We start from the raw sequence: 72,089 nt of genomic DNA on the forward strand, positions 1-72,089 counted from the left end.
GAACTGTCAACTTCAATTATAGACCATCAGCGCAAAATTAGCCAGTTACCGGATCTAGACTCACTTCGTGCCAAAATAACAGACTTACAATCTGAAATTCTGGCCAAAAAATTGGCGATTAATAATCATGAAACTGATTTGGTGACGCTCAAAAACGCGGTCGAAAACCTGTACAGTTATCTACCAGATAGCAAATTACGACAAATGAAGACGCCCAAAACAATAATCGGCCAATTGGACTATCTGCTAAAGTGGAGTAAAGACATGCAAGCAGTTTTGGAAAAGTTTGGCAAATTGCTTATAAAGAAAGAAACATTGGCTTCCAATGCTTTGTTGAAAGAAGAGCAAGACGTTTCGACCGAAGCATCAAGTAGCCAAATTACCTTAAACGAGTCAAAAAATGAAGAAGGTAATACAACTTTGAATCCTTTTCGTCTAGAAAAAAGGGTTTCTATGTATTTCTAACATTGGATTTAAATATTATTTTTTTTGTAAAACTATTTCAACCAAGAACTAATTGAACTTCAATTCTGTATTTTCTTACGCAAAATAAATGAAAAAAGCTTCCTTTTTAAATTGAAATGTTCCTTTTAAATTGCAAATAAGAGCATAATAGCATAAATATAGATTGAGGAGTTTGACTTTTTCAACTTCATTTGAAATTTTTCTTCAATTGAAAAAAGCAGTAGAAGTTTTTTTATTGCTCTGCACATGACACCGAATTTATCCCATCTTTCTATAATACTTATAATGATTCTGTAAAGAGTCTGGCTGCCAATCATTCTCTATTAAAACAAAGATTTCTTGACTCATGATATGAAAAAAAACGAGAACTCCGAAAAGATCTCATTTTTAACGCCAAAATTTTCTTACCCAAAGATAGAGGCAATTGAGAACACGAAAAAAAAACATGTTAAGGTCATAAAATCATTTCAGTTAACCATTCAGCTCAAATTTTGGAACAAATTTTTAAGCCAAAAATAAGGGTGAATGAATACCCGAAAGAAACATGTTAGAACATAGTATGAAATCAGTTAACCATTCAGCTCAAATTTTGGCACAAAATTCTTTCGGAATTGTTGTTTGTATGGTGTCGCTAGTCTTCGTTGATGTAAGTCCCTGCTGCTATTGAGTGTTCTCTTTGACCCCCGAACATTGGTGACTCATGTGAGAAGAGCACATCTTGAAATGCGACAGATGGAACCAACACTGAAACAACCAGAAGATAGAGTTTGAAAGTTTTGCTTACATTGAAGATGAAATTTCAGACAAATGAAAAACAAAAAGACAAATGAAAAGACAAATGAAAAAAGAAATCTGTAGTTCGCCCTCAAGTATTTGCTATAACTTAAATTAATTAGCATATGCCAACTAAGAAAAAAAACCTTGCCAAGTTTTTTTTGAGTGAGTTTTCTAAAAATCAGTTTTTTCAAAAAAAAAAAACAGTTTTGTTGCTTTTATGATGCGTTCATGCGCTTCGTTTTGACCACTTTGGAAAGTTCTAACACCCTTTAAGATTTAATAGCAAAAAATAAAGGTTTTGTTCAAGTCAGCGGCCGGTTGACCCTAACTAACCTCTAGAAGGAGCCCGTTTGCCTAGTCGGTACACCATGCCCTCTGTTTGACTGAAGAAGACCACTAGTATCACGGCCACAAACATCAATGTGTGCATTCTTGATCTGCTTGAACCTAAGAAAAATATCAAAAAATCTTCAAACTAGTTTTATACACAGAAGAGAAGCAAAGCTCCGCGCCACTTGCGATTGAAAGATGAATACGAAAATTATGAAAGAACTGACAAATTGAAAAAAAAATTCAAAAAAAAATTTAAAAAAATATATCCGATTAAGATATCCGCAGAAGCTAAGCAAAGTTTCGCATTACATGAGATACAAAACCTACAAATTATGGCAAAATAACCGAGAGAAAGTTTTTCTATAGTACTCAAAAAAATTGAAGTCCCCTTCAAAAGCTTTAGATGAAACCTTATTGCTCTCAAAAGACTCCAAAAGAGGCCTCTAAGTTGATATATAAAAAACCGAAACATTTTAACTCAAATAAAAAGAAAAAGGAAAATAAAAACCAAAAAATAAAAATACATTGATTCTTAAGACCTATCCGAACTGTATCTCGTGAAAACATTAAAATATGTTTTGTCATGAAAATCACGCAATATACGTTTTCAAAACTAATATCATAAGCCAAAACCATTTAATTAAAAAAAAAAATTAAAATAAAACAATTAAAGTTTCTCAAAATCAGAATTCTTCAATTTATAAATTCCGAAAATATCAGTTATAATAAAAAATATCTTTCAATCACACTAACGCCTATGGTTCTGAAAGTCAACCAACAAAAAAACGTACCACATTATGAAGCTGATTTTCATCCAAACGGAAGATTGGAGAACTGACTAGAAATCTATGAATCCGAAAAAAAACTTATAACTTTCAAAGAATTCATTTGAAAAAATAACTTTTGCCTGAAACGGTTTTTACCAAATTACAACCTAAATGATTTTAGTTTTATTTATTATTTCAAAAACATGAACATGCAGCTATTTAGGGTGAAAGGTATCATTGCTACTAAATTTGAACATTCTGTGGACAAGGTTATTTACGGGAAAAAATCTAGTGCCGGCTTGGATTAGCATTGTTTAAGCCAAAGGCAAAAGAGATGAATGAACAGCTAGCTACTCTGATCAAGGTAATTTTTTGAGTGACAAAAGTTGGCAAGGTTTTGTTGAGTTGATGCAAGCAGGAACACTCCAAAATTTTTTCTAACTCTTACAACAGCTCTTAAACTTTTTCTAACGACGCTTTTCACGAAAAAGTATAAGCACAGAAGAGGAAAGGCGAGCCAGAAAAAGAGTTATATAAAAAATCTTCGGAAAGGACTAAAACAATGTTAGAAGAACATGGATGCATTGATCACAAACCAATTTTCACGTTTTTTAAAATAAACAACCAAAAAAAATTGAATCATAAAAACGCAGAGTGACTTGAAGTTGAAAAGAAATTAAGTCTGATTGGCTCAAAAGAAGTTTTTTGGATTTTTAACAAAACATCAAACAAGTTTAGAAGTTTAGTTGTCGTTAATGCGCACAGAAAATTAAAAAAGATTTATGATAATGCTACAGAAAAATTTTTGATATGAGCAGAAGGAGTACGAGACTTCTAAAAAAAATTACGCAACAACTGTTTTTAGCAATCGTGCATGGTTAAGCTATCAAGCGGCCGACTTTATGATCAAACAAAATTGCCCGTATATCAGAAAGAAGCAGTTAATATCGAAACGACATGACTGTTCGTATCAAAGCAAAAGCCATAATCTTCAGACAGGCCTCAAAATTATTCGGTATAATCTAGAAAAAAAGGCAAAGTTTCTTCGATTTTCTTTTTAAAAATTATAATTGATTAAATTGCTAACAATCCCTTCTTTTAAACTTAAACTTTTGTACCAACGGATTACAAAATGGTAGAATTTTCTCCTAGTACCAAATTCTTTCGAAAAATTAAATTGCCCCATTTCAAATAGGATTGATTGAATTCGCCGCTCATGCTACACGGTGATAGAAAGACAAAAACGCGCATCGATATTTCAACGTGACCGAGCTAGCAGTTTTTAAACGCTTTAAGGTTACAAAGACTTATTGCGGATCGTCTATCACTTACTTTTTTCAGACGTTATGAAAAATGTTGAAAAAAGCGGTTAGCAGCAGCGTCGAAATTGTTCTGAGAACTATTCCAATCATAAACTTTCTCCATTTACTTGAAACAATAACAAAATCAACGATTCCTTCCTAAGCACTATGCTATCAAATTTTTGAAAATAATCAAATAACCAAAAAAAAATTTTGGAAGTGTTGCAAAGTTGAATCAGTCTCATAACAGAAATCATCTTGTTAAAGTCCAGTGTTGTTATTTTTTGTTCTTTTGCCCAGCATTTCAGACTACTGGAGCTCCGTCTAAACTTGATTATGAACAAGTGGTCTGCGCTACAATCAATTTTGTGAAATCTTTTTGATTTATTTGTTTTTTGAAAAGTTTAAGAAAGGCGTTCTTCTTCAAATATTGTATGATTTTGCACCCGAGGCGCGTTAAGAAGGCTTACAAAGTTGATCAGGCAGAAATGACTGTCCAAAAATAGTACTAACTCTCGAAAGCTCTGAAAACATTGAAATCATGAAAAAATTCCCGTATCTTCTGTTGGTACAGGGGTGATTTAGTACAAGGTGACTTAGTTACAAATCTTCAATAAACTGCTACGATTATAAGAACTGAATGGATGAAAATAATTGTGATCCAGATCTCATCTATGCTTCAATTTCAATTTTTGACTGACCATTTTTTGATAAGATAACTTTATTATTTTATCAATGTCTTTATTTCGAATTTTCCATTGATTCCATGATAAAAGGTGGAAAAGGAGGCAGTTTTTTATAGCCAACAACTCAAACTGTACGTTAGGTAAATTTCTTATTTTCCCTTCAGTGCTCTTTTTTTCTGCAACTTGAACTTTATAGTTCGTTTGTCACTTAGGTAGGTGATCAAAATTGTAGTCTTCGTTCCGTCCGACTGCAAAAACTTTCGTACAGCTAATTTCTAGCAACAAACTTTGATTGCGTCTTTGAGAATTGTGTTTCCTTGAGATAAAACCAGAACATTAAGGGTAGAAACGGGTTTTTCAAATTTAGCACCAAAATTAATTTCTGAGAAACGGAATTTTTCTAACTTTGTTCATTATATAAGACCTAATAAAAATAATTGATTCAGATGGAACAACTTTTGATTTAGTTACATAAAAAAATAAGTCTATGTTTTTTAAGTTTTAGGAAGCATCAGGGGCGGATTAAGGGGGGGGGACGGGGGCGGACACTTTCTTTTTCAGGGAAAAAGTTGTGTCAGTATTGAGAAAAACGGGTTCGAATTTAATTTTTTCGTCTAGCTTCGAGCAAGAAAAATGACCCAGAAAGCTTACTTTGTTTTTAATTTATGAGAAGTTACAACAAATAATTATCGGAATGTTAACGGTGATATTTAATATTAAAGCCCTTTTAGCCTTGATTTGAACGACATCATTTGTTCCATTGTTGAGAAAAATTGGTTTAAATTTTTTTAGATATAACTCAATTTCGAGCGAGTTTTTTTTTAGAAATATAGTCCAAGTCCAAAAACTTCTATTTTTGTTCTAGTAAAGTTATGCTTAATAGTTTTGTCAGCGCAGTCATGGGATTGAAAACTTCAACAAACTTTTAAAAAATCCGCAAAAAGCTAAAAAGGAAAATTTTGAATTTTTCAATGACTTGTTTGTTTTTCTTGTCAGTTTTTTTTTCAAAAATAACGCCCAATTAGCATGTTTTTCTGTGATTGTCAAATATGTCTTAGTTCAAGGTGCCAGATCCTTTCAGCGCCCCATGCACAAAAACGACCTTAATTTGAAAAAAAAGACATATATTTTTAAGAATATGGTCGGAATCTTCTGTCCTACTAGCACAGCAACCCGCTATTCTTGTTTTTTGATGTTTTTGCAAGATAAAAATAATCCATAAAACTTTTAGAAAATTAGAAGCACTGAACGAAAAAACTTTTCAAGAAAAAACTGTAGGGAAAGTTTTTCTGAAGAAATTTAATAGAAAACTATTCTTCTATATTTCACAGACAAGAAAACTTACAGACAATAAATAGACAAGAAAGCTTTCATCAATTCAAATCGGACCGATTGTTAAGACTGTCAAATTCAAATCGGAGCTTAAGATAACAATAAGCTTTGGATAATATGAAAAATATCCATCAAATGTTAGAAAATGGTGTTAAAAAGTCAAAATTTGTCTAGAAAAAAGACCACACCGAGTGTCGAAAATAGACATAATTGAGAGAAAATTGAAATTTTCAGGATTTCTTACTCGTTGCAGAGTTTTTCTTGGGTTTTTTAAACATAAGGTTGTCACGATTACGTTATTCAGACAACAACAAATGAAAAAGTACAGCGTAATACTATCACATGTCAGAAAACTGAATGATTACTCAGAAACTGACATCAGCTGGAAACATTTATGCAAACTCACCCATCTTTTTTCCACTGTTTGTTTTAAGCAATGGTATTTGGGAAAAATGCTAATTTGATATCACAGGAAAATGCAAAATTTTGTAAAAATTGCCTTTTGAAATTCTGTTGACTATTTTTTACGGACGAGCAAATCAAAGTAAAAAATTCGGATTGCCCTTAATTTTCAGCCACCCAATAAATTATAACGGGACACTTTAATTAGTCAATAAACTAATCAGTGAAACTATGTGTCTGTTGGTTGGAGCACTCTTGACTTATTTATGACTTTTTTGGCGTGAAGGCAATCGCGCCAATTTTCGAAACTTCGTTTGTACACCGATGCAATTTAAAAGTTGTCACAGGCAGTAATTACATCGTAAACAACCTTGTTTTGTTTTTGTTTTATGTGAGACACCCGCGCCACTTCGAAAATTGGCGTTGATGATTGTTTTGGCATTCATTTTTTCCGGTCTAGTAGTTTTGCTTGAAATAGCTTGATCTTTGGTCGATGATTTTAAACATTATGACTTTTTTCCAAAGCGATGAAGCTCGGCAAAGCTCGCTCGAGCTAAATTCCGCATTTGAAAAAAGCATTTTAGAAGAAAATTAAAATCAAAACGGGCGAACTAAATTCCCTCAGAATGTCGAATAAATTTGTTGGAAAATTCTCGAACAAAAATTAGAAAATTGGGTTGTACGAGACAGTTGAATTATAATTCCATACTATTTTTAGCATAATCATAATTAATGTCAACTTCATGGTCTAACTATCCACTCTTTTACAATCGCTTCCAGAAAATTGAATTCAAATAAAACCAGTATCAAAAAAATTAAGCCTTCGATATTCTGCTTGTTTATTAGCGATCAATTACTCAAGTACTTATATTAAAAGCCCAGTGAGACAAGATTTCTTGTTTAAGTATTTTGTTTGTTTTCATTGAGCTTCTTTCTTTTTCTTCTTTTTCTTATTTTATCTCAAAAAATTGATTTTAAAATTTAGTTGAATTAAAAAGGGAGGTAAAATCCTGTCGATCGCATTTTTGTCGAAAGTTCAGCAGCGCAGAGGGCACAGACACTTAGCAACTACCTGCCAAACAAAATACTGAATATCGAAACCACCTCGATAGTTTTTTGCAAAAGTATGACAAAATTTTTTAAATCTTTTCATATTTATTTGTCTGAAATTTTACTTTCTAGAGCGGCAAATTAGTTGTATTTTCTTTTCCTCTGTCTCTGATAAGGTTGATTCGAATCCCGAATAATCATAGAATTTTCGAAAACGCAGTGCTTTTGAAACCGTTTGCTAATTTTTCACAAAACTAGTTCCCAATCAACAAAAGTATGAGCTCCCGGGTTGAGGTCCCAGAATCATTTCCAGACTTTCGGGACAAAATTTTGGCATTTCCAGACTTTCGCGACCATGATGATCCGTCGCGAATTTCGCGACCGAAGCGAAGGTGGCGCGACCAAAACATCGCGACTCATATTTGGTATGTCCAGACTCTCGCGACCAAAAGCTGCCATTTCCAGAATTTCGCAACCTAGGTGGATACGGCGCGACCATGCGGCTCAGGAAACGGTGTGACCGGTGCGACCAAACTTAGCCATTTCCAGACTTTCCAGACCGAGATGGAGACGGCGCGACTTTTCAGACCAACATGGAGAGGGCGCGAATAAGAAAAAAAATTTCAGGGCTTACGCAACCGAGGTGGAGACGGCGCGACTTTCGCGACCAAGGTGGATACGGCGCGACACAAGAAACGGCGTGGCTCAAAAACCAACGGAGCGACCGGCCTGGCCAGAATTTCGCGACCAAATTTTGGTATGTCCAGAATTTCGCGGCCCACGGCGCGACTTATGTCCACTCTCCAGACTCGAACTCTCGGCGCAACTATGCAATTTGGGTCCAAATCCAGATGCGGTGCGACCCTCAAATTCTGGACATAAGTCTGGGACTTCGACCCGCGTAGTTTAAAAGTAGAGTTGAGTTATGATTCTAGAACAAACTATTTCATTCTGATTACCCGGATTGGCAAAAAAAATATTAGCCATATAAATTCACTCTTGTGAAATTATAATTTCCCACGACCACAAAAATTTCTGATGATTCTACGATAGCATTTTTTCGTTGTATGAAATTGTATGACTAGCATTTTCTCTGTTTGTGTTAACTTCACACAAAATTGCATCAGAACTTAGTAAATTTAGAACGGAGACGGTGCGATTTTCCAGACCGAGGTGAAGACGGCGCGACCAAGAAACAATTATTCGCGACTGCGATGGATGCGGCGCGGCTTAAGCAATCAGAGTGAGATGGCCCAAACCAAGGCGGATACGGCAAGATTTTCCAGGCCAAGGCGGAGAGAGCGCGACTTTCCAGACCAAGGCGGAGATGGTGCGACTTTTCAGACCAAGGCGGAGAGGGCGCGACTTTCCAGATCATCGCGGAGACGATGCGATCAAGAATCAATTCCTTGCGACCCAGGCGAAGACGGCGCAACTTTTCAGACCAAGGCGGAGAGGGCGCAACTTTCCAGACTTTCCAGACCATTGCGGAGACGGCGCGACCCATGTCCAGACTTTTGCGATCAAATTTTGGTATGTTTAAAAGTTTAAACGTAGAGTTGAATCATTATTCTAGAACAAACTTTTTTTTTATCTGATTACACGGATTGACAAAAAACTAATAGCCATATAATTTCATACTTGTGAAATTATAATTTCACACGTCCGCAAAAATGTCTGATGATTCTACGACTAGCATTTTATGTTGTATGAAATTGTGTGACTAGCATTTTCTCTATTTGTGGTAACACAAAATTGCATCAGAAGTTATTAAATTTTTAAATTATTAAATTTGTTTTTCGAAATTTTGACTTGTGAAAAAATTGTAAATCTCGGCCTGACAGCTGTTTTTTTCAGATCTTGAAACTATCGCTATATTAAAACAAAAAATAAAAAATCAGGCTTTACGCGAAACACGCATTCTGATTTTTATTTCTTTAGTGCGAAAAAAACAGCTTGGAGGATGTTATAGACAAAAGTATCAGTTTTTCTGATTTTCCTACCAAATTTTATTACCAGGCATGCTGTAGGGTATCAAATTGAAATTATCAGATTTAGTTTATAAAATTTTGTTCATTTAGAAGAAATGCTGTTTTTGACGAAAAAATGCATTCATAATTATTGCAAGAAATTGTAAAACTAGCGTTTTTTCATTAGCTCTTTTTTTGAAATTGTTAGACTAGCGTTTTCCTTGTCTGGAGGTCAACCAGCGTAGGCTCCTAGACAAGAAATTAGCGCATATTTTTCAGTGTAGCCTTTCTTTTTGTGAGAAAGTAGCGAATAGTTTTGGATGAGCTGTTTTTGAAATTTGCATGGTTTTGTGATAAGTAGGGGTTGGAACACTTTTTTTAGACAGAGGGACAAATAAATAGCTAATAATTCACCGCTTCAGAAAGTAACGCCTCAAAAATTCCTGTAGGTCGAAAAACTGAAATCATTTGGTCAATGGGATCTTGTTATTTATCCCCCCCCCCCCCGTTACAAGGTATGGTACCTTGTAACGAATCTCTCCCCCCCCCCCTATAAGGAGAATTGCAGTAGGGGGATAGTTAACAAGATCCGGTCAATGTTATGCGATGAAAACAACTCTCGAGAAAGTTTTAAATTTTGGTATTTTGTTTGGTAGGCAACTGGTCTGACTGCAATATCTGCGCTGCCGTTAATTTCTGTCACAATAACTAGGTCAAATTAGAAGTGTGGGTCAAATTGTGGTAAAATCATGTTTCGACATGAAAATTCTTAACAGCATTTTATCACATCTTTTTTTGTATGGGTGATTTTTCAATCAGCTGAAACAAGACTTGGATCTACTTGAGGGTGAAACAGCAACAATCAGCGCTAAAAAATAACCAAAAAAAAAGAAATTTTGAGCAGATTATCAGCGGTGGTTCTCCTCAAAAGAATTGGTCCTTCCCCTCATGAGCGGATAGGATAATTCATCTTTTTTTAAAAAATTAACACAACCTGGTCTCTCTCCTTCCCGAGAATTTACCCCCTTTCAAAACTCTTTTGTCGTAATCGTGACTGTTGCAATCTTAAAAACCCAACATAAGTTCTAAAAAGTTTCTTTCATAATAAAATTTCTAAGATGTGGGCAAAATTTGACCAGTGTTGTGATTAGGTTGTCTGTTTTGGAATCCATCGAATCTTCGTTTTTCATTCGGTTCTCTTATCAAAGTACGAAAAAATGAATTGTTTTCATCTGATTTCACTAGTCCGAAAACATTTTTGCGTTGCTTTAATTAAATTTATAGGACAACATCTTAAGCGTCTGAAATAATTCTGACCTTGAGACATTGAAATAGAGACGAAAATATAGAGAGGTGGAAAAAGTTGGAACAGACAGAATTAATTTTTTTTAAAAAAAGAGGAAATGACCTATAATTAGTAGCAAAAAGTTCGGACAGACAAAATTAATTAAAAAGAGCAATTGACCTATTTTGGAAATATTTTGCATGCAAAATCTAATTTTTCAGTCCGATTTTGTGTCTCAAGGTTGTATGAAAAACGAAATTGCATGCAAAAATCTGTCAAAATGGTACGATTGCTCTTTTTAATTTTTTCTGTCTGTCCGAACTTTTTGCAACTCTCTGTTTTTAGAAGAACATTTGCATGCAAACGCTGATTTTTTAGAAAAAATTACGACTAAGGTCACCTAAAGAATCAAATTTACATGCAAAACAAAATTGCTCGAAATTGGCAGATTGCTCTTTTTAATTACTTCAAGCCCTTAGCTTCCAAACAAACCAAAAAAAAAACACACATAAAACGCCGGCAAAAAGTCAAACACAAAACTTCAAAGAACTATTTCAAGTAAGTTTCAGCTTTTGAAGGTCAGAATTATTTCAAAAACTTAAGACAATGTCCGATAAATTTTTTAAAAGCTATAAACTCCAGCGGCAAAAATGTAACCATAGAGCGAAAATGTTGATGAAAGTTTTGCGTCTCTTTTTAACCAACTCTTTTCTCCTCTGCGAAGAACGATTTCCACTTGTCCCACATTTTTTACGGTTAGTAGTGTTTTCAAGTTGACTTATTTGGTATAAATAGATATATTAAGCTGCCAATTTAACACCATAATGAATGATCTATCAATTGGCCAAGCCGATGAACTCAAAAGAATACCGAACTCATAACACAATATCAATTATACCATTTATCATATTTTTTGACATTATCCATTATTCTGATATTTAGAACAATACAAAATATTATTTCAACAATAATGCCGTCATTGAAATCGGTCAAAAATCGCATTCTGAAGAACTCAAACGTTCAAAACTCGGGAGAACCATCTAAGACATCATTAAATAGCATTTCGCTCGAAATATCGCCCAAAAGTGGACGCAAAAAGAAATCTTTTAAAAGCAAACTCAAAAATGGGTTGAAGGGCTCGAAAAAGTCAATTCCGCAATCAGCAAGCTGCCACACAACAATGGATTTCGAAAAACTGGAGGATCTTCAGGCTCAAATCGAGGAGCTTCGACGTGACTTGAAGGAGACTAACTTCAAACCGAAACTACAAGATGATTTCGTTTCCGAGTTGCCAAAGCAAGGAGGCGATACGTCGACAAGTAGCGAGGAACAACAACTAATCTCAAATCAATCCATGTCTGAAAGAAGCCCTCAAATCTCCGAAGAAAGCAACATAAACAACGAATTTTCAAGAACCGTGATTCAAAAATATCAAATCAATGATTTGAAGCTGCAGGTCAAATTAAATAGGGAGCTTATTTCTGTGCAGAAATCAGAAATAGAAAAGTTACAGCGAGAAAAAGAAGTTTTAGTTCAATGTCGGGAAAGTTCAGTGTCGGATGAACTGATTTCAAACAATCATGAACTGATTTCAAACAATCATGAACAAACATTTGAAAAGGGTGACCAAAATCCGGAAGTTGTGGAAGAAATTGACGAACTAGTGAATAGTGTTTCAAATTACGAAACAGCGAATGAGAACAACACAATTTCAACAACTAACATTTCGTGGCATTCTAGCGAAGCCCAGTCCAGTTCGCCTTATCACGCAAACTTATCGGTCATTTCTCAGAGTTGTGAAGTACTTGCAGAAGATTCTATCAAAGAATCATTGGAAGAAAAACCCGAACTAGAATCAAAAATAGCTGAATTGCAAATCTCGATTGAAAATGTTCGAGAGGCTAAAGATAAAACGGAACGACTTTTGGTGCTTGCTCAAGAGTCAGTTCTGAAGGCTTTTCACAGTTTTTACCCGAAGTATCAGTTGCCCGAAAAGATCCCAATCAACGATGAAATAGCGCTCAAACTTATTCTCAGTGAATTTAACTCATTAGTATTAAATTCCGTTCAAGATTTAGCAGAGACAAAAATGGAGTTAAAAAGAAAGTCAGAGCATAGAATTGTTCGCGAAAACGAAAAGCTCAAGAAAGAAATTGATTCGAAAAACCAGAAAATTGAGGCATTAGAACAAAAACTACTGGACATTCAGGAACTTCACTGCAGCATGTTGGGCAAATTTGGTCTTTAATTTTTTAAATAATTTTGTTTATAATAATTCTAATGATGTTAGATACGTTTTCTGATGTGTTTGTTGTTTGTATCTTGTCTTGTAACTATTGAATCGCGTTGTGTATGGTTTCATAAAGTTTGTATATACACCTGGCGTTAATTTAGAAATTCTCAAAAAATATTTCAAGAAAGAACGGAAAAGTAGGGGAAAGAAAGAATTGTTCACTAAATGGCCATTATAGCACTTCATTTTGACTGAAATTCCGAGACTTAAAATTGGGTTTGAGCTAGTCGATCAGCCAAATTCGTATCCCTAAATGTACATAGGAAAATACTATTTGAAACCAATTGAAGCAAGTTCAATTAGAACGGAAGAGTCGACAAAATAAGAGAAAAGTCTTCGGTTCAAATTGAAGACAAAATTCAGATAAAAAAGAAAAGGTCCAGAAAGTTGGGGAAAATATAACATTGCGGTCTAAACATCGCATTAAAACAACGCACAATAAACACAGAGATCGAAAACGTTTATTTATTGATGTTGTGTTAAAAATAAGATTGAACTGTTGAACAGATGAAAAGATGAATAATGTAGAAAAAAACGAGCTCAAAATTGTAGCGTGTCTCGATTTATTAGCATTTTAGGCAAACATGACGAGCAAGACAATTAAATATTAAATTAGCAAGAGAACACAATATAAGAAGCGGAAACAAAGCCAACAACTTTTGTGCAGACGCCACTTAAGCGAAAAAAAAAAGATTTTAAAAAGTTTTTTCAGCGTATATGAAATTGTTGTTGTTTTACCTGTTGAAATTGAATTGGCGGAATTTTGTTTGTGTGCTGAGTTTTTGACGGCATAGTTGCCACATCAAAGATTTTTTCGTGCTATACTTGAGGTTCATTGTAGTGGCTAGTGTTACTCATTGTAGTTTTCAGAGGCGACCTAAGAGCAACACTAGCCACTACAATGAACCTCAAGTATAGCACGAAAAAATCCTTGATGTGGCAACTATGCCGTCAAAAACTCAGCACACAAACAAAATTCCGCCAATTCAATTTTAACAGGTAAAACAAAAACAATTTCATATACGCTGAAAAAAACAAGGGCAGTACAAAAAAAAGAGTTAGTAAATTTCTAAACAAAAAAAATTAAAGTGTAGAATGGACATGCTGGAAACTGGAATGTAATTTGACGAAATATAGATCGAGAAGACCACCAATTTCAACCATCTTTTGATGAATTTTATTTACGGGAAAAAAATCTAGGTACAAGTTGCAACAACATTGCTCATTACAGATTTAAAAACCCATTTATGACAAGAGGTTCTTGCAGCGCATTCCTATTGACCTATTCAAGCCAATCGTAGCGCTAAACATAGAAAATTGGAAAATTATCTCTTCGAGAGATTGAGCCAAAAATTCATCACAGCCCCTACCCGCGATTTGCTTTTCCAAAACGAAGGAGTTATTAACGGCGGCTAGATAACTTTGCGCGTCGAGGTCCGCGTCTTACGTACATACTTTTAAGTTCGCTGTACCGAGAAGCAGTATCCAACATAACAAGTCTTTTGAAAAATCATAAGAAAAGTTTCGAAAATATATTTTTTTCTAAATTATTTTATTACACTGAAAGCATAACAGATTATTAGTTGATTAAATGGCCAACAATAATAAATCAGCTTGTAAAAAAATTGATTAATAATTTTTTGAAGTAATCTTTGAGAACAAAAAAATGTCTCAGCCAAATGATAGAATTCGGTCTGAAGTGAGGGTTTTAAGTTATATACATTTTTTTTTAGTTAAGACCTAATTCTAACATTGTGCGGCAGCCAGATTGGAATAAAGTCATTTAATTTTGTATTTTTTCGATGCATAACAGATAACATGGGTACGGTAACCTTCGCACTTTGTCAACAGTTTTTTGAGAACGGAAAAATTTTACTGCAAACAATATCCTTGCTTGTCAAAATTGGATCTTTTTGCGCTGTCTGCACTGATCGCAGAGATCCCGACAATTTATTTGGTAGCAAGCGTGCTCTGGAAACACCAGCCACACTACTTATTACAAAAAAATGCCTCGTTTGCTCAAAAGGTTAAAATTAAGTTAAAAGTTTTACAAAAGACATCAAATCAAAGTTTGGTTTTTATTCAACGCTGAACGCTTTGACCCACTTAGTTTTTATAGGTAGTGAAAAAAAAGAAACAAGTATGATCAGCTCAAAGGCATATTTCGTGAGCCTAGGATAGCAAGAAAATGGAATTTCAAGCTGAAAGGTTGCCAAGCCGGATTTCACATTTTCAGGGTCTTCAAAATACTTCAGCTTTATATTTTGTGTAATTTTACATAAATGGAAAAAGATAATACCCTTAAAAAATTAATTGATCGATTAGAAATTTTATGAATGACATCCGCATCCGCTTGTTGCATAAGCCAGTTTTCGAAAAGCATTAAAAAAAAATTAAAAACGCCTCACATCATTATTGACTACGATTTTATTTTGAAAACTCTTAAATTTTTTAACCTCCATAAAAAACTCATGCTTCAGGAAAGGGTTGCTAAAATGAAACAAGGATAGCTGGTTACTGTGCAAATAGCACAGAATGTTTCTACCAGAGTCTTTAAACAAATACAAAACAAAGTTTTTTTTTTCAAATTAGTGGCGTTTTTCTTCTGCGTAGTTTGATAAAAAGTTTTGAACAAAAAGCGAATTTAAGCATATCCGACAGTCATAGAGAATAAGGCCAATTGAATTTTTTTTTTGTAGAAAAATGACTAGAAAAACAAAAAAAAATAAAAAAGAAACAATTAAAATTTTTACCAATTTTTTGCAGTTTTTTGAAATATTGAAACTTTTGATTCCCAAAAAGGCGTTTGAAATCTCACTCCGATGATTAATTATGGCAGCTGCTGATTTTGCGTGGAAAAAAATTAAGCCACCCGAATACTAAGTTACCCCATTTTTCAAATGATTGGAACATTTATAAACAAATTGGCGCATAAATAACTTGATAAGGTTGCTTATAACTCAATTATTGTGTTGACACTATTTTATTTCAAACAAAACAAAAACTGGAAAGATTTGAAACCGTTTCTACAACCGAGATTTTTTCCCAAAAAATTTCTGAAATTCGAACTTTGTTATGACAGCTATTTTTGCTATATTTTTCTTATATTGAGTAGATCATTTTTTCATCTTAACAATTCGACAAAAAATTTAATTCAATTATGTCTAAGAGAGGAATCGCGCAAAAAAAAAATTATGCACAAGCGAAGATACTCTTTGCAAACAGAGCAATCATAAAATCACAACACAAGCTGTACAAGTTTAGAAAAAATGTTATAAAAAAAATTCAATTGTAGATTACAAAAGCTTTGTTTACTAAAGCAATTCAAATTTGGACCCCAAATTAACACCGCTTCACCTTCAATTTTTAAACGAATAGTTGAAAGTTTTTAATGAAGCTAAAATGTCTAAGCTTAAGTGGTTTGAAATTATCAAAAGGACAAAAGGAACCTTCTCTGCATAAAGAAGTTAAGCCAAAAACAAAGGCACGTAGGTTTGTATTTAAGTTTAGAAAACTTGACTCTTATTTTTGTTCCGAAGCTTGAAAATGTGGAAGAGCTTTGTATACAGGTGTATTTTAGTGTTTTTTTACGATAAGTCAGATCCCACAAACTATCATATTATATCATAATCAAGCCCTTTTAGTTGTAATTCGAACATTATAAAATTTTCGAAAAAACATCCCAGTGTTGAGAAAAACCGGTTTGAAATTTTTTGATTTTTGTATTTTCCAGCGAGTAAAGCGATCGAGTAACTCGAACTAATAAAAAATACCAATTCAGGCAACAATTCAGATAATTTTGAGTAGCGGATTTGACCCCTTGTTGACCCAAAGGGTCCCCCATTTATACTATTTTATGATGTCCTTTTTTGGCTGACTGACCTTAAAATTTTTCATTTTTTTTAAGACCACTGTAGTCTTTTATGCCTATTTCAGTAAACTTCTACGCGTTTGTGTAGCTCTATCGTCCCACAACATACAATAAAAGGCTCTAATTTGAAACAAAATGCGGAGAACGTAGTCAGAACATTCTGTGCTACTTGCACAGCAACCCGCTATCTTTGTTTACATGTTTTTTTTGAATAACTTTTTACTCCATTGTTTGATTCATTGGCAAACGACACCTTCACGGATTTTAGAAATTTTACATGTTCAAAAAGTAATTTTTATCCGCAAGTAATTCTCATCAAATACACTATCTTGTGGAAAATGTGAATCACATTTTGAAACAGTTCCTTGGTAAATTTACAATACTAAAACTTGAACTAAAATATACATTTTCTGTGATGACGTCGATAACAAACAAAAGGACAAAAACAATTGCACTTGCCGTTAAGAAAATGCTCGAACGTTTAAAAAAGAGATTGTAGTCGACACAAAGGTTTTAGTTACGAAAAAAATTTAAGGCCATTTATTATATAGCTAAATCTCGCCGAAAAAAATGGCAAAAAATTTTTTTTAGAAAAAGCAAACACAAGTTTCTTGGATTCAAAAACTAAATTCTCAAAATTCATATAGCCATATTTTACAAACATGCTCAAGCTGTTTGAATAACTCAAGAATCTCTAAACTAAAACTTTACAAAAAAAATGCACTTTGAGTTGGACAAAAAATTAATCGCATAACATAATTTACGATGTTGTATTTACGCATGTCGCGATCTATATTTCATAAGGCAGATGTTCGAATTATACTTCCGAATAGAAGTCGATTTTATACCATACCAAAAACTCTGTTTCTGTAAATACTTTCGTTCTACGTAAAAAAATCTTTTAAACGATCAAACATTTTGGTCAACCCGGGTTATCACACTATAAAATCATTCAGGACCAGAACATGTTTCGCCAATATTCTTCCCACTGACTATTTTTGACAGTTTTCGTAGCATCAAGTCGCCATGAGCCATTATCGGTCAATGAATAAAAGAAGGTTCACGTTCAACATTCAATTCTCTCAAATTTCAATATAAATTTGATTTCTGCTCTTGGTGCAGTTTTCTCAAATACTTATTAGGATTAAATAACGTTTACAGAAAAGTTTAGCAACCAAATGCCTCAGGAACCATGGTTAGAGGTTAAACTCCGAAGACTTATGACGCCTAGTTATTCAAACTTGTTCTTAGGTCTTCATGTATTTTGAAAGTGTAACCGAAATAGTCTATGAATTTTTCACGCCACTGATAACAAAACAGGAAGGTCCTATAAACCTTACTAAAACAACGTCCGTTTCACCAGGTTTCAAAACTGTGCGCAGAAACTGCTGCAATTCCGAGTCAAGAAAAATCCAAAGCAAGCCAGCACTTTTAGCAGACTGTTCTGGTAGCAGACAAGATATATTGAGAACGGATTTCGACATCAATTTTGATGTTTCGAATATTATTCTAGTTTCAATATTTTTTCGAAACCACAAAATAATGCAAAATCACCACCTTCAAAAAATCACGGAAAAATAAACAAACCAACAAACTTCGTTTGTCAAAAATCATTTTACCCTGAAAGAAAAATTATTTTACAAGTTTAGTACTAAATTTTTTTTAGCTAGGCTTGTAATTGAACGTCAACATTTTCATCTGACTTTTTTGAGTCTTTTTCCAATTAAAGCGAAATCTGTCGGATTTTCAAGCTGAAAACTAAACTGAAGCTCTCCTTGTTTTTGGGCCAATTCCGATCATTCTTGGGAATTATTGCGCAATAAACAAATTCGAGCTTCTGGGCAACAAAGCCTCAAGCAAAGGAAACGTGATCCAAACGCGTCCCGGGGCTTCAGTTTTGCATTCTTAGTTTGCTAGAGCAGTAATTGCATTGTAGTTTCAACCATTTTCTGTACTGGAACCTTAAAGAAAATTTACCCCCTCACGTGACCCTAAATAGCGTGCACGCCGTAAAAGTGATCTATGACGTGAAACATGTACTTACCGAGAAAACTTTACCAATTCGTTTCATATTAAATAGCAACAAATTCTTAAATTAAAGGAAAATGCTGTTAAATCCAGAAAATTTCTCAAACCGGCGTGCCCAATGCTCTTATCTGCAACCTAAGAAAAGCCCTTGCAGTGGGTTTTTGGAACAAGAAGGTAGTGACATAGGGAAAAGAGCCACGCGAACTAATCCGCTTTATAACTCAGAACCCTTACTAGTTTATAATTGGGAGCTCTAACTAGCATGGTTTAAAGAAAGTGGTTGTCCCGTGACCGGGTCTGATAAGAGCTAAAACATGGGAGTAAGGGGTTGTTGGCAGTAAATAAAAACATAAGAACGGCCTTCGTTTAGTTTGGTTTAGTATCGCCCTACTTGGATCATTGTGACACTCCGACACACTGACTCAAGCAGCCCAATTTTGTTATTGCAGTCAGTTTAAAAATAGTTCTTGAAATCAATCAGTCCACTCAACAAGTTGGCAAAAATTCAAACTGTTCAAAATTTCCAGTCAAGTTTAACCATTTTTAAAAAAATAAAATTTATAGGCAAATTTTATTGTTTCCATTGAAAATAACTTTGAAACTTGGGCACAATTTTCTATGTTTTAATTGATTTTATTTTTACCGACAACAAGATGCGTCTATTAATCTCAATCAGGTAAAGGTATGAAATTTATGTTTACTTTTATTGCAGAAACCTGGAAACTAAAATCATTTTTTGACCAAAATCTGTACTTCTCGACATTTGAACGAATAAAACGTCAAAGTCAAACCGTTGGAATGTTAAGGAGTACAATTTAAGGTCAAAAACGTACCCAATTGTTGATTTAAATAACTACATTACATTTTAATCATAACAGCAACTCAAGTCTTCTAATTGTTTAGGAAATTTTGTGAATATGGTGTTAGTTGAATAAATTTTCCCCTTAATCCTTGATGCTCAATTTATCCCAAAGTACCAGCTGCGTTTTAGCAATTTTCAATTAGATATTTATATTTTGAATCTTACAATTTCTATAAAATTTGTTAATCGCGGATTAAATCTGAGTTGGTTTCGCACTTGGATTGAAAGCTTTGTTCCGATCCTCGTTGTGGCAAGAAACTTTTGCAAAGGACATTTTTTTCCACCCAATTTTGACTACCTCATAGAAAATTTGCACAGAAACGTTTAAATTTGAAAGCCTGTTTAAGCGTTTTTAATCGTGATTCGGATACCATACCGTATTTATTGACAGAATGTTTATAGAGTTTGACAAAACAAAACATTTTCGCCGTTTTTTTCAATTATAACGATGGTCGGAACAATCTTTGCTACTAGCACAGCAACTAGGCGCTCTTATTTTACATTGGAGCTATTAGACGACGCCATTTCGAAAGACTTGTTTTTTTCTTTGTTAAGTTTTAAATTACTAGCCGCCTTTCCCTCGTGAATTCGACATCGCCGCCTTTTCGACACCAATTTTTCTCAAGAACAGCGATAAATTTTGTTTATTTTATGTTTCGATGATCCATTTTTTTCGTAGTCCAATTGCTCATTATGACAAGGGGTTATCGGGGCATGCTTGTTCCAAATACAATGGCAGATCTTGAATTTTCTTAGGGGACAAAATAATTCCAGAGTGTCTTTGAAAACAGCCTTGCGTATTAGTAGAACAATTTGAATGATTATTGAGACTTTGTAAGCTTCCAGTGACACGGACTATTCCGGGTTTAATAATTGAACAAACATTTCCGGATCAGGTGTTACGTAAGAAATTTACCGTTCGACATTTTTTCTTTTTTTATATTATATTATGACATTGCTCAATGACATCTCAGATGAAAACTCTATAAAAACTCTGCTTCCTTTATTTTTTCTGTCAGGAAGAGCTTCGAAAACCAAATGGTTAATCAAAACCTTTTAGAAACTTAGTGAAACTGGCATTTTTGGTATGTTCTGCATTGAAAATTTTCGGTGAAAGGAGAATTCGAAAGATCAATTTGAACAACCGACGAGTTTCAATTTCCCTCGCGATAAACCTAGTTTAGTTCCTGTTCTGCACAATGTAGAACTGTAACTTCAGACTGAGAAAATTAAAATTTTGTTTTAGAAAAAAACGAATGCTAGTCCTTAAGAAGTAAATTGCTATTTGAAAAATTGATTAGGTAAAGTTGAAATTTTACAATTGGAATGTAAAAACCAGTCATTAAAAGGGTATATAGACAATCACTTTCTACTTTAATTGAATGCAAAATAAGCAGCTTGTTATTCGTAATTCAGTTTTGGTTCGTTTCAAAATTTACTGGTTCGTCGTCCTGTTCGTCTTGGATCAGATCCAAAGTCGAAGTGTTGAACGGCTGGAATCCATCTCTTCTAGCTTTTGGACCGAATAACTTGGTGGTTAAACTCGTGCTTGTAGGTCCTCCGCTCCTCGCGTGGTTGACCGCATACGGTGCCGATTGATCCATAACAGCACTTGCGAATATTTCGATGTCACCGTCCGATATGTCTGTCATTTGCACCTGATGTTCATTATTTCCTCGTTTTGATCTCTTCAGAAAATAGACTGCTACAAACACTAGCCCACATAAACTAACAACGGCAAGTACAAACTTAGCCGCGAGTGTAATTCGAAGTCCGGACCCTCGATTTTTCGATCCAGAGTCTAAAGGAGCTTCAAAAAAATGATGGTCGTCTTTCCGGTAAGGCTCTCCTAGTAAAGTTAAGGCATCGGTCAGAAGTGATATGTCTGCTGTGTTTGAATCATTAAAAACCAATTGTAAACCGTATACACAGCCTTGTTGTTTTGGTTCACAGTACTGAACAATAGCCATGTTTTTTGTCTCTTTTGGTTCGTTATGTTTCCATTGATGGGTTATATTATCAATGATAGCAAATACATCCGCCACATCGTGATATAATTTGGTTTGTATCATAGAACCACAGTAGAAGCGACAAGAACAAAGAGGATGGATCATTGTCAAGTTATGCTCACACTTTTCTGTGTTCCGATGTGTGTAATCCGAGTATCCAAGGGATTCGCATACTTTGTCCATAACTGCAGCGGTGTAATCGCACATTCCTATTTCACGACTGACGCTGAAACAAAGTCACATTGAAAAAATTGAAGTTTCTGTCCTATTTTATTAAAAAATAAGTACATAATTACAATAATAGCAAGACTAGCAGATTGCTGCGCAAGTAGCACAGAAAGTTCTGATCACAGTTAACTTGGCAAAAAATAAACGGAGACGCAAAGCCGACATTCGAAAAACAAGATCATTTGAAAAAGTTCAATAGAAATTTTCCAAGAATTTGGTCTAACATTAGCTTAATAATACGACAATTGTAGTAGAATTAAATTGAGAGTTCGAGTCAATTTAGTAATCAAATTCAGTCTGATTTAGAGTCTGAGACATCTCTTTTGAAACTTGTTTTGAAATCCGAATCACAAACAATAGGGCTTCAATATGATAGCACACTTCACTGCCTACGAGGTATGATTCTTGAGTTAATAATAGTGCAAAAAATCCCACCCTCCTCATTATTATTAGTTCCTTCCAGTCACTTCAAGTGAAATGGTGGGATCACAAATGTTGCACAGGGATTCGGTAACTTGATGTTCGAATAGTTCAGTCTAGGTAGCAAAAAATTGAATCACTTCTCGACACTGATTTCTTTCTGAAACCCGAATTATAAAAAGGGGCTTGGAAATGATATCTCAGTTGATTCCTGACAGCTTTCATCGAGGTGTTCAAATCGCTCAGAAAAAACCTCAACGCCATAGTTCCTTCTCACTGTACTCGAAATCTGTCTCAAATTTAAATCGTAAAGTTCAAAACCCCAAGACAACTATTTTCAGATGGTACGTAAATGAAAACCTTTCCTCAGATCAATCAGACTATCAATAAAACATGTCTTGCTTCGTTATAAATTTTTTGATGCATGTTGAAGCGCTTATTGTCGTTATACATTAACACACACAAAAAAAAATAATTACATCGTTACATAAACTTTCATTTTTACCAAGCGGCTACTAAGCCGACAAAAAACGTGGGTAGGCGCCTATTGGGCCGAAACCAATGAATACGCCTCAAGAAATTGTTGTCATAGAAAAGTTTTGAACGACTAACTTTGAACTTTTATACCACACTAACCTGAATTGTTCAATACAACCGTAAAGCTATTTTTGCCCTCCTAACGATACCAAACAAACTGACTGATCCGATAAAACATAAGCCGAAATCATTAAGGCCGACTAAAAGTTATAGGAGAAAAAAACATACTCAATATATACAAGTCAGGGCTAGTAAATTTATTAACTACAGGAGTTAATCAACAGCACTTACAACTACAATGAAAACTAATAAGAGCACCAAAAAATTGGTATCTAGCAAGTAAGCGCACAAATCAAGCAGACAAGCGATAGTCCGAATACTCCATTTTTGCCGGAAAACAAACTTCAATTCCATACATACTAAAAAAAATCAGTCCGGCCGGGACTCAATCCCCAGCCCTTAAGGTGCAGAGGTAACCGCGTTACCTTTAGACCAAGTGGGAAGAAGCTTGGATTTAAAGATCAAGACAAAAGCAAGTTTAATTTGCGATACAGCAAAAAAATGCATTACAAGATAGTGAATAGAATAAGACTTGAAATAAGTTAAAAATTTCATAAGTTAAACTAAAATAATTTCTATAGACAGGTCGTAAAAGCATGGCAACTCCTTCAACGAGCGGCAACTAAGATGACAAAACTTGGCTTGATTCCCGTTATGCCGAAAACAAAAATCACAAAAAATTTGAGGAAACTAAGTCTTTACTGTCCGTCACTCTAAAACATGCAGAAGCATAAGAAACTGATTTCCCTACGAAGTACGCACAAGGAGATGACTTATAACCGTTGCAACAAAAACCTATACTGTTCAATCGAAAAAAAAACCAAAAAGATTCAAAATCAGAGTTGATACATTTGCAAATTAAATAACAACTTTCAGGTATAATAGAAACTGTTTCGAAAAACCCATGCTTCGAAAAGTTGCAAACTAAAACCCGTACCAGATAAGAAAAATGCATTTGGAAAAAAAAGAAATTGCGCCGACGATAACAACTAATTAGAAAAAAGAAGATTACTACCTAATAAGAACAAGGTAGCTATATCTGAAATTCCATGAACTTGACCGTGACAGCACGTAAAAATAGCTGCACGTAATTCGTAAATTCTTACGAGATTTGTAGGAAAAGCGGTTTATAGGAAAATATCCCAGTTACAAGACAATTGCTTTCGCAAGTGTATTAAAAATGAATCAAAAAGGTTTCATTAGATTGAGCTGATGGCATGCTATTTTTTTTATATTTTCTGCAAAAAAAAGAAATCAAACCGCTTCAATAAAAAAAATCTTTTCAATCGGAGGCTTCTGTTCAAAGAAAACTTTACACAAAGACAAAGCTGTACTTCACAAAAACAGAAAAAAAATTGGGAAAAATAAATACCAAACACAGTTACGTGACATTGAAATTGCAACTTTTGATTTAAACGAGCAAATGAACGAATATTTTCTTCGCGTTATTGCCGACTTCACATTGATAATTCAAGCTTGAAAGCTAAGCTGAAATTTTGATCACTTGAATTTCTTAAATTCACTTTTACCTCAAAAATTCAAAGGGAGAAACTTGAAAAAATATAAATTTTAGCTAAAAAAAACACAAACAGCTTAAGCAATTAACCAGAGAAACCAAACGATTAATTTTTGCCATGCAAGTGAAAGAATATGAAAATAGCAAAATCGCAAGCCTATTAAGCATATACAAAACGGCTGATGGTCGAATTATCAAAAAAATACATAATGATGGAAATTAAAAGTCAAAACCAGAAGTGCATAAAAGAGAAAATTAAAAAGATTCATGCCTTCTCCGATTCGAATTGTCAGTCAAAATCCCCGCAAAAAATTATGAAAGTTCGGAAATTTAACCTGTTGAAAAAATTCGCATTTTTGGTTCAGAGATCTACAAAACTGGAATTTTATGAGATGGCTACCGTATATATATTTTTTACTAGTGTCAAGTTGCGGTCAATAGCGAAAACCAAGTCAGAAATTGGAGGCCCAAAAACCAGTTCTATTGCTTCCAATAAGTTGTTCGAAAACAAAGGAAATTTGGTTTTCAAAGCACACGGAAAATCCAACAACTCTCTTGAAAAAAAACTCAGAGAAAAAAATGGACATACGAGCAGTTTGCAACCGATTATCGATCGATCATATGCAAGAGACGATCAACACAGACTTACCAAAATAGAAAAATCTGGCACCATCCTGAGTCCCTCTCACAATCTCGGGATTAAAGGCAATTTGCCTTAACTATTGCGTCAAGTTGCCTGCCTTCAACAATGAATTCAGGCGTCAAAACATACTCTAATATATCGCATGCTTAAAAAATTCGGAAGTAGAAAAGTAATCTGACATTAAACTGTCCCAAATGACGTAGGTTTATTTTGAAAATGTGAAATCGGCATATTAAGCAAAAAAAAATCTTAACCAATTTTTATCTATGGCGGAAGATTTTTTTGAAAGAAATTACAATTCTGACATAAATATGCTTAACATTCAAGTCCATCCAAATGGAAAACGAAAATAGTCCTTAATCGTTATATGCATGCAATTGAAATGATAAGCCAAAAAATATGTAGAGTGAATAACAGGACGCTTACCTTGCCCGGTAGTGGTCGCTGAATTCCAAAGCGGAAACATTGATAACTTCTGGCTGTTCATGCAAGACTTCTTTCAACGTGGACATATCTGGCCCATCGAAGGTATCGGCGACCAAAAATTGAGACGTTGACGCTGGAATTCGTTGACCGTCCAGCGGAAAATCGAAGAACTTGTGGTTCGACATAGCACTCAACCCAGCCTCATTGGATAGCGCTTCGTTACAGAACTCTCTTTCTGAGCATAGAACCCAGTTGTTAACGTCAAAAAAGTCATCTGAAAAGCCTTTTTGCGTTTTGAATGTCAAATTTTCCCCCGGAGTGTTGTTGTACGACCTTTTTGCACACTCGCCGGTGTAAAATCTTGAATGCATCCAAGTTGTTGTCTGGTTATACCTATGCACTTTTAAGTCCGTTTCATTTTGTAAGTTCACATTCTTCAAATACGCTTCGTTGATTATGTAATTCAGTCGAGGTTGCGGCTCTAAAGTAATAGCATCAGTTGAGCATACTCGATTGTGGATGTCGAATTGTGGATCATAATTTGCGGGATCGTCTACACGACCGCTCCATTTCCACATAAGCAGATTGTTTTTGAAGAATCGAACATGTTGGGTTGTGTTTACTTTCTCCGACGTGGGGTAAGCCATTTGGTACCAGTGCGAATATTTCTCCTCCATTGTTGTACGAGCTCTAAATAAAATAAGAGAGCTGGACAGAACGCTACCGCAACCACAGAAACCATTGCAAATCAGATACTTAAGAAAAAAAAACTTTTTTTTTTCGTTAAATTTTAGTGGCTAGCAAGCGAGTGTGAATTAAAGCTAAACTTGAAAAATTAGGTGAAAATATCCTAATCCGGTTCAGAAATATTTTGCAATCATCCCTTCTGCTCTTTTAAACTGTTTTTGATTAAATTGAACCCGAATCTCAAAAAATTAAACATGTTTATCACAACACAGGCATAATTTTTCAAAAAGATCTTTTCTCAATCCAAATCAAGACTCCATATCACCATAGTTCCTTGAATCCTAGCGGGTGGTTGGAACAAATACCGTTTCCAACCAACAAGCCTTTTGATAAATTTTAACACTACCGATTTGTTATAAGTTGATTAAATAAATTGAGATTAAAAAGACTCCTAAGCTAACTTTTTTGACATTGTTTAAAAAGATATTTTTCTATTTTTATTTACTTAGAAATATCTCTTATGAAAAAAAAAAAAACAATTTATCGCCAGAAAAAAAATACGAGGGTCGTATCTCACTTAAATTTTCGTCAAAGAAATTGTGCTCACCTTAAACTTGCAGTCAAAGCGACAAAGACGTACAAGGATATAAAAAATTTCTCACACATCTTCTGTATTTATCAGAGCAGAATGGACTATCAAATAGTTCTTACCAACGACCGTCTGATTCAAGAACTGCATATATCAAAAGTATTGTTTGCCAATGGTTAGATGCAATATATATATAAAGAATTAGCTATTCGTCGTTTCAGTAAAACAACTTAATTCTTCCAATGTAAATCGAGACGATGATTAATTTCTATTTTGGTCATTCCGATTTGAATCTGACTCAATCGTGTCCAATCATGAAAGAATAGAATTGTTCCACCTTTATTCCGATATTGAACGTCGGCTCTCAACAAGTCAACTTATCATTGTAGATAAGCGAATTCAGCTTTTCATAATCTCACCTGAAAAAAAAAATCTGATTAGATGAAACTAACATCTAAACAAAATAAGTGGCGCTCGCAAGAATTTTTTGAGAGGAGTGGTTTCTCAAAATTTGTGTCGACTTTTTTAGGTCAACCAAATTGATTTTTCTGCGCGCTCTTTCCCTCAAATTTAGTGCATATTGGCGCCAAAAGCTCTTTTAGAAAAATTATAGAGTTGGTTAACCAAAAAATGAATGTCGTTAAGTATCAAAACGGGGACCCTTTGGAAAAAATTGACACCCAAAATTGAGTGAGCAACAAGAATTCAACCAAAAATAAATGCCGTACGTCGTAAAGTGGAACTAAAGGGGAACTCTTTGAAAAAAGTTGGCTACCAGAATGGCCAATACCCCTCAGCACGCTAGTTGTTACGAGCACGTCTACTGGAAATGGTTCTAAAAATTTGGATTCACGTGACTTTATTCCGATGACTTTTTTAAAGTTTTGCGCTGCAAATTAACTCAGCTGGATAAGAGGGGGAAAACCGTTTATGAAATATCAAACTCCAGGTAGAAACGTCTGATAGGTTTTACTCGATTCGAGTCAGGCAAAATTTTTAACAAATTCTTAATAATGTTTATTTTGTCAGCTTTCGCATATTGTTCAACTAACTACAGTGCTGATTTAAATTATCCGGTCAAAACAAATAAAACTTGATATTTTAGTATTTCTCAATTTGGGTTGAATTAAGACAAAAAATGATCAAGACAAAAATCGCCGAGAATTTTAGCAGAACTGATATTTAGCAAAGTCAATTAAAAGTCAAGGAATACACTTTTTATCCGCAAAAATAATTTTCTGTGTCAAATCAAAAAAAATCTCAGAGAAAATCATTAAATAGAATTCAAAATTTGCAGATATATCTATGGCATAAAACCTATCCCGATAACTTGACATCATCAGAGACAGGTTTATAAAATCATAGGTTTCATGGTGTAACAGCTTGCTAGTACCATGTTTTGGATCAGTGTGGTATTTTAGAATGCATCCCCCTATTTATAGCAACCATGTCAACTAAAAAAGAAACATTATAAATTTAATCAAGAAGATAGCAATGCTCAATCAACGAAATCTAATGGTTATTGGCGATTCAAAGTCGCAATCTCAACACAATAATTCTTGTTTACGACTATATATTAATATTCCCCAGTATTTTAACAAAACACTGTGAACAGGCAGTTGGAAAGTGTTAATGAGGAAGGAAACCGGGTAAAAAATCATAATTTGTTTCAATTTTTCGAAAAATTTCAATTTTCATTATATTATGAATAAACGGGTAAAAATCATAATTTATTACCCTTTTAAAAAATTCAATTTTCATAGAATTAACTAGACATTTGAAACTCTAAGTATAATCAATCCCCTTACGAAAATAATTCAATCTCCATTTTCAGCCCCATTCGCTTTTTTGTTATTGGAGAATTGTTTGAATTTTCATCCAGTTTGCCAATGAACTAGAACAGAACCTGAGACACAGAGGCGAAGCTGCACTTCGGACCATTTGCAATACAAAACCAGAAAGCCGCTAAGTCGGAATCCAAATGAATTCGGCAAGTTTTGAAGGAAAAAGATTTCAGGACAAAAGAATGCGGAAGTTGAATCGGAAGAAAAATTACCAAGCGGTAAAAAATTCAAAAATATCTTAGCAAAAACCCTTTAAGCCGAAAAACATAAACAGGACTTAAGACTTTAAAAAAGTTAACAATTCCCCCTCCCCCTCAAAACTTTTCGCACCTTCAAAATTTTTCGATAGTCGGAAGACGCAATATAAAGCCAATAATCTGATAGATTTTGGGCCCGCAACCAATCAAGCCGAGAGAAAAAAGCCAAAAACATGTTAACTGGAGCAACTATTTCTCTTTAAATTTTTTTCTCAGCAACTTGAGCAATCCAGTGAGCATAAAAATTAGGTTTACCTTGAAACGACCCAAAATTAGATCACTAAGCCGATAAAATAAGTCGAAATCGATTGGACAGAATAAAGACTTTAAGCGGAACAAAAAACAAAAAGAAGTATACGCCGGAAAAAGTCAAGAAATTGTAAACAGCAGAAGTACATCAAAACACTAAACGCAACTAAAATGTGAAAAGCGCACAAATTGCTTTAAAAAAGCGCACTAGTTTTTTCGATAGCAAAAAAAAAACATTTATACGATGCGCCAACAAAGCGAACATAAGGAGAGAAATAATCAACCGACAATTTTTTTGAAACGGAAAAATTCCCGTTTGAAAAAGGTCCTACCAAATTCAAACCATGGACCATTACCGTCCCGAGCGTAATCGCCACCTCTAGGCCAAGTGAGCCGGAGGCGCAAAGAAGTATGAATTCAATCTCAACTGAACCCAAATTTTCCATTTCTAATTTTGACCATTCTGTGAACTAAGTTATTTACGGGAAAACAGAAGTCTAGTACCGATTGCAATACCCTTATTATCGCAGAGCTTAAAAAAGGTACCAAGTCAACTGAAGCATCAACGATAGACATCAGGGGTAGAATTTGATGCCCATAACTTAGATTAGGCTTTAAAAAGAACCATAACATCTATAGAGCCGCCTGGAGAAACATTTTGTCATTCAGTGATCAATTAAAACAGCAACGACCTCTAAAACGCAAAACTGGCCGCGGAAATTTGGGGATACGACCAAAAAAATTTCGATTCCAATATCATTGAGTCAGCTTTGTTTAATGGGCACGAAACAATAAATGGATTCATTTTAGGCAACAGCTAATGGTTCTATTTCGATCTACCAAATACGATGAAAAATAATTTTTATTCGCATTAGTTCTAGCACTAGATCACGAAAACTCGAGAATATTCAGTGCAAAGACAATTTTTTGACCGCACCTATTTGAAGATTTTATTCATAATGCTGAAACGCGAATTATTTAATTGAATTGAAGCTAGCTAATTCGTCGTATTAATTTTTTAAATTGAAATTTCACACTTGATCTTTGATATTGTCCAAAAATGATAGTTTTCAAAATATTCTTTTCCCAAAAACTAATCGATATGAATTAGAGGGCAGTCGGAACCTTCAGGGCTTTGTCCTGATATACGAGCAGTCTTGTTTCAATTTAAATACGCTTTAAAAAAAAGAAACGGAGAACGAATGGGAGAACTTCCAATTAAGAGTCTCATGACCAGGCCACTCAGCAACATGCTCTTGAGGCTTCTCAACACAAGCAATCGGATAGAAAGAACACAAGCAATTAAGTTGTTATTTTGTGCATACACCAAAATTGCCACTAACACGTGAGCACTAATTTATGAGAGTTTGGTTAGAAAGAAGACTATTCGCAATATAAAACTAAGCTCGCTTGTTGCAAAACTGTGAAATTTAAATGAACAAAATATGACCCGTAACCTTCAGCGGTATGGCAGTTGAGTTGAAAGCTCAACAAAAAATATGTTGTTCTAAAGAATTTGAAACAAACCTTAAACATAGCCAACAGACAGTTGGAAAAAAGTAGATAAACGCAATTAAACTAAAAAAACAGACTTATTTTTTTGAAAAAATCTCCACATCCGAATTTCGAAAAAAAAATAGATGCCCTTAGAGCTCTTTGAACTTCTAGAACAATAGAGCCTTAGCATAAAATTTACCCAATTTGAGAAAACTGGATCAATAGGTGCAAAGTCTGAAAATTCAATTCCATCATCTGAAAACCTGTGGCAGAAAACAACAATCAGCAATGAACTAGCATAAAAAATTAGCGAGCGGTGAAGAAATGGTCCAAAAAAAACCAAACGTGGGATTTTAAAAAGCAGAAAATCTTGATGATTTTTTTGTGTCAAAAATTCGGTGTGCCATTAATTTGAATCAATTAGCTCTAAGATATCACAAAGAAGATATTCTAAGATATCACAAAGAATAAGGACGAGAAGTTTCTATGAATTAAGTCCAAACAAACTAAGGCGAAAAAATTATCCAAAAGAAAAATTCTGGCGAAAAAACTTTCGTCCATTTGATTTTTTTTTCGCTGTCATCAAATAATTTACCGAAGGAGAAAAAACATTAAGTGTACTAGAAACAAATAGTGCAAACAAATCAAACTTGTTATTTTGAAACAAAAAAATTAAGAAAATAACAAGCAAAATATGAGTAAAAACAATTTAAAGTAATATGCAATATGGGGTCACTAAGCCAAAATAAAATTTGCCAAAGCCTATTGAACCGAGAAAAAACAAAAGGAAATTTGAAAATTTAACAAAGCGAGCTGGTAAAGTTACAACAATATAAAAATAAATTTCGAATGGGCCGTATATTTGAAATGCTAACAAGCTTAAAATATCTTTGTTGCAGAGAAAGGCCTAGTGGATGAATGAAACAAAAAGTCTAGTACCCGATTGCAATACCCTTGCTTATCGCAATGAAAAAAAAACGACTGGAAACAAACTTTAAAAAACGGTAGGCAAATACGACGACAGAATTAAAGCCGACACTCAACACCGGCGAAGCTGAGCTTCGCACCACTTTCGATTACAACACAAACATAAAAAAAACCGAAAAAAAACTATAACAAAAACACCGTCTCGATAACAAAACATCTAGGGCCCAGCTAAAGCTGGATGTACCTGCTTGATATTGAATGAATTTGCTATACTCATGCCGCACGAATAATATATTTTCAAAAATTGGACTTTGCCCACAACATAAGTTGTTTCTATACAAATTTTGAGATAATCAATTTTCCCAAGGATATAACATTTCTCTTACAAAAAATTATATAAGTCGCCGCTTCCTGGGATAATTATCGCAACCGGTTTTTTTAACTGAATTTTTCATCTCCGATTTGAAGTTCTAGAAAACAGTTAAAAATCTTTCCAAAATCCATAACAAGTTTCTGGAAAAAAGCAGGTTATGGCCGCTTATGCAGAAAAGATTCTCAAAAACCAGGTTTCTCCATCGAACAAATTGGCACGGTAGTTTTTGCTTAAAGTCAAAAAGTTTCCAAAACACTGTCAAAGTTTCAAAACTTTGATTTGTTTGAAGGCCATAACTTTTTTCTTAAACAAACTGAGCATAGCCACTTATAAACGTAGGCTTTCAACCACCTGTTGTTTCAATTAAACCAATGATTTCAGATTTGGCAGGATAGCTAGCGAGAAAAGCCCAAAAAACGGTCAACAAAACGGAGTAAAGTCCATAAAACGGTCAAATTTTGACATTTCCGAGAATCATAGCTTTATGTGTGAAAAAATAGGGCTTAGCCATTTATTCAGAGGAAATTTACGCAACCTTAAGTTTCGATTGAACCCAAAATGTCAGATTTGGGAGGGTAGTTCGAGAAAACAAAACAAAAAAAAACTTTCAAAAACGGTAAAATATAAAAAATTCTGGGGGCCATAACTTTTGATGTCAGAACAATTGGGACGTAGTCCAATAAGCAAATGAGCTTCCCAAGAAGTTTTTTTGAACTGAACCCAAAATCTCAGATATGGCAGGGAAGTTTTCGAGAATACTCAAAAAGTTTGAAAAAGGGTCAAAAAAAAAACTTTACTTTTCCGAGAGCGATAACTTTTTGTGTAAGAAAAACTGGGTGGAGCCGCTGATGCAGGGGAGCTTTTGTAACCGTTTTATTCGTTGAAACCAAAAACTTAGATTTGAGAGGGGTAGTTATCGAGAAAACAAAAATCAAAAACATGGGTCGAGTAATCCCCCACACGTTTTCGAAGGGGGTCAAGTACAAAAAGACTCTAGGGGAGTATGCAAGCACACAGGGGATTGGGCAGTCTTTCAATTGATACCCTTTTTTTGAAACTCCATACCTTTAAGCAAAATTTTGTAATAAAAAACTTCTTGTATCAGGGCAAACCCCTGAAGGATCTGACTGCCTTTTAATGTCTGTTGAGCATTAGTAACATGAATAAATTAAATTTTAATTGAAATATTTTTTTTTGTATTTGAGATTTTTGAAAATCACCAGCCCCCCCCCCCCCCCCACGCCATCTAAACTACAAAGTGATAAATTTCTCTCCTAGTAACAAACCAATTATGGCAAATAGGCTGCTTTCAAACCAAATTGAAACAATTTCCAATACGGATTAAATCTCCGCTTACGCGTTAATAGCGCGAAATAGATCGCGCTTTAATTTGACCGAATTGACAATTTTTAAACCCCCATAACTTTACGAAAAATGATCACAGGTGAAACACCTTTTCAAATTGAAGCCCAGAACAACCATACTTTTTGATGATATAGAAAAAAATTCCGTCAAAAATGGCTCGTTAAAAATTCGAAATTTGTCTGAAGAAAAAAACCACCCCGAGCACAAACATTCCGTTACGAAAGTCGGAAGAATAATAGTCGTTGTTCATATCCTTAGCATTGGTTGACTTAAGAGCTGGTATTGATCAAAATGAACCCTTTGAAAATGAGCACATTTTATGGCAACAATATTTGCGACTTAAAATGGAAAAAAAAGACAACACATGTTCATATTACAACACATGCTATGCTAGAGTAAAATGTGCGCAGCAAAAAAAAAACAATTTCAAGATATGACAACTAAGCCGATAACAACTAATCCAACAGAAAACTTCCCGTTTGAAAAAAAATAGATCCTGGTCAGATTCGAACCCAGGACCTTTGCCGTTCAAGGCAAATTCGTTGCCTCAAGGCTAAGTTGGCTGGGATTGCAAAGAAGTTTGAACTCATCATGAACCAAGATACAAGTGATTCAAATGATTCCGTTAAACAAGTTGTTAACCCGAAAAAAGTCCATACTCCAGTTTGATAACGCTTGCTAATCGCAAGCGTAATAAACTGAAAAACAGCTAAAATATTGTCAGCAAAAAAAATCAAAAAAACATTTGCATCTACCCGCTTAAATGCAAGCCCTATACAAGCAAAAACAAGTACGCTCCATAAGCTGCATATTTGCAAATTTACCATTTCAAAATATTTACCACTCTGTGACACAAGTTATTTACGGGAAAAAAACTTGTACCCGGTTGCAATTACCTTGCTTATCGCAATATAATACAGATCAAAAATTATCGCGACCTATATAGAAATCTACACTACGTTAATCGAGTCTTTAAAAACATCAGAAAATTACTGAGGAATGCGGAACCACAAAAACCTTATAAACAAAAACGAGAGAAAAGACTAGCAGAAAAACTGAGAAAAAATGGCGACAACTAAGAGGAGAAAGCGTGAGTGCAACTTATCAGCATGTTCGGAAAAAATGCATTTTTCATTTTCAAGCAATAAAACTTCTAGAGTGAATTTACAAGTTGTCTCTGTCCAAGAAAAGTAAATTGAGGATATCGCGCACGTTAGAAAAGTTAGTTCTGCGAAAACCCACTGAAAAACTCTGAAAACCGCTAAGATGCTTCTTTTTAAATAATGCTAACTAACTAATGGCGACAACTAACAATATAAAATGAAAAAGGATAGCCGGTTACTGTGCAAGTAGCACAGAATGTTCCGACCATAGTCTTAGAAAAACATAACAAAGTTTTCTTTCGCCATGGTGTGATGAAAGGAGCTGAACAAAAAACGGGGATTAGTTTATTCGACAGCCATGCTAAAATAAGCAAATTGAGAAACAATTGTTGTACAAAAATTGCAAGAAAAACTAAAATAAAAAAAAATCGAAAGTTTTTTTTGCAGTTTTTGAAAATTTTGATTCAAAAAAGCGCTTAAACACTCAAAATAAACGAATCGTACCCAAGTAAAACTAAGTTTTTAAGTTTTAAATTGAGCTATTGTAAGCTTCCAAACAATTTAAATAAGATTGCTCGCTCGCTTTATTCGCTCGAAATAAGACGAAAAACCGAAAATTTATGTGCTTCATATCACGACTGTAAGGGCTTTAATATGACATATCAGTCAACCCAGTCCGATCATTATTTGTCGTACCTGATTTTGCGTGGAAAACAAAAAAAAAAACAAAAACAGACCCGAATACAAAGTTCCTCCCCATTTTTAATGGTTGGAACAAAAATGGCTCATAGATTTACGAATGAAAACAAAATTAAAAATTTATTGATAATGATCGATAGATTATATGGGTAAAAACAAAATTCAACAGTTTCCAAAAATATAATCAACTGATTAATCTAAAGAGGAACTATATGGGGAATGTTAATTAGGTTCAAATTTACAGGTCACAGGAATCTGATTCGGCGTCCACTGAGTGACTTTCCTCATCTGTATCGTGAGAGTGATGCGATGCGTCTGAAAACATTTGGGGGTCATCACCACTCAAATACTCACCCTCATCATCATCCAGACACCCAATTGGGGTATTAGTTGTTGTCCTCGGCCGAATTTCAGATTCCTCTTCTTCGTCGCTCGAGCAGCTAAGCTGGTTACTGTTACTTAACTGAATTGAAGAGTTGTATCTCTTCAAATTAAGCAACGGAGTGAATGCCAAGTTGCTTGTTTTAGTCACCATCTTCGCTTCGTTTTGGTCACCGTCATCAGATAGCGCCAACTTCTTTTCATCAACTGAAAAATCCTCACTTGATGTTGCGTTTCTCAGCATGCGATTTGTTTCGTAGGAAGATTTGCGTCTATCTACATTGGATTGAGCCTTGGTACTTTGTCTTCTAACTACTGAAGCACGAACTGCAAAATTTGTTTCATTCGATGCTTCTTCTGATTTCATTTTCTGAAACTGCACTTGAGCCTCTTTCAATTTCTTTAAGAACTGTTCTTTGGTCGCAATGGTCGGAAATATAAAAAACTGAGCATGATCCTGGAAGCAATTTGGGTTCATTCTCACATCATATGAACTCTTTTTAAACCCCCCACTACTGCCCAGTTTAGTTCTGAAAAAGACTAGACAAATTGGTCCTTTGGCGTTGTGAGAAGAGCTTAGATGCTTGAAACTCTCCGCTTTTTCTTCCGTCTTTTCTTGCACGTGAGTTTCATTAACCTCCGCAATATCTAAAACCTCGTAATTATTCTGAACAGGCTTTGTGATTATAATCATATCCGTGAACAGAAATAGGTATAAATTTGTCTCTACGTTTTTGAACAGCGATCGTCCTTTGGTAGGCGTTACATGTATCACACTGGATTCGAAGTAGAATCTTCTGGACTGGGTAACGAGGGAAATCATCTTGATTTCTTTGAAGACTAGTTTGCCCTGGATACTGATGAGCATATTCTGTTGCTCTGCTAGATCGTCCAGTTGCTGAGTTTCTTTGTTACACTGCTGTGCGATTCCTTTCATCAACGCCAGAGCTTGAACCGCCGACTTTTGAATCTCAACTAAAGCAGACAACTGGAAATAGCTCATTGAAAAACCGAGTTTAAATTTTCATGTAGAGTTTTCTAAATTTCAACCCTATTGTCGACAAAAGCTCGAGCTTTTTCTCTTTTGAACTTTATTCTCGCTATTCAAGTTTGTCTAATTTATAAGCTAAAATAAAAACAACTTGAATCAGTGAACCGAGTCCAGTTAAACTTGCTTCTAAAATAATACTTGTCGCCAAAGCGGAGCTTATTATGGCGAGCTTCTCACCATGAATGATTGATTGAAAGGATTATCATATCAGCGCGATGATCTTTACGTAATCAAATTGTATCCTTAAAATTTTTCCTTGTAGCCTTAAAATTTAAAATCTTACCGGAATAATCATCTGTCAGGTGTTTGCTCACTTTCACAATCTTTTCCAGCAAGAGCGGTATGTGGCAAATCCTACTGAGTGGCACAACAAGAAATGACTTGAAAGTCTTGTCATTTAAGATGGGATCTTTCTCCAGCTGTCGTGTTTTGGCTGCGAACCAGATCTCATTTTCCAACAAGTGCTTCAGAATTTCATTTTGATGATTCATGTTTTTGCAATATTTCACCACTGCCTTTCCAAATAACGCACCCGCATTTTCGCTTACCATGTCAAGAAAATTAACAATTATCACTTCTTCTTTTTGCATTTCTTCGACCTTGGCCAGAAACTTCTCCGAGCACTCTTTTATCATCTCAACATTGAAAAACAATTTATTCGCTTCGTATTTTCCGAGTGATTGCTTTTTTGTAGATTGTTTCTCTAGAACAAAAACAGTCAACCAGTCAAACATTCTGCCCTTACTGTAAAATTGGGTTTTTTTAGTTGAAAGTATAGAGGTAGTAATTTCCAGTCCAATAAACCTGTAATCAACCTTTGTCACCAGTCAACTGTTTTAAATATGTGGATAGCATCGCTTTTTTAATTATATTTTCCTTGCGTCTATTATGGTCATAACACTTACGTTTTGTAGAATCCACCTCAACGTCGTTGCTTGACACTTTACGAACTCTAAGCTTCGGATCGTCAGAGTTTTCTTCAAACGCGGCCTTGAAATGCTTCACCAGGATCTCGAGGCTTTTCAGATTGGATTCTTCGGAAGTAATCATTTCAAACAAAGCCTCCTGTAATTTAATTTCAGATGATGAAAGTTTCTCTAAGATTCCGCTGTCAATGACATTTTGCTGGTGCTGCCAGAGCCCTTCTCTGCGAGGCCGTCTGATAATTTCGCTCGGAGTGTCCTTCGGAGTTGGGAGTGATGCATTGAAGGACTCCTCGGGGATGGCTTGAAGAGCATATTCACTAGTAGCTTCTGATTTCTTGCCTGAAATAGCAGAAAGTCAATAAATAAATAAAATCAACTAACAAATAAATTCGTATAAAAACAAGAAAAAAAACCTACTTCCATCAAACTGTTCATGAAACCATAAAAAATAAAGATTTGCAGTCGCACAAGAAACCAACGTTCAGTCAAAACCATTCATAACTTCTCGGGCAGATTAAAAAACTAAACTTAGAAGGCAAATCGGAACAAAATTCCTCTGAATTTATATAATGGAACAACAAAAATAATATCAGTCTTTGTTAATTGTGTTGCTTACGTGTTTCGGCAGATGACGTTGAGAGCGACGAAGAGTTTGAAAATGAAGCTGAGCTGTTCGCTGATGAAGAAGACAACGAGTGCTGCGAATTCATCGAGCGACTGTTCTCGTGCTCTTCTGGGGCCGCCACGTTTGGCTTCGGGAAGTCCTGATAGAGACCTGTTTGTTTCATAATCGAAGTTGATCTTTCCCTCGACATTTTTGGCATCTTGTCCAGACTCTTCTGCACTTCACGTAGCTCATCATCATCGCGCACATCTATCACCTGGATATAATTGTTAAAGCTTTATACGCGTCTATATCTACAATTATTTTACTTGCGGTCTTGTCATGTATGCTCACAATTTTGAAAAAATGAATGGCGTTCTATGGGGCTCATAGTTTCGAATAAATCAGGGCGACCAATTCACTCAGTCAAGAAACCGGAATTGCTTAATTATAGAATACCTGACCTTCCATAGACCAAAATGGACCAAATTTAGAAAGCAGAAGAAAATTGATTTTCAGAACTCTCTAGAAACAAAAACCCTATTAAGACACCATTTGGCCAAAATTCTGCGACGCAAGCGAATTATTTCGAAAATGTGGCAAAATGCACTCAGAAGCACTTTTTTGAAGGTTTCGATAAAAAAAATTGTGCGTTTTATGTTTCGGCGCATGCTCCCCCCTAAAATCAGCCACCCTTAAGAAAATTTTAGAGCCGCTACGTTCTAAACATTTAAAATCTACGTGCTTATTTGAAGGTAATCAAGGTTTCTTCAATTCGCAGAGGATCTATGAAAGACTATCTAGCCTGTCCAAGCATAGGCATAGTCAGTTTCTCATATTTCCCAACACTCTTTACTGAGTTATTTAGTTGAGCGAAGCCCTTTTTTTGCGACTCAAGGTCTTTTTTTTGTGTCTAGAGCTTTCACGTGGTATTGTAGACCTTTTATGAAACTACTCACATCCCAAGTGTCGAGATCTTGGTCCTTGTATATAACGTCTACAGGCAGTGCATTGATAGTGCCATCCGAGTTAGATCTGCCGTGAAGTCCAGAACTCTCCAGTCCGGTTTTGTGCTTGTCTGGAGGCTTGTCCGTCACTGACTTGATGAGAGTTCTCTTCTTAAATTCCTCTGCTTTGCTTTTCACTATACCTGTTTGAACATGGACAAACATTAAGTTTTTTGACATGGAAAGTACTTTATGGTATTCGGGTTTATAGTATGTTAATTCATGAGAAGCAAAAAGCTCACCTTTATTAATGAACTCTGACGGGTTTTCGGACTGCGAGAGCTGTAGACTCCTCCGAAGTTCTGTCAAATCAGCGAGCCTAGTTTCACTCATGGACGCGAACCTTTCACGCAGACTTTTCACTTTCCCAGATACCGTTAGTTCATTTTGTTCACTATCGGTCTCAATTTTCTGCTCCAATTCCACCTTATTATTGTCAGGATTTGGATTTTGATCCCGCTCAGGCTCAGCATCGGCCGCAACTTTGTCGCTTTCGTTATTATAAGATATTCCGACCTCTGTTTGGTATTTTTTCCGCTCTTTTCGCTTTCGAGCAAACGGGAACATTTTAAAATTCTTAGATTTTGTATTGTACACAAAATAGATGTTTAACAATAGTGAGCTCCAAAGAACACAATATTATGGTTAACAATGTTATGTTTTACAAAATTCAAACAAAACTTACTTCACAAATATGTCTTAAATGTCTTAGTATATTTGAAATAAAAACTAGAAAGCTGTCAGATATTTGAACCAATGCCATCATATTTTAAACAACGATGCCATCATATTTACTTGCGGAAACGTTGACGTGCCAAATTCTGGATAGTCAGTTCTTAAAAAAACATCACAAACACCACTTAAAAAAGGTTTGAAGACAACAGATTTTATTTCTTGTGAGGTTATTTAAAAAAACATCGTAGCAGTTCGGTTTGACATCGTAAAAGTTCGGTTAAAAAAATTAACACAGTTGTCCTAGAGTCATTGCTAATTGGCAGTTTTGGTGCTCGGGATTTTAGCAGAATAGTTTTTTAGCAGACCAATTTTTAACAGACTCAGAACAATTATAAAGTCAGATAGCTAATTTCAAACGCGGCATTGGCGACTAGCGACCGCTTGCTCGGCTGCCCTCCAATTCAACACAAGTGTTATTGTGCGCGTAAATCTTTATTTTGCAAGTAATTTAGACAGTTGTGTTTTTGAAGTTGATAGTTTTGTTGACAAATCGTGAGAAAATTGTCTTAATTGGGGAAGCTTGGCCCCAGACTGAGCGTCTTTTTGAGTCTGTCAATCAAAAATCCATCTTTTTTTACGTTGGTCTGATAAAAGACACATTTTTCACTTTTAATGCTAAAAGATTGGTTCGGTAAATGATCGGTCACCGGAAGTGTTCATTCCTAGGCACTAATTAGTTAAGAAATTTCTGCAATCCTTTAGAACCTAGCAAAAGGGCGGTTTACAAACTGTATGCAACACCCATTTTGAAATCCGAGCTCCCCTTAACTCCTTCAGACCAAATGATTTTAAAGTTAACAATACTGTTCCCTTAATTCATAGCGAACACTTTTTGGGAAAAGAAAATATTGAAAACCTGTAATTTTGGACAAAATCAAAATGTAAAATTTAGATTCGTACGAAATTAATACGACCAATTAGCTAGCCTCAATTCAATTTGGAACGATTTTGTTATGCGGAATAATTTGCCACGCATAAATACTTTGCGTTACTCCCTCAGCAATGTGAATAAATTTTTCAAAGCGCGAATAATTTAGTCCAGACCATGGCAAATTTGGCAATTTTCAAACTCCCAGAATTTTACAAAAAATAATCGGAGGTAAGTTATTTTTTTACATTTGAACTCAGGAAGTCGATATCTCCAATGGGGTATTAAAATTTTTTGTCGAAAACTATTATTTCGATCGGCAAAAATTGACTGAATAAAAAACCACACCGAGCATAAAGATTCGTTTTCTTCGAAAGTCGGAACAAGAACAAATCTATACTTTCTTTCGACAAAAAAAAACTTTAATGAGCCGAAGCAGATTTTATTCAGAACCTAGCCCTGGCCTTAGAGGAAATCAACACGAAAATGGTAATAACAAAAACGAAAATCATTACAAAAAAGTAGAATATACAAAAAACCATCGACAATTACGTTTTTCTGTAATTAACACCAGGTTATTTAACTCTTAACAATTTCATTCCATGACAAATTAACTCTGAGAATTGAGTTTGGTGCTAAATATTACAAAGAGAGTTAATTTGTCATGAAATGAAATTGTCATGAGTTAAATAACATGATGTTAATGTGCAAAGAGTGTTAGAAAGAAAAAGATGTAAATTTCATAAATGCGCAAAATATTGATACCAATGCATTAAAGTAAAATGTTATTAATTACAGAAAAACGGGGGTTGAGAGATTAGACGATAAGCAAATTAGACGGAGGCACTTAAAACGAAATTAGACGGTTTTGTAAAACTGCAATTGTGAGAAAATAGACGAAAGTGAGAGAGATTAAAACTGTTTGCAGACAAACTGCGTGAGAAAAATAATGTTGTTTGCAGACAGTTGAATTTCGGTAGCCAAAAATGCAAAATTTCAAAGTAGTTCCGTCGAAATATCGAGGTGGACAAAATCTTATTACCGATGAAGGTTATAGACTTAAAAAAAGATAGCAAAACCAAATTTGAATGTCATTATCGCTGTGTTATCTCCAATTGCTTCAGAAGATGAATGACAAATTTGGAAATTACAAAAATTATTCGAAAATCAGGCAACCACAGTCACGAACCCGACCTTATGTACAACGAGGAAGAAAATTTTCGCCAAAAAATTCTGAGCGAAATCCAAAATGATCCGACAAAACCGGTGAAAATGATATACGACGAGCAAGTTAAACTGAATTCGGAAATCGAAAATCTACCGGAGTATCACAAACTTAGCAGCGGGCTACTATAAAAAACGAAATCGAATTTTGCCAAAAACTCCCAGAACTTTACAGAATGAGAAAATAGATGGTATGTGGAGTAAAACGAGCGACAACCAAGATTTTGTGTTACATCAAGATGTCGGATAAGTGATTTTTTGTTCGCTAAAAAACCTGCAATTTTTGCAAAATAGCCAAAAAAACTTTGTGTGACGGAACCTTCAAGACTGCACCAAAACCGTTTGAACCAAGTTTTATTATATCCGATTACGAGACGGGTTTCATCGCCACCGTGAAAAAATTGATGCCACAAGTCGATCATTTGGGCTGTTATTTTCATTATACTCAAGCAGTTTTCCGAAAAATTCAGAATTTTGGTCTTATTATTGCCTACAGCAATAATCGTCCATTTCAGTTACTTTATCGCAAAATTTTCAGTCTATGATTTTTGCCAATCGACCATGTGATTACAAAATTTTGGCAATTTAAAACAATCTGTTTTATGCCGAAGACTGAAAATTTTCTTCCCAAAAATCGAAGATTTGGTCAACTATGTCGAAAAAGCTTGGATCCAAAAAACTGGAGTTTTTATGTGGAACGTTTATGATAGACCACAAAATCTCCGAACAACAAACGCCTGCGAATCATGGCATGCTTCCTGGAACAGAAAAATTGGAAGAAACCACCCATCTTTATGGGTAGTTGTCGAAGAATTGAAAAAACAGGAAAAAATCACAAAAAATGTATGCTCAAAATTTTCGAAAGGTGAACCTCCACCACCACAGGAAAAAAGTGGCGTTTGCTTAAAGCCAAAATCCAGCGATGAAAAACAATTATGAGGAAAATATCAGTTTGGACATTTATTGGAGCAATATAGGCGTTATTTGCCGAAGTTTGTTTTAAAAAATGATCGTAAATTTTACATGTCAATTATGCATAATTTATTCAATTCAAAACTCTTCTGTAATACTCGGATTTGATATTTTATGTTCTTTTAAACTAATTGTTTTGATAGGTATGGTCATTTTATGTTCTTTTCGTATTTCCGAAACTTGACTTTTAAGAAAAAACTTTGTTGGCCCTTTCCTTTTTATAGCAGCGACGTCTAAAAGCCAGATCTGTAAAAAAAACCGTCTAATTTCGTTTTTGTAGCATCCGTCTAATTAGCTTATCGTAATTATCAGAAAACGTAATTATCGATGGTTTTTTGAATCTAATCTACTTAGCACCAAACTCAATTCTCGAAGTAGAAATGCCTTATTCTTCTCTATTTATAGGCACATCAGACTATTAAATAAAAAATTTCAGCCAAAAACAGCTTCCTTCAAGTTCTCTGGGTCATATCTTTTTTAGACAACATTAGCTTTACGATCCTAGATAACATTTTTTGAATAAAAAATGGTTGGTCGTATAATTTTGTCCACAGCGTTTACGATGAGTAAAGTTATGAGTAAAGTTCTCCTGTGACTTACCTTTGCTTTCAATGATAATCTCCTCACTAAACAAACTCATGAACTTTAATCAAGTTTAGTTCTTTTCAGAAATAAAGAAGTATACTATGTTGTTGTTGTTGGTGATTGGATTTGGTTGCTATTTTTGCATAGCTTACGTATTGTGCCAGCAGGTCATATTTGGAAGTTTGACCTTGAGCAACGCAAAAGACATGATTTTGGGGTGAAATGGAATTTTCAAAAATTCGAATTGTGTGCCAGTTGGTCATATTTGGAAGTTTGACCTTGAGAAAAACAAGAACGCTTAATTTTGGAGTGAAATTTGATTTTTCAAAAATTCGAATGGAGCCTGTCATGCACGATTCTCTCGCGATAACTGAAAACCGAAAAAAAAGAAATCAGAACAATCGAGTAACAATCGCGGGAAAGTTGCCAGATAAAGCAGTAGGAAATTGCCAATCGCAATTTCCGTCACAATAAAACTAGAGTAGAGCTGTCCTATCTGAAACAGAAGGAAGCGTATTCCCGAGAATTGGACTATTATTGCTCGACTGGATTATCATTCAAACTGGACTAGAGTGAACCTTCGATGGAAAGGTGGACAGCTTGAGTGTCCCAATGGTTCACGAGAAACTATACTCTAGAGTTCAAACTTGTTCCTGTTATTGAAACTAACAAACATTAAACTCATTTAGTTACATTATTTAATTCTCAAGTTGTTTACTAACTTAATTACTCCCAGTTCTTGAGCGTGCTACGATGTGAGTACCCAATTTAAATTTCTAGAGTGTGTTTTATGATTGTTATGTTGAGGTAAGGCGAGTTTTAGGTTGATCCATCTGAAATGGATCAAAGTTCCACTGTCTAATAAAAAGTAACTTAACGGATTGGTCCGACCCGGTATTTAACGGCGTTCATGTATTTTGGGTATCTAGAGACCTAAGTATGGGGACGTTCTTATTTCTAGAGTGGGGGGGGGATATTTTGGTAGTAGCCTTTAAGCTGTAACGGGTCGTAGTCTCATGTCACAAGCGAACCGAATTGGCTCCGACTGATTTGAGGTAGAAAAACACAAGAGATAGTGTCCCTGACTCTTGAGCCAATGGTTATAGGGCCTATTTTTCTTAAGGCTCATGTGTGACTACAGTAGGCGAATGTTACATAGTGTTTTTATGGCGCTCCTGGGTGTTTACGACATCAAGACTACGGAGTCGAACCCACTTGAGACAGCTTCGGGCTGCATGCCCATTCTAGAGTACCGGTGGTACGGTTCGGCAGGAACGTGCAAACCTTCCGGTTGTACCGTGATAGCTTTTTAAGAAAACTCGAGAAAACTTCCTGGTACGCTCTCCGAACGAGGCTTAGCTAACCGAGTAAAAGGGGGCAACTAGGGGGACAAAAACACGAGCAAAAAGACAAAAAGCAAAACAAATACCAGAAAAGAATAGAAAAAGGAACAAAAACCATAAAACGAAAAAAGACAGTGACTTTGACACCAGATTAGTTGGATCAAACCTTTATATTAATTAAATAGTATACCCATACTGTTTTACAAATTCGATCGTTTCGATCAACCTAGCAATTTAACCCAGTAACCTCAATAAAGTGCCCGAGTGTGGGGCGTTGTCAAGGGTTTTCAGATAGCTTGGAACTTAGCTGGACAACAAGGAGACTTGACTGGAAGAGGTGACCAGCCGAGTGGGAAAGTGGTTCAGGAGCACTTGAGCTGAACCAATAGGAGACTTGACTGGAAGAGGTGACCAGCCGAGTGGGAAAGTGGTTCAGGAGCACTTGAGCTGAACCAATAGGAGACTTGACTGGAAGAGGTGACCAGCCGAGTGGGAAAGTGGTTCAGGAGCACTTGAGCTGAACCAATAGGAGACTGGACTGGAAGAAGTGACCAGTCGAGTGGGAAAGTAGCCAAGAAGGATTTGGCAGTTCTCGAGTTCTCAAGTTGGGCAGAACGGGTATCGTTAAAATCCACATTACATTATAGGAGATATGTGTAAAATTGGATAAGCGAAATCCCCCGGTTTTGAGGAACGTTTTTACTTGAGCAGGCCTGGAGACAGGTATACGGTTTTCTCTTGAGAGGTTTAGCACCCGGCGCTTAAGGTAATTTTAGGCTTAAGAAGGGGGGCTAAAAAGGGGGGAGGTTAGAAGGGGGGCTGGTTAAGTTAGAGGTTGGCGGTTATAATTTGTAAAAAGGGGGGACACATTAGAGTAACTAATTGCTCGGCATCGTCGACTTAGTTACATTAGATATTTACACGCGTTGGTCATAGGAAGCGGATATCCAAAATTAGAATCAGGTTAAGGTAGGTACCCTGGTCGGATCGGTAGGGGGGACGGACATAGACAGTTTTTGTGATACCCCATAAGATCGCTAGCAGGGGGGAGGAAAACGCGTGGCAATTAAGTACCAGACATTTTTTCGATAGAAGGTAGACATTTGTCACCTTTGAATTTTTTAGGTTCATCTCTTTGTTTTTATTATTTTTTCTTGCTTAGATTTTTGTTGCATTTTGGTAAGGATTTGTGTTTGGTTTTTATACGAACAGGTGATCACAAGATACTTGCGCACAGGTTTTGGTTTCAAGTTGCTTGGAACATTGAAAAAGAGGTAACTAAAAAAAGGGGGTCAGCATTTGGCCACTAAGAGAGGGTTTTTGGGAAAATTTTTACCAGAGCTTGAGTGGTGGTACAAGGTACAGTGAATCAAGAAGTCCCTACAACGAAGAAGAAGGAGGTCCCACCACTCAAACACTTGTTAACTGTCTTGGGACAGTGCCAAAGAAGTCTTGGGACAGTACCAGAGAGGTCTTGGGACAGTGCCAAAGAAGTCTTGGGACAGTGCAGTCTGGGGACAGTCTTGGGACAGTGCAGTCCTGGGATAGTCTTGGACCAGAGCAGTCTTGGTACAGTCTTGGGACAGTACAGCCTTGAGACAGTACAGTCTTGGGACGGCACAGTCTTGGGACAGTGGTCTTGGGACAGTGGTCTTGGGACAGTGGTCCTGGGACAGTGGTCTTGGGACAATGGTCTTGGGACAGTGGACTTGGGACAGTGGTCCTGGGACAGTGGTCTTGGGACAGTGGTCTTGGGACAGTAGCCTTGGGACAGTAGTCTTGGGACAGTAGCCTTGGGACACTGGTCTTGGGATAGTAGCCTTGGGACACTAGTCTTGGGACAGTAGTCTTGGGACACTAGCCTTGGGACAGTAGCCTTGGGACAGTATTCTTGGGACAGTATTCTTGGGACAGTAGTCTTGGGACAGTAGTCTTGGGACAGTAGCCTTGGGACAGTAGTCTTGGGACAGTAGTCTTGGGACACTAGCCTGGGGACACTAGTCTTGGGACAGTAGTCTTGAGACACTAGTCTTGGGACAGTAGTCTTGGGACAGTCTTGGGACAGTGGTCCTGGGATAGTACTCTCGGAACAGGGGTCTTGGGACACTGACAAAAAGTACTGGGACAGTACCGAACATTCTTGGGACAGTAGAAAGAAGCCTGGGACGGTACAGAGAAGAGTACGGACGGTAACTGGAAGTCTTGGGAAGGTATAAAAATTGGAGTAAAATTACAATAAATATTTTAAGACAATATTAAAACAGAACAAGACGAGTCGGAACCCAGTACGGTTGTGACCACAAATAAAAAAAGTTTCTCGAAAGGTTTTGAAAGAGAACTGGGAACATCGTTTTTATCACGTTGTATATTTTCTTTTAATAATTTTTCCACAAAAGATATTATCCTTAGAATAGAATTGTGTATATAGTAATATTGTAAATAGGAGCAATTGTAAATAGAAATAATGAGACGGAGTAGGGTACCGGTGCTCGAAAAAAGGTCAACTGAATCAAACACGAAATTTAACTAGTCGCTGCGCGGAACGACATCAATGGGCCAAAAGAAGACAAACGATAACTTTTCAGTTAGTATGGTCAGCACGAGGAGTAGTACTGAGAACAAGACGAGAGAAGGTGCTAAAGACAAACAGGCGGAGCCCACAATTGAAATCGATCTAGAGACACCAGACCAGAGCGTAGATGAAGTGGAGAAGAAGACAACGGAATCCACACCGATGCCCCATATGGAAGATCAAAATCCAAAAACCGTGGAGTTTTCGCCGATAGACGCGTTGGAAGACACAACAGGCAATACCCGAGAAACGGTGAAAGACGACTCCCAAGTAAAGAAGACATCTTTTACAGAAAAGTTGGCGATGATGGTCGGAATGAAATTGAGAGACAACACGGCCGAAGAATCAAAAACTGAAAGAGCACGAACATTTGGGACAGTGAGCACGAAGGCGACAGAAGCCGACCTAAAGGAAGAACAAGCCAGAACGGAAGCGACAGCCGAAAACAAGACAACGGCTGATCATGAAATAGCTACTCTTGAGCTTGGCGACCTGATGACAAAACTAAATCAGATCGACAAAAAACAAAAGTACAGTGAGGAAGATAGAGACTTAATAAGGAAAGAGTTGAAATACAACAAACACGAGTATCTGGATAGTTATTTTAACCTGGCTAAGGCGACAGACGAGAGACTCCAGCAGATGTCGGACAAGGTAGATGCCACCAATGAAGAACGAGATAAGAACATCAAAAAAGATATGCAACAGTTAAAAAACCGATATGATGATGTCAACAGCCAATTAGGTAGCCTGGAAAAGAGAATGGACACAATGAACAGGAATCAGGCCAAAAGTTCGTGTGCAATACAGGCGAAATTGGATGCAATCTTGAGAAATTCTACCTCACAAGAAAGACCGGCAGCGGATCGCACGAAAGGCACCAGAGTTGACTTTGTGGAACCACAAAGGAACAAACGGCAATCGACACCGTTGCCTTTAAACCGGGATGCGGTAAGCATAGCACCAACGGCTGCTAAAACAATCATGAAAAATGGAACATCAAACACAATGAGTGGTCCGGGGGACTCAACAGCTAACAGCAACGCAGGTCCGGATGCCATGACGTGGGCAAGCACTTGGGAGATGATGAACAGGACTCTAGAGGCCTTCGCCACGAGGAACACTGACTCGAGCGATAGGAGAGACGGAAAATCAAGAAAAACTTTCAAGAAGCCAAAAGAATTCAAAGACGACTCCGATGGATGCATTGACACTTGGGTGGAAGTGATGAGATTACACCTAGAGCAAGATAACTTAAATGATGAAAGACAAGCATGCACAGCCATACTCAGCAATTCGGAAGGCACGGCATTAAAATGCGTGGTTGCAAAGAAAGAAGAAGAACGCGATACCGCGGACAAAATCTTCGAAATTTTGCTGAATCTATTCGGGTCAGGCATGAAGGGTCACCAAGCGATGATGCGATTTGAAAAGAGAAGGTAGAGGGACGATGAGTCAATTGATCGATTCCTAGATGACCTTGAGAGCTTGAGAAGAAGGAGTGACCCAGAGGAGTCGACAAACAGAAGAAACTTTAGCATTGCCTCGAAGTTTATTGATGGGGTAAAAAGTGATGACTTGAGAACAATGTTAGCAACATACTACACATTGTCGAAAGACAGCGCACCGACCCCAGAAGAAATGAGACAGAAATCAAGGGAATACATGGTGATGAAGCCCAAGAAATACTCATATTCAGAAAACAGGAACACGCAAGGGGCAAGCCAACCTCAGAGGTCGTCATGGTACAAGCCTAGAGATGACATGGACAAGCGCAGATCATGAGCAAACTCCGGGTCGGTGGATCAGCACGTGGCTGACTGCACAACATACAAACAAGGCATGAAGAGTCTAGAATACGCACCGGATGAGGAGGACATGAGCCAGATGGAGGAACACGAGTACTATAGTGGCTTAATCATCAAGATAGGCGCGAGATGCTTCTTCTGTAACCAAGAAGGGCACTTCAGAATGGATTGTCCCTTGTTCTGGGAAGCGGTCAAGGACCAGAGTCACCCCAAACATAAGTTGGCATTAGCGGCGGTGCAGAATCAGCGGAATAGACAAAACGAGTTTGAATCTAGGAAATTAGGAGCACCAAGCACGGAATTGCCGACAAAAACAGTGAAATTTGTAACACATGCGATAGAATCCGCAGCCGGGAACTCTCTGGAGATAAATTATGAGAAAGCGGCGACGGAAGCAATTACCAAAGTGAAACAGGATCTGGCTGCGAAAGAAATAGAGCAACGACTAAAGCAGGAGATCGAAAGACAGAATTTCAACGAAGCATTAACTGGATCAAAGCCAACACCAGAGGCTGTACCGGGCTCGACAAAGACCGGGAATTGTAACACTGTAAAAATGGTGACGGGAAAACCATTCGGCATATCAAAAATCGGGGCTAGACTAATGTCAACAAAGACGGTGAAAACCGTAACGCGAGTCAAAGCTGTCACGGAGGCTAAGACCAGGAACTCACAGGAAATAAACTATGAGAAAGCAGCTGCAGAGGCGATCACCAAGTGAAGCAAGACTTGGCGACAAAAGAAATCGAGCAACGGCTGAAGCAGGAGATAGAAAAAACATAGATTGAACGAGACACTCTGCAAGACAAGGCCAGTGTTAGAAGCAGGAGAGAACGCAATGAACAATGGTAATTGCAACACTCTAAAATGGTGACGGGAAAACCATTTGGCATAACGAAAATTGGGACGAGAATAATGTCAATAATCACAGTGGGCGGCCACGAGGTAACCAGAAACTTGAGCGAACCGAGCGACCAGACAATAATGCACATTGACGTGTACGCAGATTACTTGAGTTGTATAAGCCCACAAACGACTTCTAGAGCGTTGAGAGCACTACTCACGAGAGGGGGCAGCAAGTCGGTACGTGTTGATAACAGGCATACTGAAGCTTATGGTCCACACGAGGTGATGCTAAATATAGATGGAATCAACATCTATACCAAGACAATGATAACATGTGACGAAGACTTAATTGGGCAAATCTACGTAGGGAAAGAAGAGTTGAAAGTGAGATCGATTGGACACTGCGCCATGCTTGAAGAAGATGCGATGCACATCGGGACGGAGGCAGATGTGACAGGGCGCGTGCTAGACATAAGTGGCAAAAAGACTCAGTTACGTGGGTTACTTGATACGGGAGCAGTCTTGAGCGTCATACCAATCGAAACTTGGGAACGAATGGGCTTTAACAAAGGTGATTTGATAGACTCGAGAATACGGCTGTCAGCTGCAAACAAAGGGGCCCTTCGGGTGCTGGGCAGGACGCCGATAATAGCCCTCAATTTGGGGGAACGTAACCTGTGGATGAGCTTTCTCGTGGTAGAAAACCTAGATGAATCTGACCAATTCATTTTGGGCAGAGACTTCATCAGGAATTTTGATGTAGCGATTGATCTAAATAACGCAATGTTCAGGATACGGAACCCGGATAGGAGGTACGCAATCAAACCGGTAAATTTAATAATGGCAAATGAAACCAAAGCACCGGTATTCTTGAGTAGGAGGGTGAGGTTAAAGGCGAATGAAGCGGCAATCGTAGGCTTGAGGATGAAAAATTACAATGAACTAAGTGACAACAAGCAAGTGTGTATAGTTCCGAATCCTAATAGTCAAAGTGCTGCTCTGTTTTAGGAAGATCCTTCTCGATAACGAAGAGCGGCCTCTGCGTCAGTGTCTTGTTGAATACTCTTGATATACCGATCACGATACAGAGAGGGAGGAAACTGGGATATGCTTTACCGGTTAAAACCCGATATGAAACAACTGAGAACTCTAAACAAAATGAAGTTGTTGATTGTCCCATCTATACCAAGACAATGATAACATGTGACGAAGACTTAATTGGGCAAATCTACGTAGGGAAAGAAGAGTTGAAAGTGAGATCGATTGGACACTGCGCCATGCTTGAAGAAGATGCGATGCACATCGGGACGGAGGCAGATATGACAGGGCACGTGCTAGACATAAGTGGCAAAAAGACTCAGTTACGTGGGTTACTTGATACGGGAGCAGTCTTGAGCGTCATACCAATCGAAACTTGGGAACGAATGGGCTTTAACAAAGGTGATTTGATAGACTCGAGAATACGGCTGTCAGCTGCAAACAAAGGGGCCCTTCGGGTGCTGGGCAGGACGCCGATAATAGCCCTCAATTTGGGGGAACGTAACCTGTGGATGAGCTTTCTCGTGGTAGAAAACCTAGATGAATCTGACCAATTCATTTTGGGCAGAGACTTCATCAGGAATTTTGATGTAGCGATTGATCTAAATAACGCAATGTTCAGGATACGGAACCCGGATAGGAGGTACGCAATCAAACCGGTAAATTTAATAATGGCAAATGAAACCAAAGCACCGGTATTCTTGAGTAGGAGGGTGAGGTTAAAGGCGAATGAAGCGGCAATCGTAGGCTTGAGGATGAAAAATTACAATGAACTAAGTGACAACAAGCAAGTGTGTATAGTTCCGAATCCTAATAGTCAAAGTGCTGCTCTGTTTTAGGAAGATCCTTCTCGATAACGAAGAGCGGCCTCTGCGTCAGTGTCTTGTTGAATACTCTTGATATACCGATCACGATACAGAGAGGGAGGAAACTGGGATATGCTTTGCCGGTTAAAACCCGATATGAAACAACTGAGAACTCTAAACAAAATGAAGTTGTTGATTGTCCCAATCATTGGGACAAAATTTGTATCTTGAGACGATTGCAGAAAATAAAAGATTCTTCAGGTCTTGTCAAATCACTTAAGTCAGAGACGGACGATGGGCTGTCGAGCTGTTCGAACTTTCCAGAGCGGCCCACACTAGATGAAATGCAAACTGATAAACCGGTTCTGCCGGAGATTGAACATTTGAGAGGCAAACTGACAGATGAACAGCTCGAAGCCATCAAGGACGTACTAGAGCGGAACGAAGAAAATTTTTCGAGGCATAAAGCGGATATCGGGTGTTATAATTTCGTTGAGCATGAAATAGAACTTGAGGAGAACGCGGTACCGCACAGGGAGGGAGCGAGGCGCATGACCCCACACAAATCGGAGGCGTGTAGAAAAGAAATTGAGACGTTACTAGAGTATGACATGATAGAACCATCTAAGTCACCGTGGGCGTGTGGAGTAGTGATGGCCAAAAAGAAAGGCGACCAGTTGAGGTTTTGTTGTGACTTTCGAAACCTGAACTCCGTCACGGTGAAGGATGCCTATCCCATACCTAGGATTGATGAGAGCCTCTCGAAGTTAGGTGATGCAAAATTTTTTACGACTCTTGATTTAGGCTCGGCCTTTTGGCAGGTACCACTAAGGAAGCAGGACAGGGACAAGACAGGGTTTGCCTGCGAGTTGGGTCTGTTTCAATGGAAACGGATGCCGTTTGGAGTTTGCAATGCCACAGCCACGTTTCAGCGGTTGATGGCACACGCGCTGATAGGCGTGACGAAGAAGTATGGCAATCTGGTAATTAGCTACGTGGATGACGTAGTAATAGCGACGCCCACACTAGAAGACCACATTGAGAGACTTGACGAAGTGTTTGCATGCATGAAAAGGTCGGGGCTACAGTGTAAACCATCAAAGTGCGAGATACTCAAGGACTCAATAAAATACTTGGGCGATGGTAGACAAGCACGGCATCAGACCTGATCCGGACGCCGTGGAAGCAGTCCTAACCTAGAAATCACCGAAGACAGAACACCAGTTGATGAGCTTCCTGGGTTTCGCTAACTATTATAGAGAGTTCATCAAAGGCTATGCGGACAAGGTATACCCGATGCAACAATTAATGAGACACAAGGGCAAGAAGTTCACGTGGAACAACGCAGCAGAAGAGTCATTCCAGAGAATAAAGAAAGAGCTATGTGAGGCATCAGTACTGGGTATGCCGACTGAGAAAGGGATGTACGTGCTGGACACGGATGCGTCGGTAGTCGCGATTTCTGGAATTCTCCATCAAGAACAAGAATGGAATGGGAAGACAGTCTTGAGACCAATAGCGTACGGGAGCAAAGTCCTAAGTGACACGGAAATGAAGTACGGAGCACCGAAAGCAGAGATGTTCGCGGTGGTTACCTTTGTCGAGAAATACAGGGCATACCTGGGCAGTGAGCCATTCAAGTTGCGCGTCGACAACAGAGCACTGAGCTGGCTGAAAACGTACTCAATGGACCAAAGTTACATTGGGAGGTGGATAGTTCGCCTGGACGGATACAACATGATAATTGAGCATAGAACACAAGATAAACATCAGAATGCCGACAGCTTGAGTAAGAAGACGGAGTTCTATGAGAGACAAGAGCAAAGAGAGGCAGACAGACCTGAAATCAAAGATGGCTTCTCCTTCATGGACAAGGAAACGTACGACAGTCTTCCACTCACGAGATGGCTGGACAAATCAGGCAAACCGATTGAAGATCATCCTGAATTACCTAAAGAACCTCCAGGAAAGACCATCTTGAAGAAGAGCAGAAGGATTCCGATAGAGATAATACTCAAGTCGAAGATCGTGAGGGAGACGCTCAAGGCAAAAGGCTATGATCTTAACCAGGTAGAAGCGGGAACTGCACATATAGATGATGACTTAATGAGGTTGCTCGAGAAACTATCAGATGATAAGCCCGTGATCCAAGAGAAGGGTCAAGAGGAACCGGAAGTCACTATACTTCGGAGAAAAGAAACAGTGAACAATACTGACTCCTCAATAGGAAGCGTCACTGACAGCAAAGATGTCGTGCGGTCACTAGTTGACAAAATCCCCGAAAACATTCTGGAGCAGACCAAGGTTAGGAAAAAGAAAGTGGCGTTCAAAGAAGATACTGAACACCTGGGACTAGGTCAAGAGTCCGGGGAGTGGTCCATGTTCACGGAAGAAGAAACCGGAGAAGGAAAATTGTCCGGTGAAGAATGGGATGAAGACTCGGATGAGAGCAGCGAAAACCAAGACAGTCTGTGCATGATATTGGCGGAAGAGAAGATAAGGCACCACGACAGGGAGTTACAGAGGGATCCATCTTCAGGAACGTACAATCTGGACATACAGGATATACGAGGTGGTGAAGAACTTGAGAAAATTGCGGTTTCAAGGAAGCCATTCAGGGAACTATCATGCAACTCAAACGTCAGAACGAATCTGGTGCCAGAAGATGATATGAAAATCGTGAAAAGGATGATATGCGTGAAGCTGAGTGATGACATCCACACCCTGGTGAGATGAATGGACAGATCATGGCGCTAAAGGAGCATGTCAAGGCGAGATATAGGCTGTCAGACCTAATAAGAGCCCAAAAGAATGACAAAATGACAAGTAACCTATCCAAATGGATCCAGTCGGGGGTCAAGGAGAAGGGGGAACTCGAGGAAGACAGCTACAAGATCTTGAGCCAGTTCTACAAAGAAAAGAAAGACTTACTCTACCACACAGCTGATGGGGTGGTAGCATGCAAGAGGAAAGATGAGGAGAAGATATTACACAAACACAACCTCATCATACTACCACAATTGTATCAAACGGAGGTGCTTTTCAGATCGCACGACCAGATGGGGCACCAGGGGATAGATAAAGTACAACAAAGGATACTTCACAGGTTTGATTGGCCAGGAATGAGAAAAGCTTGCGAGAGATGGGTGAATGCCTGCCTGGCATGCCTCCAGGTAAAAGACCCAAGGAAGATGAAGTTCCCCCTCAAGTCCGTCGAGAGCTCAGAGTTCAATGAAGTGGTGCAGATAGACCATCAAAAAATCTGCATGACGGAGTCAGGATATAACCAGATACTGGTTATAATAGATCACTTCACAAAGTTGGCGAAACGGTTCCGTGCCAGACATACTCGGCCGAGGAGACATGTGATCATCTGATAACGCATTGGATATCGCGGTATGGTTGTCCAATGACTTTCCAGTCGGACAACGGCAAAGCTTTTGTGGGGGACTTGACAAAAGAATTGATGAGGAGATCGCACATTGCTCAAGCACACTCGACGACCTACCATCCACAGACCAATGGACTGGTAGAGAGACAGAACAGGACACTGGTCAACATGTTAAGGGTGTACTGCTCAAGATACATGACGGACTGGGATAAATACCTGCCACAGGTAGTAGGGGCCTACAACAGTACACAGCACTCAACGACGGGCATCAGTCCTTTCATGATGTTGACGGGCAGGGAGAGAGCAATGCCTCTGACATTTTTTTACCCGGAATACAAGGGGAAAAGGACGTCGCCTCAGGCATACGTGAAAGAAGCGATCAAAAGACAACAGGAGCTAAACGAGCTATGCAGGAGGAACACGGCGCAAGCGCAAATGAGACAACGCAGAAAATATGACGAAAAAGTGTTACAAGCAAAGCCATATGAAGTGGGCCAATACGTGTGGGTCTTCCAAAATGTCATACCGCCCAAAGGAACAAAGAAACTACTCAAGAAGTGGAGGGGACCATTCATGATAACGGAAGTGCATCAACAAGGACGGTTCTACCGCTTGAGTACTGGGCGAGCAGCACATTATGAAAATCTGAAGCCTCACGTCCCGTCCTCGGAGGAGGTGCATACCTAAGGACATGGAGGGTCTCGAGTACCTGGTGGTAGAGCCAGCGTGTGAAGTGAATGAAAAAGGCACCAGAGAGAAAAATGATGGTAATGAGAACTTGAGTTTGGACGACAATGAAAAGATAGAGGTGGAGTCTGAAGCAGGATCGTTTGTAGAAGAAGACTGGAACGACCCGGAGCAAGATGAGGTGCCAAAGTGGATGGAGCCAGATCGACCAATACCACTGGGAACCAGGACTGGCAATCGTAAACGGACCGGCATGAGGTACAACAGATACGGGGATGACTTCTTGATCGATAAGATACAGCCAGACAAATTGGGCGAGGAACTACTGAGTACAGGCGAACTGGAAGCCGAAGAGGAACGGCAGGTCATTGACGACGGTGGACACTATCCGCAGGAAGACTACTCGACACCAGAATTGGAGACGGATCTCGAACAGAGTGAGATAGAGAGGAGGGAGAACACGAACTTGAGGATACTAGAGTGGATGCGCGATGTCAAAGACGAGAGCCACGAAGGACAAAGCATTCAACAAGTCGACGTGTCATCGGCAAATTATATGAAGACAGAGGACACTCTTTTCGGATGGACGGCAACAGACAGGCCGCTGGACATTCCTCCGGACAATTCAGACCCGACAACATCGACGGGGACGTCGATAAATATTTTTGTCCGGGGAGTGGAGGTAGGACTTACCCACACCAAAAATTTGATGATAAAGAAGCTCAAGGAAGTGAGAGAAACAAGCGAATTGGAACTGGAAGAAGAAGAGCCAGAGCCTACCATAGGTCGGAATTTCAAAACGAAATTTTAAATACCCAATGAGTACTCGGAAAACATCATGATAACGGATAGCGACTTCATCCTGTCAAACAGGACTAGCGCGATCTGCATCACGGCGGACATGAGTTTCAAATCAAGATTGGAAGCTGACTTCAAAAGAGAGTACCAGAACGTGGAGTTTCTGTTCAGACAGAGACCAGGACTGGGAGGGATGGCAGCGCTTCCACCATCAGTAGCACAAGTCCCGGGCAAATATCTGTGCTTCCTAGTGACGAGGGTCAATGACAGGAACACAATTGATCCCGAACACGTGATGTTGGCACTAACAAGACTACGAGACTTCATGATTGAAAGAGGAATAACGGAAGTATCAATGCCGGTGTATGACCCAAACAGGGGCAAATTGAGCTCAAGGGAATTGTACGCTATCCTACACGTAGTCTTCGCGGAAACGGAGATGATAGTGTATCTTCACAAGAAATACTACTTGAGCATCGCCTGAGTTGGGCACACGGGGGTCTCGAGTTGGGCGTGAGGGAGGAGTCTCGAGTTAGGTACTGGGGTGCGGCACAGGTAAAGGGATCTTAAGACGCGATTGGCATGACAATTGAATTTTAGAAAGATTAACGGTGCTAAAACATAAAATGAATCTGCATGCTTTTAAAGAAATTCCAATTGAATTGTTTTAAGTGGAATGAAAATGATAAGATTTTAACCATACTGGTAAAAGGGGGGTTTCTAGGTTAGGAACATGACATACTAAGTCTTAATATGGTTTCTGTTTTCAGATCAAGTTTGATAAACAAAGTTGAAAATCCAACTATACTCAAGCGAGAGACAGAAAGGGAAATCTTGATTGAACTCGCGATAATCGACACCTGCAGCAAGCATTTGCAAGGAGACATTTCTAGAGAATTCTTAAGTTGGTCAATTCTTGAGTTGGTAAGGTAGTTCTTGAGCTGGTTAACACTTGAATACATCCCGAAGTCACAGAAAATGGCAGACAGGTTCTGGAAATCCATGCCCGCGGCCCTGAAGAGGCCTACTCTCGATGAGCTGTACAGACGCCTGAGGGACCTGGATTATACCCAGATAGACGAGAGAATGGCGGTAATGCTGAATGCCATCCTCCAGTTGGAAGAACAGGGTGAGTGCAGGGAGTCTGCGACGGAGGCTGTCTTGATGGTTGGCTACACCACCGAGGGAATATCAAATCAGGAACAGACCAGATGGTTGTCCTGGAATGTGGATGGAGGAGTAAGGGGCTTTGACTTGGCAAGGAATCCTGGCCTGAGTAACAATACCGAAAATGGCGCAGGAGAATTCCCACTACCAACTAGGCCATCAGCGAGATCGACAGGCCAGAGCTCGAGTAAGGTGCCATTGATGACGCGAGTGCAACAGACGACTGAGGCATATCCGGATCTTGGTGTTCTAAAGAAGGAGCTCGAGAAGATGCAGAGGGAAAGGAACAAGGCGAACCTCGATCTGGATCAGGCAAAGCTGGATCGGGAAAAGGCTCAGCTGGAAAGGGACCAGGCGGTCATCGAACGAGATCAGACTCTGAGGTTGCTTGAGATGCTGCGGGCTGAACATCAGCAGGAACTAAGGGTGCGGGAGAATGCCGCGAATTGTGAGCAACTGAAGTCGGAGATGGAGAGAATAGAACAACGACAACGTGAACTTGATGCACAGAAGGGAGCCAGGCCAAAGGAGCGAGTGGTTACCAGCTCGAGGCCAGAGTCACGCATGGAAGTGGATGAAGCCCCCAGGGCAAGAGGACGGTTCAACCTTGACCGCGAGGCTCGAGAACACATGAGTGAAGGGTTGGAAGTCTGGATACCGAATGAAGCAACGTCCTCCCTGCGCAGCCTAGAAACGCAACCCATACGCCCGCTGATGGATGTGGTACTGCCGGCATATACCCCAACCTCAACCTCGAGCGGCAGTCAGGTGAGCGGTAGCTCATCGCGTCTGAAGGAGCTGAACGAGAAATTTCGGCAGAGAAGTCGTGAAAGTTCGGCAAGGGCGGAGCTTCCTCTAACGTGGAGGGAACAGCCGGTCAGGAGCGTCATGATCTCGAGTTATAAGAAGAACACCGAAAAGAGGTACCACAGGCACAATCGGCTGGATTGGAATGCGGAACAGAAGGCCAGGAGGGATTGCTTTCATGATGCAGCCTGGGTGGAATATCTTGCGCCACCCCGTGTGCCAGAAGGCGCGGTCCACCTAATTATAGGGGACAGCCTATTGCGGGTGTTGACCCGGATCCAATCGCACTGGCAGACAGGAGTCTTGAGTTTCGCTGGAGCTGCCACGCCACAGATATTGGCAACGCTTGAGATGCTAGGGATGACGAAAATATACACGGTGACCCTGATGATCGGAACGAATGATGTATCAAGAGGAGAAGCGAGGAAAGTAACGAGGCTGCACGACAAGATGAGCTGCCTTCTCGAGGAGCTGAGGATCCAGATGGATCCCATCCTGTTGACAGTATGTACTGTCCCTTATAACATGAAGTTCGATCAGCACGCCTTGGAAATGAACGAGAAGGTGCGGAACCTAAACGGGTTGATCCGAGAAATCCACCGGAAGAGTGTGCTCCCCATCAGACTGTTGGACGTGGCGGAGCGCATGGAGCAAGCGGGATTCCCTGAAGACACCTCCAATGATGGAATCCACTTCGACAGACCGAGGGGAGCAGATGGCTGAATGACGTCTTTCAAGGACACATAAATGCGCTAGAGGCGGATCTGCTAGAGACGGCCCAATTCACATTAGGGCCACCTCCGAACCCGCCATTCCTTGCCTCGAGGGCCTTGTCTAGTCGTTTGGGAGCGAGGGTCGACTCTAGAGACAGCTCAAGGAGCAACCAGGCCAGATTGCCGAGTACCATGCCAATGGAGTCTGAGGAGGTGACGTCATCAACGCCTCCAGGATCGGTAATATCCTCAGCGGTAGTGGCAGAGAGCAAGCGGGTGGAGAGGCCTATGGAGACCGCTCGCTTGATATATCCAGAGAAGGTGAAAGGGCTGGACCTAGAAGGTTTGGAATGCAGGCGAGAATTGGCGGAGACTCTGGGTATTGAACGAGTGTCGCACGAAGACTTGAGCAGACATCATTGCGTGGATTGATTGAAGGCTCATGAGACGCATTTCTCGAGAGCAAAACTGATGGAGACCGCGGACCTGACCGGAATTCTCACGAAAGCGATCATGGGACCCATCAACTATAGACCTCTCAAGCTGCTGGGGAGTCCTGGACTAATAGCAGAACCCCCCAAACCCCGAACGAGCATCGCCAGGATCAGATTGGCGACCCCGGCACAGTTGAGGGTGGTGGACAAGCTGCTGAATCCGTGGGAAATGGAATTGCCAGATGCCGCTTATGAAGGCTCGAACTTGGCGGAATATCCCAGGTACGGGAAGCCCTGTGGGAGCACCCAGCTGGCCAAGACTTTGGCAGTTTACGATAGAGCAGATCCAGCTGCTGCGAAGGGTAGTCATTGTGGCGGGATCAGACTTCGAAGGAACGTCTCCTAAGCTGTTTTGGCCGGAGACTCTGATATACTCTTTGCCAGGAGCCGAACTAAACCAGATGTTAACTCTAGTGGTGGCAATAAAGTCGGAGATGCCCTGTGAGCCTGAGCTGCTATTGTTTGCAGGAATGAATGATCATCTGCACGCGGCTGGACTTCTTGAGCAGCTGAAGGGCAATGAACCAACACCAAGGAAGATTGTTTGCGGCGATGAATGAGGTGCAAGAATATGTTGTCTCGAGATTCGGCTCCAAGACGAAGGTGGTGTTCACTACATCCCCTGGATACACGAATATGCCACCCGCCCTACAATTCGTGTACGCGGTCTTGATCCTGATAGCAGAGGGAAACGAATGGCGAATTCTAATGGCAGCCCCCAATCGGGAATTGGAGCCATCGAACCTGAGGCTCCTTAAGTCAGAATTGGCAGCGGCATGGGCGGACATATCTCATGCACTGAGGGGCTTTTATGGATTAGCCGACATCCTGATCGTATTGGACGAGGTGCTCTTGCTAGAGATATCGAACTTTGCCAGGCAACTTAAGTTCAGCCCAGTCATTGGGGACGATCACCCGGCAATAAACCAATTGACGGCCAGCTTGTGGTTTCGGAGCATGGAGGTGACGATCACAGGTTCCACCGGCAAGTCTGGAGGCCCGAGCAACGAGAAGAAATGTGGCCGAAACGGAGAAACAATTGGAGTCGATGGCATATCGTCTGACGCAAGAGAATGGCTGGTGGCCAATTTTGACACCAAGGCTAGAGAACGCCACGAATAAGACGAGGGAGGATGCACCACCCCTCGTGAAACAAGTCTGGAGTTTTCTGGAGAAACAACTGGAGCTGGCCGAAGGAAGAGAGATGACGGTGGCCAGGTTTGTCTCGGCAGCCAATGAAGTGACGAATGGAGGGTTCTGGAGAGAGCACGCAGAGGGTGAGCTGAGGACTAGAAGGGATCATGAGATTCTTAAGTTCTTGAGTCCTTGCTGGGGGAAAGAATTCATGGCGGAAATGTTCGGCACCAAAGCGACTATCTTTGGAGCCTTCGTGCAGGAGATACTGGGCATGCCCATCATCCTGCTCTTGGCTTTATATCTGGTCTACCCCAGATACTTGTTCAACATGGGCCCAGCGTACATGTTTAGTCGAGGAGTGGAGACACTTCGGGTTGATGGGTATCTGGCACTATGCTCTTAACCCATGGGGAACTGGTGTCATTTCATCGATTGATGAAATATGGGGAGCCCCTGTAAATGGGGAAGGTACACTCGAGTATCGACACCTATTCCTACAAGTGTGCCGCGGGGTTGAAGACGCTGTTAGTGCAATACCTCATGATGCAGAATTGGCACATGACGAGTGAAGAGAAGAACCCAAAATCGAGAGAAGAGTGGAAGAAGATGAATGGAGGTATGCCTCTGTTGACGGACCTGTGCCTGGCAATGAGGTCGGACCCGATGGGGATAATCCGGGGTCTAGAGGAGGTGGTAACCTGCATTTACGGTCCAGCAGTGACGTACGCATTTCCAGATCCCCTGGTGACAACGTATCGTTACTCTGTAACGCACTTGAGTCTTATCAGCGTACTGGATGGGACGGCGCTCAATTGGTGTCGGCAGGAGGTGCTCAGGGCACAAATGAGCAATACGGTACTCTTTGGAAAAGTGAAAGATGCCGAGTTGATAGTGTACAACTTCAGGGGACAGCTGCAATGTAGAATGGGAGGCAAACGCGAGGGCCCCATCGAGACATATCCCAAGTTCTGGAACTTGAACCCACTGACATAATTGCAAGGATGACAACGGAGGAAATGCAAAAAGACTTCACTGATGGCTGGGACCCCCTGTTCGTCGGCTATACGGCGGCGGTTTATTTCCACACTAGCGAGGCGAAGATAAATTCGTGGACGATGCAAGCTAAAAAGATGAGAGGCTCGCAGCCCCCCCCGATATGAGGTGCGAAGGGTCTTGAGAGCTCTTGAGCAGGAGGGACTTGAGAACATGCTACCAGTATGGGATGATGGCAGGATGATCATGAAGGAGGGGCATATTGCATTGACGGACGACATGAAATTCGCGACACGAAAGTATAGGGTGGAAAGGAGACAGGAGGGAAAAGAACTGGATGCAGCAGGTCAACTGTATGTGGCCCTGACGGAGTACAAGAGATTGGACACGGCGACACCATCACCACTGTCAGTAGATACACCTGGAGACAAGAGGAGTTGACCCGTGGAAGACCGGTTCAAAAGAATTCTTGAGAGAAGAAGAGCTGAGTCAGAAGAAGAGAGTATGGATGAAACTCTCAGCGAAGCCGGCGAGGACATGGAAGTGGGGAATACGCCTGAACCAAGACCATCAGGGGAGGAACTCACCACTCAGGAGCTGTTGAAAGACTTGAGCGAGGAGAATTGGGCAGATACTGCCACTCCACCTCTGACCCCGTCTCCCCGGAAGAATCTGGAATTGCCATTGGCGAGCGAGACCTCCAATATGGGGATGATACTCTTGAGTTCGGAGGAAAGGGAAAAGAATACATTCGAAGGAAATAAGGACATGTTCATGGGGACTCTGGAGGACGACGCTTGGCAAAAGTTCTTGAAGGAATTCAATCAAGAAGTGGGCAGCGAGACGACGCTGGACAAATTCAAGGATGAACTGTGGGACACAGTTGTGAAGTTTGGAGAACCGCTTCTGATGGGAACGGGCCTGGATGAGAAGGCGAGAAAAGAGCTGCTGAACAAGCTGATAGAGCTGAGGAAGTCACGATCAAAGACTAGAGACGAAAAATGTGAAGACAGCTCTACTCTGAAACAAAAAACTGTAGATAAAATAGTTGATGATATAAAAGGGGATAAGGTTGGGACTAGTAATATGATTAAAAGTACTAATATCCTTAAGGCTCGAGCAGGGGGAGGCAAGAGTTGGAAGGGTTGGAGGTAGACAGAGAGGTCGAATCAGTGATGATTACCACAACACCCTCAAGCAGAGATGTGAAGACTCGCAAGAGGAAGAGAGAAGTAGAGGTATTGAGTAGTCCTTCAGTGGATGCTGTCTAGGAAGGAAACTTGAGAGAGACGGCGCCCATGGTTTTGGCGCGATGCAAGACGGCGGCATACACGAGCAACACGGAGCTCAGAAGACCACTCGAAGTAGAGATGGAAATAGAGGCTTCCACCAGTTCGACATCGGAGGAAGACTTCAAGCCCCAGAAGATAAACGTGAAGAGAGGTCCAACGGACGGACAGAAATGAGAAGTGGATGTCGGCGAGGAATGGGTCTCGAAGGGACACCAGGTCATGGGGAAGCAAGTGACGAGTGATCCACTGGAGAGGAGCAAGACGAGAAACACCTCCCGGCCATGGTGGGCGGCCCTCGAGACATTGAAGGAAATGGAAGACTGCTTGAAGAAGTTGGACAGTGGAGTAGCTCGCAAACGACGCAATTGGGCCACCCAGCAAAAGGCTGAGGTTAACAAGATAGAATTGGCGAACCAGCTGAAGAGGTCCTGGCAGAACTTATTGAAGGATCATTTTGAAGAGGCAATGAGGACACACTCATCAGCACCGCCATTGATGGCGAATCCCTTCGTTAGAACCGCAGGACAATTGATGTTCACCTGGAGTCTGGTGGGAATAGAGTTGGAGACATTGACCTCGTATGACAGGTTGAAGTTGGGAAGCAAGAAGCTAGAAGTGTATCAAGCACTGATGCAGCACGTGGCCAGGCCTGGCTAGGAGGAAGGATGCCACATGTTTCTTGAGATGGATAATTGCAATGATGTCTGATAGCACCATCTTGGCGCGCTACCAAAGAGCAAGCGGAAGTAAAACCGTGGAAAAGAGAGTCTCAACAATCATATTAAACGTATATCAGAGTACTGGAATAGAGAAGGAGGATGGTTCCAGACTATCCCTAGAGAACCACAGAAAGCTGGACGAGGTACGGAGGTTTTACAATAAGAAGTTCGAAGAAGAACATGCTGTTCACCGTAGCCTGGCCTCGCCAGAGCAGTACTCGAGACTCAGTGAGAAGGGGGATACCAATACGTGTCTGGGGTGATGGGGATAGCCTACAACCCCTTCTTAGACTCAGAAACTGGAGGCGCTCACAGGAACCACGAGGTAGCGGAGCTGCTGAAGTTTTGGACAGAAAAAATAGTGGAAATAGACGCGGTGGAGAAAGAGAGGCCGAGCCTAGGCCTGATTCTTGAGAAAACACCGGAGGTGGTGAGCATACCGCGCTCGAACAAGAGAGTTGAAGTGAACATGGGTGATAGCAATGGCTTGTTGATCACGAACTTGGGAGTGGTATGGAAGTTACTAAGACCCTCCTGGTGCCCACATCCCCACGCGAGTCTGATCGAGGAGACCACCGAGCGGGTGAGGTTAGCACCAATGGAAGATGAAGATTTGGCAAAGTTGAGTGTGGTGCACAAACTGATCTTACCTCAGATGAAGGAGTCAGGCGAAAAGACGAACAATCTCGAGTCAGCAAAGAAGATGGAGCCGGGTAGCTGTCTGGATTCTACGTGTGGGAGTGGAGAGCACACCTGCGATAGACGATCATGTGTCAGGATACTGTCCTTTCAAAAAGAAGATCTGGTTACTTGGTTTGAAGACATCACGGAAAGGGAGAAAAGTGAAGTACAAATAGTGGCGGAGTGTTACGCGAGGACTACGGTGAACATAGCGACAGCTCTCGGATTCTTCTCGAGAATGTGTAGTCTGCAGTCACTGGAGAGGCTAGAGTCTGAACACCATTTAGTGACTGCGTTGAGCGTGGAATCATGGCCTGGGGTGTTGCAGGTGACTCAAAAACATATCCGGAGCTGGAAGGTTGGTCTCGAGGCGGAAATGGGGTTTCCCATGAGCGAAGCTTATGGCCTGCCATTGAACGCAAAATCCCTGATAGGGTCAATGATGGCCAATTTGTGCGGAAGCCACTACCCACTGCACATGGCGATGGTGGAAGCATCCAGCCAGAGAGTATTGGTGGACAAGGCCTTCTCAGTGCCCAAGTGCGTGAGGTTGGCTCGGGTATCGCATCACTCGCACAAGTTGTTGAGGAAAATCAGAGGGACAGTACCGAAAGAGTTGAGAGATGACTTGAGTGAAATCTGGGGAGAAGAGCTTTTGAAATTGGAAAGTGAGAACACAAGCGATCACGAGAGACAAAACGTGATCGGAAAACCTGTGGGGGGTGCTCCAAACATGGGAGAGAACGACACGATGCATGAGAAAATGATGGAGCTTGAGCCTCTCTTGGAAGCCTCGGGGGACCGTAACCATTGAGATCACCCATGAAGAATGCCCATGCCACTGTTTGGCACAAACGGTGTGGTATCCAGATCACAAGAACCTCTGCCTGGTGTGGGATATGGAAGAAATTCGGTCGATCGGATTACCGGATCACCGGCAGAAGGTGACGCTTTTAGTAGTGAGTACGATGCTGGCTCTGAGATGGATAGAAGAGAATATAACGAAGTATCGGGAAGCGAAGACGCCAACGGCTGAGTCAATATATGCGATAGACTACAGCAGGAGACTCGAGTTGTTTGAGACTGCATGCAAAGTATTTGCCATACCAATGGAAGTCAGACACGTATGGAGCCGCTTGAGGTACTTTCCATGGTTTCGAGCGACACTGACGTCTTGGTTATACATGACAACGAAAGATCACATGAGAAAGCATCAAAAGGAGTATCGACAGTTCCAGGCCGAGATTGGGCCGGAAGCTTTCAAGAGACCCCTTTTGACCCATCAAAATGTGATCACGACAGGATGGAAAAGAGTGGGTAAAATACCACAAGAGTAGAGACAATACCAAAGCGAGGGAATCGATACTAGAGGAGGACTTGGCGAAGAACGTGAGCCTGAGCCTGCACAACTCCTTTTGTTTGAACCGGGAATCTAGGGTGAAGGCACTACCCAACCAGGCAAAGAGGTTGCAGGAGCAAAGGGAATGGATGCAATCCTATGAACAGCTGAAGGCTTGGGAGGAGATCGTGATTAGCTCCGATGATGAAGAAGAACTGTTGAGACAGTTTGCCGTATCCAGTACTTCAGGGGACGGCACCTCCAAGGCGAAGAGTGCGAAATGAGCGGATGGTTCGAAGAGATCTTGAGTCTTGAGAGGGAAAGGGGGCTTGAGTGTGAATCCGGATGAAACCTGGGTTCACGAAAAAGAAATTTTAACGAATCAGATTTTGTTATTAATATGCTATATTTACTATATAAATCAAAATGCTGCATGACAATTTCCTGATTGAATGGGACAAAAGAAATTTCAAATAATTGGCTTGAAAAGCGAGAATTCAAGGGTGCAGGTGTGTGCAGATTTTGATTGCTGTTTAGCGATAGTGTGAAAATTTTACATGGCCGTGAACTTTGGGGTGTAGATAAGCTTAAGTCTGCTGCAAACTTCTGTAAATGACCACTGGCACTGTACCTTGAGCAACACTCGGTTTTCTGGGACTCACTGGCAGACGACAGCACGCAATGAGGACATCGATCTTGAGTCCGGGGAGTATGTGCCAGTCGGTCATATTTGGAAGTTTGACCTTGAGAAAAACAAGAACGCTTAATTTTGGAGTGAAATTTGATTTTTCAAAAATTCGAATGGAGCCTGTCATGCACGATTCTCTCGCGATAACTGAAAACCGAAAAAGAGAAATCAGAACAATCGAGTAACAATCGCGGGAAAGTTGCCAGATAAAGCAGTAGGAAATTGCCATTCGCAATTTCCGTCACAATAAAACTAGAGTAGAGCTGTCCTATCTGAAACAGAAGGAAGCGTATTCCCGAGAATTGGACTATTATTGCTCGACTGGATTATCATTCAAACTGGACTAGAGTGAACCTTCGATGGAAAGGTGGACAGCTTGAGTGTCCCAATGGTTCACGAGAAACTATACTCTAGAGTTCAAACTTGTTCCTGTTATTGAAACTAACAAACATTAAACTCATTTAGTTACATTATTTAATTCTCAAGTTGTTTACTAACTTAATTACTCCCAGTTCTTGAGCGTGCTACGATGTGAGTACCCAATTTAAATTTCTAGAGTGTGTTTTATGATTGTTATGTTGAGGTAAGGCGAGTTTTAGGTTGATCCATCTGAAATGGATCAAAGTTCCACTGTCTAATAAAAAGTAACTTAACGGATTGGTCCGACCCGGTTTTTAACGGCGTTCATGTATTTTGGGTATCTAGAGACCTAAGTATGGGGACGTTCTTATTTCTAGAGTGGGGGGGATATTTTAGTAGTAGCCTTTAAGCTGTAAGGGGTCGTAGTCTCATGTCACAAGCGAACCGAATTGGCTCCGACTGATTTGAGGTAGAAAAACACAAGAGATAGTGTCCCTGACTCTTGAGCCAATGGTTATAGGGCCTATTTTTCTTAAGCCTCATGTGTGACTACAGTAGACGAATGTTACATTGAGCATGTCATGCTCAGGTTTCTCGCGACAACTGAAAGTATCAGAAAAATAGGATCAGAAGATTCGAACTACAATCGCGGAAAAGTAGTCAAAAAAACCAGCGGGAATTTGCTATTCGCAATTTCCGATACATAATTCGAGCGAGAGTAGAGCTGTCTTATTCGTGGGACAGAAAATAATCGCGAGTGAAAGGAGAGCAAATTCAAGTGGACCAGAGTGAACCTTCCGTGGAAAGGTGGAAAACCGAAGTCTCCCAATGGTCCAGAACCAAAATTATTTCTTGAGCTAAATCTAATTCATTACAAACTTCTCGAGTCAAACTTAATTACCCATCAGTTCTAGAGTTGCTTTATAGCTTAGTTACTCGATTCTAGAGATCATGTCGGTATGTGAGTACCAAATTCAACTTTCTTGAGTGTGTTTTATGAGTGTGAGTTAGGGAGAGTTTTTAGGTTGATCCTTCTGAAATGGATCAAAGATCCACTGTATAATAAAAAGTAACTATACGTAAGGTTCTGACCCTGATTTTAACGGCGTTCGAGTATTTTAGGTATTTTGAGACCTAAGTATGGGGGCGTTCTTTTTTTCTAGAGTGATGGGGTATTTTGGTAGTGGCCTTTAAGCTGTAACAAAGGTTTTAATCTCATGTCGCATGTGAACCGAATTGGCTCCGACCGCTTGAGGTAGAAAAACACAAGAGATAGCGTCCCTGACTCTTGAGCCAATGGTTATAGGGCCTATTTTTTGCGTTTTTGGAACTAATTATATCGGTTTTTGAAGAACAGGTGATCATAAGACACTTGCTAACAGGTCGTGTTTCGACTTGCATCGGATTGATAAAGGGAAGGTAATTTCAGGGGGGTTAGTAGGTAAAACTTTTGATTAGTAGGATTGGGTTTTGGGGGGTATTTTTTAGTACTAGAGCTCAAGTGGTGGTACTGGGGACAGTGATCCGGCTGTCCCAACACAGCCGGATCCGGCTGTCCCCACACTCATGAACAAGAGACCCGACTGTCCCAACACCAAGGAACAAGAGATCCGATTGTCCCGACCCCGAGCAACAACAGATCCGATTGTCCCATCACTTGTAAGAGGGGTCTTGGGACAGTGCGAGGTGTCCCAACACTTTTGCGGGAGGTCTTAGGACAGTTCGAAGTGTCCCAATACTTGTGCGAGGGGTCTTGGGACAGTGCGGAGTGTCCCAACACTTGTGCGAGGGGTCATGGGACAGTACGAGGTGTAACAACACTTGAGCGAGAGGCCTTGGGACAGTGCTAGTGCCCCAACAATTGGGCAGGAAGTCTTGGGACAGTACGAAGTAACCCAACAATTGTGCGAGGGGTCTTCGGACAGTGCGAAGTGTCCCAACACTTGTAAGAGGGGCCTTGAGACAGTGCGAAGCGCCCCAACACTTGTGCGAGGGGTCTTGGGACAGTAAGAGGTGTCCCAACACTTGAGCGAGAGGTCCTGGGGCAGTGCGAAGTGTCCCAACACTTGAGCGAAGTCTCCTATGAGGGTACAGAAAAAGTCCTGGGACAGCACGAAGTGTCCCAACACTCTAGCGAAGTCTCCTAGGAGGGTTCAGAAAAAGTCCTGGGACAGTACAAAATGTCCCAACAATTGAGCGAAGGGTCCTAGGAGGGTACAGAAAAAGTCCTGGGACAGTACGAAGTGTTCCAATACTCGAGCGAAGCCTCCTAGGAGGGTTCAGAAAAAGTCTTGGGACAGTACGAAGTGTCCCAACACTTGAGCGATGGGTCCTAGGAGGATTCAGAAAAGTCCTGGGTCAGTAACGAAGTTTCCCAAAACTTGGGCGAAGTGTCCTAGGAGGGTTCAGAAAACTCCTGGGACAGTTACGAAGTGTCCCAACACTTGAGCGAATGGTCCTAGGAGGGTTCAGAAAAGTCCTCGGACAATAACGAAGGGTCCCAACACTTGAGCGAAGGGTCCTAGGAGGGTTCAGAAAAGTCCTGGGAAAGTATTTAAGCATCCCAAAACTAGAACGAAGTTTTAGAAGAAACCTTCATTCTCAGCATCCCAAAATTGGAAATTAATTTAGATTCAAAACTGATTTAGACTAAATTCGACTGATTTTAGCTTTCAATACACTAAAGTTTTTTTTATTTTTTTTTAAATAATTGCAATCAATAATTGCATTCTGAACCCTCCTAGGACCCTTCGCCCAAGTTTTGTGACACTACGTTACTGTCCCAGGACTTTTTTAAACCCTCCTAGGACCCATCGCTCAAGTGTTGGGACACTTCGTACTGTCCCAGGACTTTTTTACGATAGGGACTTGTAAATATTGAAATTGTAAATAAAGAAAATTGTATATAAAAATCATGAAAAGAAATAGGGTATCGATAACCGAAAGAAAAGCCACAGAGCCAAAACAAAGTCAAACCTCGTCGCAACGGAAAGCAACAATATCAAACCCGAAAGTAATGAAAAAAAAAACGTTTCAGTAAACATGGTCAATACAAGAAGCATAAAGCAGCATAAGGCCACGGAGAAAGCAGTAGAAGAACCAACTGTACCGGCTAGAAAAACCGATCTTGAGACACCAGATCAGAGTATTGACGGGTTGGAAAAAAAGACGACGGAATCAACTCCAACTCCAAATGCAGAAGAACAAGAAAAGAAGACGATAGAGTTCTCACCAATTGACATTGTAGAAGACACAACAAGCAACACGCCGGAAACGATAAAAGACGATTCTCAAACAACAAGAAGGTCTTTCACAGAGAAGATTGCAGCGATGGTCGGAATGAAACCAAGAGAGAAAGAAGAGGTGATACCAACGACCGAGAAAAGCAAAACATTTGGAACAGTTTCCGCAATAACAACAGAGGCCAAACAAGACGAAGAGCAGGTCACACATGGAGCAACAGCTAAACAAGAAAAAACAATTTCGCTTGAGCTGGGCGACTTGATGACAAAGTTGGAGCAAATCAACAAGAAACTGAAGTACAGCGAAGAGGATCGCCAAGAGCTAAAAAGGCTATACGACACAACAAGAACCTAGACAACTGTTTCAACCTGGCGAGGGCGACGGAAGAAAAGCTACAGCAGATGTCAGACAAGGTAGAGGCTACGGACAAAGAGCGAGAGAAACATATCAAAAAGGATATGGAAGAAACGAAGCAACGGTACGACACCGTGAATGACAAGTTGTGGAATCTAGAAACCAGAATGGACACAATGAGCAAAGACCAAGCTGAAAGCTTTTGTGCCATACAGTCCAAACTGGATGCCCTCTTGAAAAGCTCTATAGCACAGGAAAACTGGTAGCAGACAGACCACAAGGCACCAGAGTCGACTTTATAGAACCGCAACGGAATAAACGGGATTCTACACCGTTACCCCGGATTGCAACGAGCACAGGGGCAGGGGTGTCCGAGACCATTAAGAAGGGTGGAACCTCAAACTCGACGAATGCACCAGGGCACTCCAGCACTCACGCTAGTGTAGCACCTGACGCCATGACATGGGCGAGCACCTGGAAAATGATGAACAGGACACTTGAAGCGTTCGCAACAAGGAACACAGACTCAAGTGACAGAGGAAGTGCTAAATCCAGAAAAACCTTCAAGAAACCCAAAGAGTTTAAAGATGACTCGGATGGCTGAATTGACACATGGGTAGAGATCACGGGACTAAATTTAGAACAAGACAACTTGAATGACGAAAGGCAGGCCTGCACAACGATACTGAGCAATCTGGAGGGCACAGCGTTAAAATGCGTAGTAGCAAAGAAAGAGGAGGAGCGCGATACGGCGGAAAAAATTTTCGAAAAACTGTTGAACCAATTCGGATCAGGAATGAAGGGTCACAAAGCGATGATGAGATTTAAAAAAAAAGACAGAGGGACGCTGAGTCAGTCGATCGGTTTCTGGAGAAGACGGGTTGAACGCGGGGTGAAGAGTGACGACTTGAGAACGATGTTGACGACGTATTATACACTATCAAAGGGTAGTGCATCAACCCCAGAGGAGATGAGACAAAAATCTAGAGAGTACATCTTGATGAAACCAAAAAAGTACTCGTACTCAGAAGGCAGGAATATGCAAGGGGGAAGCCAACCACAAAGGTCGTCATGGTACAAACCTAGAGACAAAATGGATAAACGTAGGTCATGCGCAAATTGCGGACCTGCGGATCATCATGTTGCTGACTGCACGACGTACAAACAAGGCATGAAAAGCCTGGGATACGCGCCAGATGAAGAAGATTTGAGCCAAACGGAAGAACATGAATTTTCTAGTGGCTTAATCATCAAGATAGACGCGAGGTGCTTCTTCTGTAACCAAGAGGGCCATTTCAGGATGGACTGTCCGTTGTTTTTGGAGGCGGCGAAAAATCAAAATTATGCCAAACACAAACTAGCACTGGCCGCGGTACAAAATACGAAAAATAGACAAGCCGAAATTGACTTGAAGAACACGGAGGCAGCGAGTGGTGAACTGTCAACAAAGACGGTGAAAACCGTAACGCGAGTCAAAGCTGTCACGGAGGCTAAGACCAGGAACTCACAGGAAATAAACTATGAGAAAGCAGCTGCAGAGGCGATCACCAAGTGAAGCAAGACTTGGCGACAAAAGAAATCGAGCAACGGCTGAAGCAGGAGATAGAAA

At 39.6% G+C, this 72,089-nt stretch overlaps 2 protein-coding genes across 2 annotated transcripts; both read right to left on the reverse strand.

Moving 5' to 3' along the window:
• Positions 1 to 20,681: 20,681 nt before the first annotated feature.
• LOC134847636 (uncharacterized) lies at positions 20,682 to 26,961 on the reverse strand. The gene is made up of 3 exons (XM_063864787.1): positions 26,556 to 26,961; positions 25,262 to 25,951; positions 20,682 to 21,657 (listed from the first exon to the last, which is right to left on the reverse strand). Exons 1-3 carry the CDS (start codon positions 26,612 to 26,614, stop codon positions 20,835 to 20,837), a joined length of 1,572 nt encoding a protein of 523 aa, XP_063720857.1. The 5' UTR covers positions 26,615 to 26,961; the 3' UTR covers positions 20,682 to 20,834.
• Positions 26,962 to 34,957: 7,996 nt separating this feature from the next.
• LOC134847832 (uncharacterized) lies at positions 34,958 to 41,044 on the reverse strand. Its single transcript, XM_063865059.1, has 6 exons — positions 39,063 to 41,044; positions 38,773 to 38,963; positions 37,826 to 38,090; positions 37,189 to 37,548; positions 36,567 to 36,986; positions 34,958 to 36,207 (listed from the first exon to the last, which is right to left on the reverse strand). The coding sequence occupies exons 1-6, from the start codon at positions 39,385 to 39,387 to the stop codon at positions 35,090 to 35,092; spliced, it is 2,679 nt and encodes an 892-aa protein (XP_063721129.1). The 5' UTR covers positions 39,388 to 41,044; the 3' UTR covers positions 34,958 to 35,089.
• Between the last annotated feature and the right edge of the window lie 31,045 nt (positions 41,045 to 72,089).

This window comes from Symsagittifera roscoffensis, chromosome 6 (assembly GCF_963678635.1).
Source record: "Symsagittifera roscoffensis chromosome 6, txSymRosc1.1, whole genome shotgun sequence".
NCBI classification, from domain to species: Eukaryota; Metazoa; Xenacoelomorpha; order Acoela; family Convolutidae; genus Symsagittifera; species Symsagittifera roscoffensis.

Excerpts from the sequence above, each read along its gene's own strand:
- LOC134847636 (XM_063864787.1), bottom strand. The coding sequence starts at position 26,614 with ATGTGTGAGAAATTTTTTATATCCTTGTACGTCTTTGTCGCTTTGACT. Across the intron at positions 25,952-26,555 it reads GCTTTGACTGCAAGTTTAAG|AGCTCGTACAACAATGGAGG; the intron begins GTGAGCACAATT and ends TATTTTATTTAG. Across the intron at positions 21,658-25,261 it reads AGCGACCACTACCGGGCAAG|CGTCAGTCGTGAAATAGGAA; the intron begins GTAAGCGTCCTG and ends ACTTTGTTTCAG.
- LOC134847832 (XM_063865059.1), bottom strand. The coding sequence starts at position 39,387 with ATGTTCCCGTTTGCTCGAAAGCGAAAAGAGCGGAAAAAATACCAAACA. Across the intron at positions 38,964-39,062 it reads GTCAGAGTTCATTAATAAAG|GTATAGTGAAAAGCAAAGCA; the intron begins GTGAGCTTTTTG and ends ATGTTCAAACAG. Across the intron at positions 38,091-38,772 it reads AAGATCTCGACACTTGGGAT|GTGATAGATGTGCGCGATGA; the intron begins GTGAGTAGTTTC and ends AATTATATCCAG.